The sequence below is a fragment of the Blennius ocellaris genome, assembly GCF_963422515.1.
Source record: "Blennius ocellaris genome assembly, chromosome: 16".
NCBI lineage: Eukaryota > Metazoa > Chordata > Actinopteri > Blenniiformes > Blenniidae > Blennius > Blennius ocellaris.
In genome coordinates, this window is record NC_137665.1 from 9,966,893 (window position 1) to 10,038,981 (window position 72,089).

The 72,089-nt window shown below is 41.8% G+C and overlaps 1 long non-coding RNA gene across 1 annotated transcript; it reads right to left on the bottom strand.

Annotated features, from left to right (window-relative positions):
* Nucleotides 1–2,059: 2,059 nt before the first annotated feature.
* Nucleotides 2,060–53,172, bottom strand: LOC308141442. Its single transcript, XR_013936972.1, has 4 exons — nt 52,693–53,172; nt 19,127–19,183; nt 4,585–4,649; nt 2,060–2,812 (listed from the first exon to the last, which is right to left on the bottom strand). It is a non-coding gene; the product is annotated as an uncharacterized lncRNA (long non-coding RNA).
* Between the last annotated feature and the right edge of the window lie 18,917 nt (nt 53,173–72,089).

Consider the following 72,089-nt stretch of genomic DNA (forward strand, 5'->3'; position numbering starts at 1 on the left):
ATTATCCTCATTAATGACAATTCAAGAGGGAAATGGCCATTTGTAACCGTGCGATACTTGGTCTCCAATCATCCTGGAGACACACCAGCAAGAAAAGTGACATTTCGTAGCCAGGGCCACAGGTTATATTGCATAGCGCTTCTGGCTCTGATGCTGCAGGAGGATGTTCTGCTTGAGGTCATAGACCAATGAAATAAAAATTACCCTTCTGACCTTTTATTCGAATTGTAAAGCACAGAAAAGGGTTGTTTTTCCCATATGAGTAGTCTTTTTTTTCATACTCAAACTACTAAAAACCTCTTTCAAAATTCACATTTAACTTTGAAATAGAAACAGTTTCTTGATTTGACGCATAAGCTCTAGATCAACTGCAACGATGTCTTTAGTTAATATATTGAAGCATTTTAAAACATTTTAACTTTGTTAAAATGGCTTATCTGTCATCCAACTTTAAAAGGGAAGATAGATGATGTACATGTCACAGTAATATTTGTGTGTAAATAAGTTTAAGAGTCTCTTGCATGAGTTTGCACTAAATATTAAATATTATATACTTGACACCTCGAGCTGGACTTGTTTGTCTTCTGAATAAAATCAATCCATGTGAAGTAGATGTGGAATTAAAGGGGAACCCGTCATTATATCCAAGACTGCGTGTAATTTCCCCCTTTCTCAGCATCTGCCTGTATCGTTTCCCAAGACTGTTTACCACAAACACAAGAGCAACGTTGCCCGAGCTCATTATGGACCGCCAAGCTACAGAATCCTGCCAAGTCCTGCCCCGCTGCCTGGGACTCGTCCCGTTGTCTTGGCAACCCAGCATCCAAGGAGTGGGAGGAGGGGGGGGGGGGTGGGTTGTGACGGCGCTGGTAGTGGTAATGTGTCGTGGTGGTGGTAGGGGTGGTTGCATGATGTCATCTTGTGGCATGGAGGGGGCCAATCAAACCCTGAGAAAATTATGTCACCCTTTGTTGAGCCGGTCCATTCAGTGCTATAGAAGTGCAGTGAATTGAGCGCCGCAGAGAGGTCATTTTTCCCCCCGGAGTCGTGTATATGTGTATGCGTGTGAGAAAAAGGAGGGGAGGGGAGAAAAAGGGGGGCACACAAGCAATGAAGTGTATTGTGGACATGCTAATGTTGTTGACCATAAGTAGAGCCATAAAGATGTCATGAAACTCAACTTCCAAAACATCAGCGCCGCGGCCTTCACACACCCCTTTTTCTTTTTTTTTTTTCAGATGGCGTTGACCTCGTCCCCCTCAAATCTGATTCTTAATATAATCCCCATGATGCTTTAAACAACTTGTCAGAACATTGTCAAGCACCAGAATAAAAGCCTGAACAAACTGCAATGGAACTGAGCCCGGTCGGCTTTGTTTTATCACCCAGAGAAAGACAACAATAAGCAACCCCTTGAGGAATAATTACACCCTTAGCAACTTCACTGCTCCGCACTCTTACAACCCCCCCCTCACCCACCCACACAAGGCCAATAGCGCCCACCCACCCCTCGCCGAACCTTATTGAAACACAGCTGAAATTGACAATGAAAGACAGTTGAATGGGAAGTCACTGCTGAAATGCTAAAATCACTCTGACTAATTGAAAGCAATATGCATGGTCGCAGTGTACGCTGGAATGTCTTTCTCTAGAAGAGGCGGGAGCCCGAAGGGAGTTTTGTCATGCTGAAAATTGTTGAAAACTTCCTGCAGTTTGTCATATGTTGACCTCGACTGTGACATTAGGCACTTCCCTTTTACATGGAAAGTTTACAGAAACTAAACTTAAGTAAATCCAATCTCCCAATCACATTTTGCATGATTCTTCCTTTTAGTTAGGAAAGACATACAATTTATTTGAGAAATGTTTTAGCAATTTATTTTTAGTTCAACTAAAAAGTGACCTGTCATTTATTTCCATTAATAAAACAGGGTCATTTGTTGTAAGAATGAATTTATTCTTCACTTTTACTCATTCTCATTAATGCAAAGACAAGAGCAGTCGTATTTCAGCATGTGGTCTATCCGAACCAGGCACATAACCAGCAAGAAAAACACACACATAAAAACAGAAGTAAAACATGAGCATGAAAGCCTCTTATCATTATTGATCTGACAAGTTCTGCTGCTGCATTAAATAGACAAACATGCGTCGGCTTTGGAGACAGTTTTTATTTCTGCTAACACAGTCATGCGGATACAACCAAACCCGTGGAGCAATAAATAGTATCGACAGTAGATAGGCTGACATGACTAATAACCGGTACAAGGTTGCTGATGCATTACAAGGATGTTCATTTCTTTGTGGGAGGATCTTGAGCGTATCTTCATCTGCACCTTGATGACGGCAGCTTCCTTATGAATTTATTTAAACTTGACAAAGTGGCCATATTTTATTCTACTTACTACACAACAGCTTCATATGTTAGTGGAGAGGTGGAAATTCTTCATCCAAGTGATTTTCAAGTTAAAGAAGCTCAAAAGACATATTCACCAAGACAACTACTTGCATAAAAAGAACAATTTAAAACAATTTGCAGGTCAGTTGAGGTAATTTCAGTAAATATACACGGGAGTATTTCTACTGACTGTCCAGATTGGGTGGACTGTGCTGGTCCATAATGTGAGGGATGATTTTACTCCACTGTCTTGCTGAGCTTGTGTTGCAGTCTCTCCGAGTTCAGGCTGCTGAGTGGATCCTGAGGCCTTTGATTGACACAGACGGAGCCCGCGCTGTCAGTAGCCGTGCCAAAAGCAAACATCTGCTGCAGGCGGACGCTGGTTCGCAGGCCCAACCGGGATTTCATATGATCCTAGAAACATAATACAGAAACTATTGACTGACTCGAGCAAAAAAAAATAAAACACCACTCGGTTGAGCAGAAATACATTTCTGATGCACATATCAAAGAAAAATGCATCTTTTTTGATACAATTGTTCTTTCAAAAAACAAAAATAAACATGTAGATATGATTCTGGATACAATTGGACATAGTTGAAAAGTAAATATACTACATTAAATGACAGACATTTATAATATCTTTGGCAGGAATTTTTTTTTTTAGATTTCCAGTTGCATGAAGCAGCGAAGAAAAAGCTAAAAAAAACATTAAGATTGGATCACATTTAATTGATGGAAAACTCCAGATTTGAAAATATCACATTTATCATAAATATACTGTAACTACAACTACATTTGATTAAATTGTGTGTTTGTGCAAGTCAGTTTACATCTGCTTTTAAAGGTTCAAATATCCCCAGATGAGGTAATGCAAGTAGGTGGCTTCTTGATAACCCTGTTGTCGTGTTACCTGTGCTGGCTCACACAGCCAAATGACAATAGTTGGTCCACCCCCACAAAAAAAAAACAACAAAAAAAAAACATCCACTTAACCCTGCAGTCGGGATGGCAGCAAAAGTTGTTGTTCTTGTTCTTGGCCCGGGGATGGAGCAACATGTCAGGGGATAAGTAGTCATCCATCAGTGTTTCACATCTACTTTCTGCCTGTCTGCACCTATGAGCTGGTTTACCTGTGAGAAGTCACGTTCCACCGGCTTAAAGGATGTGGCCTCATTCTTACACTCTTTCTTCATATCTCTTCCTCTGTCTCTCCTCGGGGCTTCAGCCATCTCCTTCCAGCTTTGTGAACTCCAACATAATTTACCACCACTCAATTGCTTTTTGTGAGCACATGCCATGACACATATTTTCTGGCTCCTTTCATGGCGTTACCGCTAAACAATATTCATTTGCCAGATTTTCTTTACCTGTCTTTGTGGCCTCCATTCTGGTTTTTCCCTTCCCACGTTTCTCTCCTATGCCTCACCTTGGAGTGGAGCCAGTGGGGCAGCATCAGCACAGAGAACCAGGTTCCAACCTGCCTCTGAGTCTCAGCCTGCCTGTGTACGTCTTTCTGTGCCTGAGGCTGCAACCGAGGCCAGCCCCTATCGTCCTCCTTCATCAGCACATCTACTGTACCTGTCTGCTGGCACCCTGCCATTCACACACAAGTTCCCCTTCATTTGGAGAAAGAACCGAGTAAAAGGGAGGAGGAAAAAAAGAAAGAAGATAACGCTAGCCTAGAATTTATAGAAAATGACTACTCATGTCGGGGTCAAGCATGTTTGACCTCCTCTGAGAACACCCACGGCTGCTATGAGAGGTGCGCTTATACAGTACCACTCATTCAGCCCGCTGGCCACCCCGCACAATCCCATCAACAGGTTTCTTTGAAGGACTCTGACTCTGTGGTGGGCCATCAAAGCATATCTTCATTCAGCCCCACTGAAAGGATCTGAGAGAAGTTGTTTGAAGTGATATCTCTGTGCCACTGCATTCTTTAGTGTGCTGTCATGACTTAGGTTACACACAAAAAAAAAGGTATGGGCATAAATCCAGTGCCACCACCCTGATCATATTGTATATATGTGAACTCGTGAACAACCTGTGCTACCTGTTGGACCTGTGATTGTGCGCCACTTCATTTGTTTATAGCGACTGTCAGCATCCGTAATGCGACTGCATCGTGTGTGATCACGTATTCCACTGACTGAAGATCAAATGAAACCCAGAGCCATCCCTACCTGTTGAATCTCTTGGGATCATGTTTCCATTACTCAGCCGCTTCTCGGTGTTCACCAAAGATCATCTGAAAAAGATAAAGGATGGGGAAATAAAATGATTCAGAGAGAGGCTCATTTAAGGATGAACATTAAAGACAACCAAAACCCGGGAATCAAATTTAATCCAGTCCAGCGCTGCCCAAACTTGCAAAAACACACACTTTCTTTCAAATGAAGGAGCACATACTTTCTTGCTTGCAGGGATATGATAAGGTGAACAGGCATTGGTTTTGAGTTTCTGCATTCAGGTGGATCTTCAAGTATTAAAATTGAATCATTCATTCATAATCAACCTATTGCCTTTTCTGCTTTATTCTGCTTTGAGTTACATGGAGGTAAAGTTGGCTCTGACTATGGGTGAAGGGAGTATAGACCCTGGGCAGGTAAACGTTTATCTCAAATCCATGATTTTAGAATGTAGGAGAAAACCAGACTGCCAGCGGTAAACTCATACACAAGGAGAACACGCAAAATATACACAGTAATGTTTGTAGGTCTGGACTCCTGAGACAGTCTGACTGTGATGTGGGCATGCTAACCAGCAAACCTCTGTTTGGCCCTTCCTCATTCATTATACTGCATGTTAAAAACATTAAACTGGGACACTTGTTGGCTCTCATTTTGCATTTCATACACTTTGCTCAGATTGCATTTAGCTGAGTCTGGTCGCACTGAAAGGGAAAGATGTATTGCTCAAATCTCAAAGGGATAGATGAGAGATTTTTTGCGCAAATGTTAATAAACACTAAAAATATTATAAAAACATAATGGGCACACATTTCTTTTTTATTCTGTTGTTCCTGTAGATCAGAGAAGAGTCAGGTTGAGGGTGTAACTGATCAAAGCATATCCAAACACTCAACGTAGTAAAACATTTCTTTACAGGTGCACATGCCTCAAAGAGCTGTAATTAAAGGACCCTTTCCTCAGACTAATGCCAATATTTTTATAGAGATATAACCAACAGTCGGTGTCTTTTCATCGGATTCCTTATTTTTACAGTGGTCGCCATAGTGAGTTATTGCAACTTCGCGAGATTTGACATGAGATACCTTTACCACAACCTCAATGGGAACGTACCGTGGGTCCCCAACTCTGAGGGTAAAGATTAATCAGATGCACCTTGTCTTGCAGTAATCATCTTAAAAATGGAGACGGCATTTTATAGTTAAAAGAAAAAAGATGCAATGTGTGCACTGTTTGCAGATCATGGTATCTTTAAGGCTCAAATGTAGTTTCAGACGTTTTTGAGTGTTTTCCTAAAACATAAAAAAAAGGTAAACCCTGGATTGGGAACCTAACACAACCAACTCTTTTTTTTTTCTTTTTTTCAGCATAAATCTAAGGTTTCAGGGGAGCTCTGTAAAATCTGGCAGTTCAGGAGAATGGGGGTAGTTAAAACGGCCTTTTCGTTGTACCGCTTACATTTTATTTGGTGTGCTCATTTTACTTGTTCAGGTTAATAGGTTGAAGGGGCTTTGGATGAAGAACTTGCACATTTGTTTGAAATGCAAATATGTTGTGGACCAGAGCAACACTGTCCAGACCTGCAGCAGGTCAGATATCTCTTCAGAGGTGCTCTCCGCTGCTGAGTTTCACTGTTCCGGACCTGTTACCTTGACAACAAATGCACTGTTTCCGAGTGACACAAAGCCCAAACTAAAAACCTCCTTTCAGGTTGAAGGCTCCAAGAGTTGAGAGGAAAACAGCAATAACAGGACGGTGGGGAGAGAAACTGAATACTGGCAAATTGCTTCCCAGAGTTCCTGGAGGACATGGTAAAATGATTCTTTCTTTCCTCTCCCTTTTAAAATACCTTTCCCTGGCACCAGGCACCATAGGTAGTTTTGTGCTGGTCTCATTTCTTTTATGTCCTTTCTTATATTACTGTTTTTTCTAGCTATCATACTGTGCTAAGTGAGTTATCATGTACACCAGCAGGCTGGAGTTGCATGTGGCTAGGCTAAGCCTCCAGATGAGGTAATGTTTAGAAAGTTGGCGAGCCAGGAGAGGGGTTGGTCATGTCTTGATTAGCTCAGGGGTAGGGGCTCTCTCGAATATTGGACACCCCTTTGTGTGGTGAGATTACTACCTTATGAAAAACTGCCCCTGCTGACAAGCCTGTTGGGATCAGAGCTTCCTGCTCACCGCATCAACTGCTTATGAGCTCCCCACACAGAGGAGAGAAAACATGCAAACACCAAACACACACTCTTCAACTTCCCAGAGATGACAAGCATGAACTGAGATGAGCCATCATGGGTCACTCACAAGGTTTCTTCATGCCTTCATAAACAAGCTTGTACACCGACAACCAATAGCACACACTGTGGCGACAAACATGACCTCATGAAGCGTACCATCTTCCGCTTGTGCATGCCATGACCATAACTGATGACCCCAAAGTAGAAGAAAGAAACCTGCTTTTATTACCAATACCAGATGACACACACACACACACACACACGCACGCACGCACACTCGCACGCACGCACGCACGCACGCACGCACGCACGCACATTTGTGGATGCTCAGTTGCTTAAACTGTGGTTGTCTCCTCCGGCCAGTCTCCAATAAAAATCACATGATGGATCAGATCCGGCTCTAAATGGGAACAAAACAACACAGCATCTCAACCACAAAAAACATCAACAAACAATGTTTAAATGAAAAAAAAAGAAAAAATGAAGAGAGGATTCAGCAGCATGGCTTTAAGGGTATTTGAATCCAGCTGTCCCGTACAGAGAGCAAGGCTATAGGGTGATTTCAAGTACTTGATATAATTTCTGATGGTCCATTAGTTCAAAATAAAGCTCTGATTATAGGTAATGTGTAAACACAAAGTTGCAAACAAAAACCTGCATCAGGGTGTGTAGCAAAGCTTTACTTTTTCCAGATGTGTAATAGACTGTTAATTAGCAGGGGCCTAACTTCATGTAACCTTTCCCAAATAAATGGCATTGAAAAGCAAGGACAGCTAAGTAAGAACAGAAGGCTGGTTTGCTCTTCGACACCTCTCTCTTTCTACTGTATAAGAGTCTGCACAAACAAACACTCATATTTCTGCAGCGGGTGAACACAGAACACCTTGTAGGTGTATATATGCAGCCGTTCAAGCACACATGCATATATCGACACACATGCCCAGACCAGTCAGGGACACTGGCACAACCTTGCGCCAGCAGTCCTTTAAACCAGTCATGTGAAACGACCCGCTCCTTTCTGCAAATCAGATTACTTCTCCGAGCTGAGCTGAGGTCTGCAAGTCCACACACACACACACACACACACACACACACACACACACACACACACACACACACACACACACACACACACACACACACACACACACACACACACACACACACACACACACACACACACACACACACACACACACACACGCCTCTTTGTGAGAGTGTGCTAACTGCCACGGCTACATATTAACTTTACTTCCGTAAGTATAATGCATATATTGAGAATATCTTATGCATCGGGTATTTCTATAAGGCCATAGATTTCTTAAAATCCAAGAAAACAAAACAATTTATCTGTCAAGTAAAATCATAGACTTTCATGATAAGCCTCCTTTCAGCAGTGCTCAACTGCTGTTTGGCAGCTCAGCCTTGGAATGAGCACATGTGGAAACATGTTTATAGTGAGTTTGGCAGGAATGCAAATGATAGATGATTCACAAATGATTCAAATCCTATTCAGGTTACCAAGCGCCAGTGTATTAAAAACAGGAACATCACAGTAGTTACATCTGTTTAAATTACAGTCAAATATCCAAGGGTCAATGATTTTATTAAAAACAACCCTAATTATTCAATTGAATGATTGACTTAAACGTGAATGTGAGAATAAGTAGCACAGCAATTAAACACAGTGAGGAATAAAAATACTTGCAGACTACTGCAGTGTGAAGCACTTTGGATTCATGCACACATTTTTAACTTCAATGAGCAGACTTGCAGCGAACTGTTTGCCACAAAGCTTTTTGCTCCAGCTCTTTCAAGTCACAGTGTGAAAGAAGTTAGCTGGCTGGCTGCTGGAGGACTGCTTGGCCTAATGAAACCCATACAGCTGGAGGAAGTACAATCTGCCCCGAAAGGATCTATGCTAAGTCGCCACTCTGCTAATCAAAACCCCCTCAAACTACATCAGCAGGTCTCTCCGGCCTAACTCGACAACCAAATCTCGTCGTCGTTACAAAATTTAACAAGCTACAGGAATTACTTCACTATCGAGTCTGGAAAAACAATCAATGTGTTCATTGCAATAACAAGAATCCTTAACGGATGGGCTCTGAAGCTCATTGTTAGTGGCTGCTTTGCCCTTGCAGCCATAGAGGTCAGAGGGTGGGAAGTTATGGGTGGCAGGAAGCTGAGACGGTTGTGCCTACAATGGGGTGTCAGGACTCTGTCAGTCTGTCCAACTCAAGTTCAGCTCAAACGGGTCATTCTCTCTTCACAGTGACATCTGAGAAGAGCGGCAATGGAAGCAGGCAGCATGGAGAATGGAGGAGCAGAGGTACCGCGCCCTGGGTTAGATTGCACCGCGTGCTCAGATAAGACGACAGGAAAGGGCAGATTGTAGCAGGGGAACTTGGGAAGCTGGCTGGGGCTACTGTTACTCCAGGAAGACCTCACTCATCCCCGAGAGATCACCTGCCACACCTGCAGAGAGGCTAACATCTGATTCATTCACAGTGTCACCAGCCGGGTAGGGAAATGACCACTATTTACAACTTTTGAAAACAATATAGCTGCTTTACTTTTCCTAGCGAATACATGTACCCATGTCGATGAGCAGAGTTATTCATTAAAATGTTGGCTCATAAAAAAAAAAGCAGAATAAGTGGTGTTGACAAGACGTGGATCTCTACCCTTCAATCGGCTGAATTCAAAACAGATGTGTGCCCAGTTGGCAAACCGGTAGTTTCAAGGATTACAATTGGAATTGCCATTACCAGACCAAACATGCACTCGTGCTGATGTTGAGCACGTGACATATTGCTTTTAATTGGTGTGTGTTGATGCCAATACCATGGTACTGGGTCCGATGCTGCTTGCAGGAACTTGTAAAAGTATTCGATTTATCACAGTCTATACCCAAAGCTCAACACCAACCAACATCAAGCTCTCCAAAGAGGATCTAATCAGAGCAGCTGCTGTGGAGAGTGTTTAAGATAAACAGCAGTGACAAAAGGAAAGCGGGTGGTGAAATTATACATAAGGCTTGTGCTGATGCTGGTTGGACACTAAGTTCAAGCAAAGTGGTATACATGCCACAGCAACAGTTGTACCAAATGTGTAGCTGATTCTTAAGTCACACCAGGAACAGCTGCTCTGCTGCACTCAATACAATTCTACATGATGCTCATATTTCGACAAGAAGCAGCTCAGTGCAGACATCAAGCTTCCCACAGAAAAGGAATGGTACTTTTTTGAAATAAATTATCATGTGGACAGATCATACGTCACTTCATTCATTAAACATTACATCATACGTGGCGGCAATATACCGGAAATAAAAGGCATGAAAACAATTTGACAGGGTAAAATTGAGTGAAGCATGTGGCGATGTTTGTGGAAAACAATTTAAATGTTTGTCAGGCACAAACATTTATTAGTCAGTAAATTAACAGAATCTAATGGAAATAACATATTTTTAACCCTTTAAGTAATGTAAAGTACAGGGATTCTATCACTTGGTCTTGCAGAGAATCTCAAAACAAATCTAGCATTTATTTTTCAGTTTCATTTTTCTTTGAACTTTTAATAGCCGGGCTGAATATGTACTGCTGGTGTCTGGTTATCTTAAATGCCAATACACACATTTTTCAACCACATGATTAAGACTACATGTTACATATATTTGCAATGTCATCATGAGTAGTTGTAATTCCAGCTTAACATTTCATTTTATGAGTCCTCGCTGTCGTCAGATAAATCTTGAATCTGACGTATGATTATAGGTCTCCTCCATTATATGTGACAAGGTGAAATAAATAGTAACCCCATACACAGGAAGGTCCTCCACTCTATTTATTCTCCTTTCACTGCACAATGCAAATGTTCTCAATTTGCTCTTTTTGTACTCTTGCAAGAAATTCAAAATGAGGCGTAAAAAGAGTAAACATTTTAAAAAGTGATGAAGTCTAAAATTCTTGCAAGTTAGCTTTTCAGGAAAGCGTCTTTAGACGTAGTTATCTGCTGTATCTTCTTTGTGTTGCTAATCAGCCAACCAAAAGAAGCTATGTGGGGTCTGGTGACTTGGTAATCTGCCAATACTGGTGACATTTAGTGTATATGAGCTGAACATTTTGTCAAGTCATGCAAAAAACTGGCAATCAAAACATTTGGGAAATCAAAGTGCAGCAAACTAACTAAACTACCTTAAAAGGCATAGAATACACACACACAAAGAAGCAAACATGCACATAGCAGTAAAATTAAACCACAATGTACTATCTTCATCTGCAGTACACTTCCTGCCCTAAAGGTTGACATATGGCTACTTGTTCTTCTTTTACATCACTGTACTTTGCTTTTCTCCGTTCCTGCACATAAACAACCTTCTGACCCCTGATACAGGCACCAGTTTGGTGGTAAGAGGCTTTGACGAGTTGCAAATCGGCAGAAATATACTACAAACATCTGGAAATGTCCCACATGGTAGCTTATGTTAGATTTTGTCATTTTATCTTACCAAGAATCTAAATGTGTAATTTATGGCGGCATGTGCTGTCCCACTTTTCCAATGGACATTTTAGAACAACAGGCCTCAATCAAATAGCTCTTTAACAAGACATTAGATGACCCAGCCTCCTCCTCCATGGAACCCACTGTGGAAAAAAAAAAAAAAAAAAAAGCTACTTTGGGTGTCAGCTTTTACAATGTGTGAAGTGAGGACAGGGTTTTATCCAGAAGTAACAGTGGTGATGAATTGTCTTAAGTTAAATTAAAATGTTACCAAATCATCTTCTGTCACCTCTTTTGTGTTGTAGATGTAGTGACCAGGAGTGGTCACCGGAGCTGTGAAATGTTGGTTTTAGAGTGAAAGTAAACAGCCTCTTCCATGGTGGGCCTGTGCCCTACACAGAGTAAGCACATGTTTCCCATTGTGGTTAAAAGGGAAGGGGATTAAAGTGTTGTGCGGCCGGAGCCACAGCTATACACCCCATGGTGGGATCACAGTGCTCTCAGGTCTTTGAGTACTGCTGATGCAGCCCGGCTGGAAGTGGCTGGTGTGTGGAGAGAAGCTCTGGACTGGTCAGGGTTCTCTAGAGCCCAAATTTGAGGCTACCATGTTGAAAGACCTGCCTGGAGGAGGCAGTCGGACACTCGCACAAACACACACTTGGCACAGATTATTCAAAGGTGTTGAAATGGAGCGGATTTTGCTTTCAGAGGCCCAATCCAGTTCCAATGACAAAGAGATCACCTTTAAAACTCACAAAAACAGAAACAGGAGTGCAGAAAGAAAATGATGGAGGGTAAGTAGTAAAAGATGGTCTTGGCTGGAAGCTGTGATATGCCAGGTTTTCACCCCTGGGCTTCAGGGTCAAATAGGCCACAGTCAGGTACCACAGGGGAGAGTTAAAGCAGGAGACTGTGACTGTGCAGCCAATTAAAGGACACTTTAAAAGGCCAACAGTGCAAGGGACATTAAAGAAGATATGCATAGTGGAGCATATCTGCACTTACCAAAAACTGCCAATTAACCAACGCCCCATGAAGCTCAACTGTGACTGTTTCAGCTGAAGGGCTCACATGTGCACCAGGCCAAACAGACTTTCTGTGCAGTTAGAAAAGGATTGGAAAGGGAGGGTTGGACATTCATTTGTCAGTCGCTCTAAACATCCGTTTCTTTACCAAGTGGTTTGAGGGAAGTCATGTTGAAGGTTTGCTGAACTTCAATTGAGACAAAAAGGATCAAACTTAAGACTTGAGATTTTTGACTTAATAGAATATATTTTTCAAAGCCTTCCTTATTCATAGAACGTGAGAATCACTACGTGTTAAAATGCTAAATCAAGACTTGCATGTATAGTTTCAACTGGATTCGGGTGTTTTAAATACCATGAAACGTGACCTGGCTTTGACAAAAATGCTGGTACACTTTCTCCATCCAGCAAAATGGGACAAGTTCAAGTTGTGAATTCCAGAAAATTATGAACCATCATTCTTCACCTTTTGGCCTCCGAATCCACACACATAAACAGAGATAATTGCATGCTACACATGTGTCATTCTTTCAGCGCTGGTGTATCTGCTCCTGTGTATGTTTATGGGAGAAGCCGGAGTGGGGGGATTGTATGCAGGGTCTTTGTGCAGATTTGGAGAACTTTCTCTCCCGCAAAAACATAGTGCGGGTGAAAGGGTTCGGCATGTTAATGAGCATGAGAATGGTCGTGTTTTGAAACTGGAAACAGATTTATGTAGTGTTCGGGATCAGCTTTATAAAGGTCACACCGAACAAGTTAGCTCCACTCAGAAAACCTTGCTCCGTCCCTAGTCCAGGTGACTCTGGGCCAATAGTTTCACGACACTGAGTCGACACTTAACCGCTGACCACTTTCCCTTCTTTCATGACATCAGTAATTTCCGATTTCAGTGACGCCACAGTGACATTCAGTTACTTTGATTAATCGGTTCCTCCAGGGCTTTTGGAGCATTTCCTAAAAAACTGAATGACTAAGAAAAAAACAAAAACTTGTTTCTGGAGCCTTGAACTGTGGGATCCAAACACTACTTCAGATTCAGCATGACCACAAAGCAAGATGATTTGGTGTGGGATAAAATATCTGCCACAGTAAAGTTTTCCTGTTGACCCTGATCACAGCATTAAATGGGATTGAGTTGGAGGGGATAACTTTCAATCTCCGTTGATTACAAATATCCTTCAGCAACACACGGGAAACACTTAAAGACACACTCAGGCCCTGGTGCGCAGGCTGAGAAATACTGGCCAGCATACACATGTGTTCACATGTCGTCCCTGCACTCCTTAATCAATCATGCTGAACTCCTCATGTAAATGTCAGGGACTTCAACGATGGAAAAAGGTACGATGAGGAACACATGTAATCCATCTAATCCGGCCAAGGATTAGGAGCAGGCAAATATCACCAATAATAAACAAATGACGAACATTCTCGGTCTGTGTGGTTACAAGCTGCAGGGTTCCAGCTTCAACCCAGCAGGGTCTGGATCCAATCCCTACTGTTTATCAGTGCAAGTAAAAGTGGCCACTTGTCAAACCTCCTTGGTAAACACTTGGGGGACATACTGAGAATGGCTAACAGAGCAGTCCAACAAAGTCACCCTCCCACTGTGATTTGCATCGTAGACCTCAAAGACCATAGTCTGATTTTCTGGCCTGGTTGTTACCACGGCATTATCCACCACGTCTTTACCTTCATATCAGCTACAATATGTTCGTGGTATCAATTTGAGTTCATCTGAACCATTGAAAAACATATACATCATAGTTTCTTAAATGATACTGAGACAGGCACAGGTAATACAAGAAAACAGTAAAATAAAGTATTATAGGTCCTCAAAGTGTGTGAGGATGAGCCACCCCCCTCACAGAGCTTAACCACATTGCACCCCTGAATATATTGGTACACAAGCTTTGTCTTACACCAAGTAGTACTCTTTTGCCAAACACCTGACTATTTTTTTGTTTTTGACTTCTAGGTTATTTTTCTTAATGGCTGTAGAGATCAATAAGCAACAGAAAGCAGAACTGTGCTCATATTAGTTAGACCGGTTAAATCCAAATTCAAGTATTAAGAAATACTTGAATTTCCCAGAGAATCTAGTTTCTGTACCCTCCCACCACTTTCCCCCCCGTGCTTGACCCATCCCCACTTTGACTTCTGTTCATATACACATTATGTCTTTGTGGCAGTGCGGTGGTGCAGTGGTTAGTGCTCTTGCCTCATATTGAGAAAGCATGGGTTCAAATATTGGCAATGTGTAGTTTGCATGTTTGCTCCGTGTGTCCATTTTCCTCCCATGGTCCCCCCCAAAAAACATGTATGCGAGGGTAATTGGTGACCCCAAATTGCCAGTTGGTGTGAATGTGAGTGTGTGTGGTTGTCTGTCTCAGAGTGTTTGTCCTGTGGTGGACTGGTGACCTGTTCAGGTTGTTCAGCCCGTGCTTAGCTCTGGCACCCAGTGAACCTGCACAAGTTTAAGTGGTATAGAATATGGACAGATGGCAGTGTGGTAGTTGAATATTGCTTAAGACAACAATCAAAAAAGTGTTGGTCAGTTTGTTCAGTGAGTTAATTAAAAAAAAAGCAGCTGTGGCTGCAAGTAGAGTTTTATGACCGAAGTAAATAGGAGAGAAGCAGCAAAGCAGCATACCTGCTGAGCATTATTGACAAAATATTGATTTCTTGTCTCGGCGTCACCATGGAGGTTAGTGCAAAGGAATGTTTGACAGATAATGTAATGGACCATAAATTCCTTTCAGTAATAACAGGGTTGGTTGATAGTACTGTGTGATGAAACTGAGATCAAAGGTAAAGCAGTGACAGCGGGTTGTAATACAGTCCGGTCACTTTAAAACAATACATGAGAGAAGAGAGCAAAAAATCACCTGCTGGAAATGTGGATCAAGTAACTTATCTCTTGTTATACCAGTTCTTTACTTGGGTGAACATTCAGAAGCCCTAAGCTCACTCTAAGGGTGTGTATCTTTGCGAGTGTGCAAAGACATTTTTCCTTCACTCTAATAAATCTATTTTGTTTTGGTCCACTGCTCAGATTTGAGGCGAAAAAGCGCCGAAAAGGCAACGATTTGCCTTCTCAGCCAGTTTCAACCACAGTGCTTTACCTGCTGAGCTCAGAGACTCACCAGACGTGAGGGACTCTTGCTTTAACCCTGTCCCCAAGCATGTCCCTGGCCAGCACAAAAGCCATCTGGGGTGCGGCTGAGGGCTTAAGCAACAAAATAACTCTTTCAAGCTGAACTCTGCATGGTTCTGACTGCAGGGCGTTGAGGTCGCCAAAACCCAGAGTCTGACTGGACCTCCTCCTCCTCCATCCATCTAATCCTGGCCTACATGACTGACTCTGACTGAAAGCCCCACACGTCATAGGTGGGAGCTGAAGCACTGTCACATTCAAAAAAGACCACCTGCTCATCAAACTAAATTGCATCTACTGAAAGCAATGGGAAATGGAGAGAATGAAAAAGAGGGAAGTGAGTGAAAAACAGGGATAAAATAAAAGGGGAAAACAAGTCACCAGTCTCCCTCTGTGATCCTGGCAGACAAAAGAACAAATTGCATTTCTGAGTCATGCCACCGAGGGTCAAAATTGGCATAGGCTCCCACTCAACGCTGTTTGTATGTGAGCATGCTGATATAGGTTCTATCAGTTCCCACAAGAGCGTCGGAGAGGTGCACGGACCTGCTTTTCAGCCTTTCATCTTGGTCCCTTTTGTATTCCGCTGTGTCTGTTGTCTCTCTCCTCTATTGGGTAGAATTGACTGTTATTATTCCAAACAGCATTATCTTTATTAATGCCACAGGTCTTTGGACTGTGCACTCCCCTGGAGCCGAGTCTGGACATAGCTGCAACCAATCTCCCTAGATAAAAGCTCAGTGGAGAGCTGTATGTAAGCCAGACAGCTCGGACAGGCCTTCATCCTTATTCACAGAGAGAGGAACAATCCCGGCAAAGATGAAGATATGACTTTAATCTTCGCACTTTGAGTCAGATGGAAACATTTGAACTGAGAGCAGGTCTCGAGAAGGCTAGCAGCAAGTCAGAACAAAAAAATTGTTTTTTGGAATAATTTTTTTTAAAGCACAGGAACAAAGATTTTTGTTTGAAAAACAATGAAAACTGAAGAAAAAAAAAGTGTTTGGACTTAGAAAACCATGTGTTCTACAGATAGTTAATTATGAATGTAATGTTAGTGGCTCATATGTGTTTGGAGCCGAGGCCATTTCCCAAGGGCAGCCATGCATGACGAGTTATTTTAAAGGTGGTGTGGAGAGCTGACGTGTGGCCAGGGCAGGGCAGCGGCTGGGGTCTCGGCTTAGTGCCTCAAGCCCCTCGCTCCACTGAGGCACACAGCATCAGCTCCCGGCCAGAGCCCGGACACTGATTTATGGGATAGGGGGATTACCATCAAACCAGCCATGAGGACCACCCAGATGGTGGCACAGGACGACAGCCGCAAAAACACACACAGGGCAGAAATGCACAAAAATGCAAATATATATCACTAATATGCACATTTTAACAATGATTCAATCAAAAATGCACCAAATGATAATTAATGACACCCGCAAATGTAAAAACCTTCATGTAATATGGTAGAGTAAAACTATGTAAAAATAAACAAACATGAAGATTGGCTCATGTAATAGCTTTGATAACCACTCAAGTGCAGTAGGATGCATTACTGTAGTTTGCTTAGTGCATGAGCTAGCTTTGCTCATCAGTGTTTACCTCCACGTGCAGCATCTCCATTTCCAAAAGTGATTCTGCTCCACCATACCATTCATCACAGTTTTTTTCTACTTCTCACACATTTTAAGAAAGCAAGCATAAATGCGAAACACAACATATAGTTTACAAATGAAATGCAGAAGTGTGTCATTTCTCTCAAATGGATGACGTGTAACTGGATCAGATCTCATATATGATTCTGATAATGCTTTCGCACTTCTTCCTCTGATAATTGACAAAGTCCAGAGTAAAACGAAAGAAAGAAAGAAATGGAGAAAAGCACATATTTCTCACTTGCCAAGGCATAACACAACTCAAACTCAAGGCACCAGCTGAACAATAAGAGTCAATGACAAATCGGACGTGGTGCATTCCTTGGACAAACACTGATCTCATAAAGGCAGACAGGTAGGCAAACACTCACCTGCCCTAAGCTAATAACACATGTGGAGGCAAACGGGCAAACATACACATACGAGCAAACACATATGCTTGTCCATTGATTTGCTGCGACAATGTTAAGAATTTGACTGAAGAAAATTATGTCAGTGTCACAGTTGCTTTAGATTGCTGCAGGAAGCAGACCAATTAATTTAAGCTCAAATTGTATCATTCCAAAGATGAATGTAAAATGCAAAAAAATTAATTCCAAAAAATCATTGTCTGCCCTGCAGTATTGCAGAGCTCTGTGATGAGAGGAATAGTATACAGTCTGTATACAAACCTGATCTGTTCAGTACTTCTCTATGCTATGATTAAGATAATCTGTAAACAGAAAATATGTTGAGACCAACCATAACAATGGCTCAAGGAAAAGGATTTAAGGTGTTCACAGAGTATATATATCATAATATATTGCACATTTCAAATGGCATTTTTAATCTAATATCCTAAAATATATAGCCGTGTCATAAATTTCACTTGTATGTGTTCACTTCTGATAATGTGTAAAATGTCTGCATGAATATGTATGAAGATTTCCTACCAAACAAATGACAGAAATTTGATCTGGACAGAAATTCACAACTCCAAAGACGGTACCACTCCACTCAAAACTTCCTGACCATGTGACTCCCCCCAGCTGCTTTGTGATTGGACGCACACAGAGGTGGAGAGGCTGAAGAGGAGAGGAAGCGTAGGAGCTGACTGGCAGCGGACACATGAGGGGAAAAAAAATTCCTGCCCGATCACCATGGAGATGAGTCAACAGCAGGTCGAGGGAGAGCAAAGAGGGCCGGAGCAAGGGGGGGGGCGCTTAGGGGCAATGGTTGACCTGCTGTAGTTAACAATTCATCCCCGTATCCGGCTCCCAAATGATTGGGCAAACATGGAGTGCTGCAGAGGCAAAAGGGCCCCGAGGGACTGAGAGAGGGGCATCACCCTGGGGTGACACAGTGACAGGCTGGTTGAGGGTGGAATAGTTAAAGGAGGGCGCTATGGGCTCCCTGTGAGGGAGGGGGCCTGATGGGACGTGACAGTGGCTCAGCAAAGAGCGCTGCTGGCTACAGTACAATACAAAACCGTATTGATGGTTGTGCCCTTGCGGAGCAGTGTAATTAGATGATTTGTGTTAGAAAAAACATTTTGGGGATGATAACAATGTTTAGAGTACGCCACAACAAAGATTGCCAAGTAAATTACGTTCAAATTCTTCATGTTAAGCTAAACAGTTAACAACATTTGGCTACCCGTTGTGCCACCAGTAAAAGTAGGACTTGCGTCAGTTTTATAAGCCTGAACCACAGTAACACTATAAGTCTCTGGCACACATTCACTTTGTTACAGAAAGCTTTGCACATCTGGCTGAGCCACAGAAGCTGCAAACTAAAACACTGCTGAACACAGAAGCTGGGGAAAAGACATACTTTGACCTTGAGGCAATTAAGCTGGCCTAATAGGGATACGTGGTTCAAAATATGTTCTATAAAGCAAAGATTAACAGCTGAGTTTTAACACTGAAACAAAATAAACACACTCAGATGATTTGAGTATCTTTAGTGAAAGCACACACTCACCACAGGATCCCTGAGAAGCAGTTAAATGTTGGCATCTTATCCCAAGAATTTGGTTCACTGTGGAAAAAAAAAAAAAAAAAAAAAAGACAACGTCACTTCACATGCCGTTTACACACCCCGTATTAATAAAATCCCACCTAATCCTTCACTCCCCACTTATTTATTTATTCAAATGAAGTGTTAAAAATGTATAAGAAACAAAGATTTCAGCACCAGGTACCGAAGCACGTGCCTCTGTTAGGAGGAGCAGGGTGCGATCCGAAATGATTCAGAGGTAAAAAATAACAGATGAGCTAAGGGTGGGTCTCATCACTGTCACATCATACAGAAGAACCACAAAGCTTCAATACTGTACTTATATTAGACCAGACTTTACGCACTGTTCAGTCAGCAGAAGTGCTCATATGTAACTTTATGCACTGTCACAGCTCGGTTTCCTCTCCCCAGAACCAAAACCAAATCCAATTATCCAATTGGCCGTCCAACTTTGAAGGGGTTGAAAATGCCACCATCACAACGGACCTTTCACTGGGCAGTAGCGTGAGGTGGGTGTGTAAGCAGAGAGGGCCTTTCACTGGTTCTGAGTTTCTTACTCACGTCAGAGCAAAGTGCTTTCATAAATATTCCTGAAGCATGCCCATTCTTCAGAGGGAATTAAGATCCTCGCAATAATAATCCACCCAACAAATCTAATAAATGAAAAACAGAACTTTAACAGTGTGTCTGTCGGGGGGGAAAAAGAAACAAGAGAAAGGAACAAAAACAAGGGGAAAAAGTATGATTATAATAAAAATAGCAGATGTTAAGAGTCACTTCTCGAAAGGTGTGTCATTCAGGGAGTTTGGGACACAGTTTTGGCGGCGGCAGAGTTCTAAATTTAGCTTATTTACTAAAATAAAAAGTGAGTTCAGTCTCTGGCACAGAAAGTCTCTCCTCCCCATTCATGACCTCAGTGGTGCAGCCGGCGTCACTCGTGACGAAACACTAACCATATAAAACAACAAAAAAAGACCTCCTCAAATACTGAGTACATAAGGAAACAGCCACAATTTAAGGTTTCCAGTAAATGATCTTGTTAAGGAAATCCAGCTCCAAAACAACAGATAAAAATAGATTTTTTTTGCCTTCTAAAATTAGAAAAGCCAGTTTGAAGGATCTTTTACAAAACACGACAGAAAGCAGTTTCTAGTTAGATACTCAGAATTCAGAAACAAAAAGTTAAAGGCCTTTTTCTGTTTCAGATTGCACATATTTTACTGTGAGTAGAAGATGAACATGATAAATGCACGACATTACTCGGTGAGAAAGAAGAAGTTATAAATACTACAATAACTTAATTAGTCAGTATTTAATGGTCTTTTATTTCCAAGCATTTACGGTAATTTAAGTCATACTTAAGTGCAAATCAATATTCAGTTTAAAAACTTTGTAAGTCTGAAAAATGTGCTTTTAAACATAAAACTTATGTACAGATAAAATCAATTAAATGCCAACTTTTGAGAAAGCAATAACACAGCCAAGGCATTCTTTCTAGTCAGTTCAGCATGGAAAAAACCCCAAAAACATATGGAGAAAAGCACCGCACAGATATAATAGGTTTCCAAACATATAGTATTTTATATTAGGGGTTTTTTATTTTTGCAAATGATACTGTACATTATAGAACACTGGTGATCAATAGCTAGTCAATCTTTCTTAGAAACCATTGAGAAATTCATCCATTTTAGAGAATTTGCAACTGAAAATTGTGAAATGTGTGATTCCAAGCTTTTTAGCCTACTTTATCATGTGAAAATGGCACATAAAACACTGTGTTTAAACTATTGAAATATCGTTAGATAACACTCTGGGGTGTGGCCTTTTTCATTAAAAAGGGCTAGTCCTAAAATGTCAGGGTCATTACTGTATCTATATATGCTGGTGATGAGCCTGTGTGTGGTACACTGGGGAAGATGCCCCCCGGGCTGAACTGAGGACTAAGTGAAGCAGAAGTCCCATCTAAGCTCGAAAGCATGCGAGTGTCAGGCCTGTAACTAAAACACAGGCATAAACACAGGCGATGTTAGGGATTACACCCTGCAATAGTGCCGCAGGAAATGGCAGACAGTGCAGGTGTAACCATCGCCGCCGATGCATTCTTCCCCGTCTCCATTCAGCCAGCGGAGGTCTGACTGACAGCTCGTCATCCGCTCTCGCGGGCTGTGTGAAACTTGTGTAAACATATGCAGGCGTTGGTGTGTTTGTGTGTGGGGCAATGCGGACACACACACAATTGTGATGGCCTAATGTGTCAAAAAAAGCCTTGCAGCACAGTACTGCACATTCCTTCAAACACTGTATAATCTTTCCTTCGAGAAATCCCTGAGTTTTCACGTCTCATTTTTCCTTGAGAGTTAAATCTGACCTCACACCTACATTTTCGAAATCCTCCTCAAAGTACACCTGCTCCGACTATCTTTTTGCCAAACATTTTAAACTTTATATGTTGATTCCATCTGCAGGATAGCTTAAAAACTCTATATGTATTGAGCATAAAGAACAACTTGTCGTGAGCACTGCAAATAGGGAAGAGTTGGAGAGTAGATTTCCTCAGTAAACAGCACCCTCTAGAGCAGCGCTCCACTTTCAGTTGTGGATTTGATTCTTCATCCAAACTACCTTCTTTATGAATAAATAATCAGCTGTAACTTATCTGAAATGCAAAGAAACTTGTTGAATTTTTAAATATGGGTTTACAGTTGTTTCTTGTCCTGCAATGACAGTCTTGCATGCTTGCTTATCATCTTCAGCAGCCATATTACAGGGTTGAGGTGAGCCATTCATTTTCCCAACACGAGTCGATAATGAGGCAAGGTGTTATTAGGATGTTTGCTTTAATCGTGTACAGGGTTATTAACTGTGGTTTACGGTACACAGGAGAGATTAAGGTAGGCCATGCATGGGGGAGAAAGAGCTGAGCAGGCCAACGGTAAGCCAGCCGCTCGCAGGCGGGCAGAGAAATATGAGCGCACAGTAGGACATGCAACCCTGGCAAGACAAACCATCCCCCCCCCCTCTTTTTTCTATCTCCCCCGTCTTACTTCTGCTCTCTGTTCAAATCATGTTACACAACCACTGAAGAATGCCTTGTGTATATGAGACAGATTTAAAACAAGCGGAAAAGAGGAATAAAGAGCGAGACCGTACAGGGATCTATAGAAGCAGGAGGTGTTGTTTGGTTCTTTTATGTTTGTAGAAAAGAAAAGAAAAAAAAAACCATGGCAGAGAGCTTGGCTGTATTGTGGAGGAATACTGCAGCGACACACAAGTCCAGACACATACACACCTAACTGCTTTGCGCAGGCTTATATAAACTAAATCGGCCCAAGACACAGCGGCTTGTGCACTAACTGGGGATCGCTACACGTTTCCTTTAGATTTTTCCATGCCATTAATAAAAATAGACCTTGCACTGTTTCATTACATTTTGTTGGAATTAAGGGAGCACTTGAAAATCCATCATTTTATGAGCGTTCAAACTTTCCCACAGAATTTGCACTATTTTTCCGTACATTTGACCCGTGCACATTAAAGTAGCACTCAATTAGGTTGGCGCAAGTAGATAAAACTGGGCACCTCATGTGCTGGTTGAATATGAAATTCAGCAAAGAATAGTGTTGAAAACGGCTATACTTCCTTGCACGAGGATGATTAAACACCATTCATGCATGCATTGATGTTTAGACATGATAGTAAAGCCAGCTGTGAACCCACTCGATTGACATTACTTTCCACTGAAATGCTACTTGATATGAAGCAAAACCTGGATTTTTAGCTTGCATTAACATAATTTGTGCCTTTGTTGCTTCATTTTTTTTTTCAGTTGCACATCAAACAAAAAATGGAGCAAACATTTCACACATCCTTTTGCACGGCGTTGGTAAAAGGTGTGTTTGTGTGTGTGTGTGTGTGTGTGTGTGTGTGTGTTTGCCAGTGTGTACACCAAGTTAGCAGAAGGTCAGAGTGGTGAAGTATTAGAGCGGTGTTTGCTCTCTTCCATGTACTCTTGGGGACCAGCCTGTTTGAGAGTTTGAACAGTGACGTGTGAAACCCGTAAAAACAGGACGTAGTGCGACTTTGTTTGCTCAAGAACACCCAAAGAATGGACGGCCATTACAAAACAAATCTCTCCGCCTGCATTCCTCCCGTCCATCAAATCCTACCTGTTGAACAAGATGTGACACAGAGCGGAAAAGGTAGTTGGTAAGAAGAGCCACTTCGGGGCGAGATGACTTGCAATCTGTAAAAAAGCTGTCGGTTCTCTGACCTTCATGCCTGACCCATGGAAAGAGCCACAGCTCTCGTACACAGGCTCATATTGCAGTTTGCAAACAAATCCAGTTTCACCCATTGATATCAAATATAATATCTAAATCTGAGATGTTTTTGACGACCACAACACATGTTTTTTTCATTTCAGGAAATATGTATTTTACAACTTGTAATTCCCTACTGTAATTAAAAAGTAATTACATCTGAAATAATGTTCAACTGTGGTTGAAATTGTTTTCCTATTTTCATAGCCTGGGAAACCAACAGAGAATTATTTATTGGATATTGGTCATTGGGATATAAGGATGAATTAATGTAACCCGCAGGTCATGAGTTGCCCATGCCTGATCTGTATGTGATATTTATATAGCTGAAGCAATTAGAAAGAGCAGTATTTAAACTTGTATCTACAATTCTGTTGTTGTTTTAGTCTTTTACTGACAAAAATCCATCATAAAGCTGGATACTACTTTAGTTTGTTGTATTCATAGCATTACAAATAAGACAATATGGGGTTTGAATGTAGACAAACTAAATAAATACAAATTCAGTGACAACCTCGGGCTACAGGAAACTGATTCCACTTATTTAAATGAAATGACACTCATACAAAATAAATTATTATATTTATATAATTATGAATGCCATTGAGAGCTTTTATTTTATTTAGTTATCCACATTTTCCATGAACGCTGTCATAACATCAACTATATTGTAATGACCCGTTATTCCAGTTAAACACTTTCTTATTTTATAAACACTGAGAGCAACAGACTATATAATAATCTAAGGATTTTTTTTGTCCAATTGTTGCCATAAAAGTGCTTCAATCGAGCAGATGGCCGACCTACTCTTATGCAACGTGATTGAAATCGGGAAAACAAACGAATAGTAAAGCTGGAGGTTGACACTGGGTGGAAATAAACTTGAAGAGAAAAAGAGGAGAGAGGCACCCTGCCCTCCCCATGCAGCCATCATCCTCGTATCAGAGGAGCCACTGCGAGAACTGGATGTGATTTGTATGTGTGTTTTTGAAGAGGGGTGCTCATAAACAGCCATGAAAGGGGCCCCTCTATTCAGCCCGCCAGCCGAGATGCGCTTCACTGGGCCAGCCTTTTGTTTCGCCCTGTTCACAAAACCTTAAGCAAAGAAAAAAAACGGGGAGGGGGGGGGGGGGGTGGTTGATTCTCTCGATCTGTGCATGCCCAAATGATGCCATTAGATTGGTGCCCGCTTTGGGTGAAGAAGGCTTCAGTAGCGCTTAAAGTGATTTAAAAGATGCTGCCCGGCAAATCCCGTTTGAGAATATCAGCGGAGGAGAATGGAGAGGCAAAATGCCAAGCCAGTGATCATTCTATAGTATGCAAAATTGCTCTCAACTCCATGAGTGCTGTGGATGTTAAAACAAAAGATGAGGAGCATTCCTTTATCACGTGATGAGGGTCAATGTGCTGCGGCGGTGCGTGGGGTCAGGAAGTTCACCAAACTTCCCACGCTGCCGCACACCAGAAGACCACGTCTACTGCCTGTAACACTTCATTATTGGCAGGCGGATTCTTGTTCTGAAAGGGCAGCGCTTCAGAGCCCACACAGGGATGAGCCATCAGAAGAAAAATAAATAAATAAATAAAACCGAACTTCCTCATCAGCATGACAAGGCTAACACATCAATTACACACCCATCATTTGCATGGATCACCAACGGGGAAAAACGAATTCTCACAGAAGAGACGGTTTTATCTGGGATCCAGGGCCAAAAGAAATTCATCATGTGGCTTTCAAAATATTTACACACTGTAGTGATGCCATCCAATCAATCTTTAATACATGGCCACAAAAAGCAGGAAGTGAAATCTCCATCCAACTCGAAGCAAAACTATTACAGCAATGCAAGCAGGTGGTGAACAGTGGCCAGGCAATGACGGCGTGTGAGACGCATTGACTCAGCGCCCGCTTGTCAAACCCAATAAGCACGAGAACGTGACGTCGTCAACAAAAGGGACAGTGCCAACAAAACAACTTCTGATCAGGCCAGGTCCGGTTCCACTGCTCTCACTCAGATCTCATTTCCAGTTACATTACAACACTTCTTTAACATTCCTGCCATCAGTAAGAACATTACATGTTTACTCTTCCCTGAAAATAATGTGCTATCTGGCAACCACCCACATGTGACTTTCAGATTACCATCATTTTCAGGTGAATCTCAAACTATTTCAATCCAATGGATGTTCATTTTTACCATCAAACACCGCTTCATATTTTAGATTTATTACACACAAACTGAAATATAGCTTTTTTTTGTTCTATTCTTCATGATCATAATTCATGTTAAACAAAAATAAAGTAAATTAATAGTTCATGAGATCAGATGATTTTGAAGCCTTAATGATCACAATTAAAAACGATTATATGTATAATGAAATTCTGTGCGCCGTAACAGTGTACATTATCTGGAAAAAGTCTTGAGATTTCTTTTCAGATCAGATGCTTAGCTAATTTCCCCACACCATTACTAATTATTACTTTCAAGATAATAATCACCTTGGTAAATAGGCGGCATCTATTCACTCCAATTTTATTATGGTGTAATTTCTCACAGAATCAGTTGACATCAGTAAAATCTATGCTCATTTTGCGGTCTTGGTTTTCTGTTTTTTCTAAACACTCGCACACACAGGTGAGTTAAAAGTGAGTCGGATGGAAAGCGTGACTCACATGGGCTCCGTCCTGATGGGTTTTTCCCCACCTGGCGGACTTGTCAGCTGTCTAGTCACCAAGCAATGCAGTGCAAAATGGACAACAGCTGGGAAGTCAATTGCCCTAAATACCACACTTATCAATGTACGCCGGGTGCACAGTGCGAGATAAAGCCCCTGCTGTCGACTGTAGGCACCTCTGGAACGTATGGACAGTAACTTTTTTATTGATACAAGTGTCTTCTCCTGGACTGAACAGTGGCGTCTATCTGTGTATTGTCAAGGTTTGTCCTCCACCCAGAACATTAGAAGTTACTAGACTGAACTTTTAGTTCCAGTAATTAACAACTGCCGAGGCCTTTGACAGTTAACAAAAGAACGAAATAACTGAACGTGACGCTACTGCGGCCAGATTTCTGAAAAATATTCTCACACTCTTCATTGGATAACTCGTGACGTTCAAAGATTAAATTATGGTGTAAATACTAACTAAACAAAAATAAAAATGGATGTTTGTCTTTTAACAATCAAATAAAACTAAAATAATCTTAATTATAAAAATATATATGAAACATTTATTTAGATAGCCAGTAAATAATTGAGTTTATTTGTGAACCCAAATAGCAGATTCCCAAGCATCAGAATATAGAGGGGACCCTGAAGACCATGATGTCAGTGGAAGATTTTTCCAGGATGCTTGATATGGGTCCTGTGGGCTCCTGCTGATAAGATTGAGGAGCAGGTCATTTCGAGACCCTCAGCAAACTACTTGTTAGTTGACAATGCTGCCTCAGTTCCAGTTATCGGGCCATCTCACCACAGGCCACATGTGGGCTGGCCGGACACAGGTAATCAGGGCTGTCAGAATGGGACCAGCTCCTCTTGCACAAGCTATTAACCATCATCTGCACCCTGTCACACTGTTCCCACTGCACGAACAGGTTAGAAATTCATGAGAAAGACATTTATTTTATAGCGCTTTGTATTCATTTGGTCATTAGCAAGTAAACCTTTGCCTTTAAAAGCAATTATGGTCAAAAAGAAACCAGTAACTTGCATTTTATAGCCAAAACACATCATCAGGAGGAATACATCCATTCATATCCATGCATACAAATAGAGAAAATGCAAACTTCACAAAAAAAAAAAAAAAAAAGCTCCCAGGCCCCATCCCGAGTAAGGCCCTGTTTATGCCACAATACTTTCAAATGAAAACAAAAACTTGAATTGTGTTGAGGCTGTCCATTTATGCAACAGTGATTGGAGCCACAGAAAACAACTTTTTTCAAGGTGGAACTTATAGGAAACGCTCCAACCCCATCTCCCTGGAAATTGTGGAAAACACAACACATTAGCCATAGTAAATAGTTCTTCTGCTCATGCTCGAGTAGATAGACAACAATCATAGAGTATCATGATTCTCGGGCCATATTCTCCTGGGACTTGGGAGTTTAATAGGTGAGAATCACCCATAACAGCAATCCAACGTCATCATCTGTCCATACAAATTAATGTGCACTCGCCATTGCTAACGTTAATAGTTTATTATTCTACAAACACAACCATGCGGTTTCAAGGCCTCACATGCGAACTGCATTGGGTTTTTTTTGTTGTTGGGTTTTTTTTTATTTCTGCCATTTGTTTCAAAAATATTGCTGTCTAAATGCAAAACTTTAATGCATTTTCACTTGAAAGTTCGTCCTGTAAACCGCTCCCAAAACTGCTATGAGGTGAGAATGCTTACTTATATAAGTACATTCCGGTATCGGTGCATCATCTCTTCTCACACTATGTCTCCTATTCACTGAGGTTAAAACAAATTTACCAGCAAACCAGAAAAAACCTCAAAAAATGCAAAGGTAAAGAGGAGTTAGATTTTATTGTGAACAGCAGTTGGGATCCTGCAGCAATAATGAGCATCATCAGAGGGCATGCTATTTGGTAGGTAAGTTCTGGTAGGATATTGATCTGGTACATTTGCCTTAATCATACTTACATTCCATATAGTTTGGAAACTGTGTCTTAGTTTTTCTTTGCCATATTCTCTTTGGTTCACAATTCCTGTTAAAAAATGGCAGGACGTAAGGCATGCCATAAAAAAGAAGCTTTTCAACAAACAATTTCTGCAGGACTGACTGTGCTCCACACAGCAACGTCAAGCCGATAATTTTCTGCTCTCTGCTTGAAAGTGTCCCTCCTTGCACAAGGGTTGTCACCAACTCCCTGTCGAACCGGTTGGTGGTGAAATCATTGTGATGCCTGTCGCCTAGGAGACACCCAGGTGTTGCTTACGAGCCCAAGTTGAAGAATCAGAAGGCGAAGGCACTCGCTAATCCTTCTCCATACCACAGTGTGTCAATAATCAGGAATGCACTGCCTAAACTGAAGCATTGTTCCTCTGCCAACAAAATCACAACTATAAGCACTGATACTGCCGCCGGGCACGGCTGTCTCTGGGACGTGAAAAGAAAAAAGCTGCAGAGGAACAACAAGAGTCAAAGATGGAGGAAAGGCGCTTTGATATCTCTCCAGACAGCTTAATACTGTCAAAAGCATAAAGCTTTCTACTGCAGTGCATGAGGGGATGTAAACTATTGTACTGCAAGGGGATTGACTAAAGCAGGAGCGTCTTTATACAGTAGGACAAAGTCAGAGCTCCTGAGAAGACCAGCTGCTGTCAACAGTTGGATTTCTTTGAAGTAGCTCTAAGCCTTTAGACAGCAGGAAATATCCTCTTGACGTCTTTGAACTTGGGACAATTACAGCCCGATTCAGAATATAGAATCTAATTGAAAAATAATCTTTCCCGTACCTGACAATCGCGTCTGATCTTTGTGCACAAAAGCTCTCAAAACCAAAAGAGAAGTTCCCGCTGTTTTTCTGTCAGAGAGCATTATTTTTTATTAGTTTTACCCCTGAGCGGGGTATGTGGCAAGTTGCCACTTTGAGGATGGCTGGGGCCCATCTAGGAATCATTGTCACCCGAGTCATTATCTTTGTACGTCTTCCTTTTAGAGAGTTAAATAGTATTTCGACCATCTTTAACCACATTTCATGGTTTAGAGGAGACATGCAGACATGAGTACTTCTGAGCTTGTCTTCTTGTGAGACAAGACAATAGCTTGCCTGTTGTCTCTCCTCCTCCTCATCTCTCTTCTTTCTGTGTTTAACTGTATGTGTTGTCACATATTGCGGTATTGCAAAACAGTACTGGGCAGAATAGGGTAAACGGATGCGGCTACAGTGGGAAGACCGTCGTGGTACTGAAAAGGTCCTCCTAAGAGCTTTATTGTGTGGCGCGGCCAGCCGCAGCCAGCTCCGCTTCCCCCAGATGCAAGGCCTCGCTGCAAGCCACAACAATGAGCATCTTTGTCAGACACGACTATTATCTTTACACATTACTGTAAATGACAGGAGAGTAGTGCAGAGAATATCCCATTTAATGAGCTCCAGGTATGTGCCAGTCACCAAACCAGAAGCTGGTTCAAACATCTGCAGATCTCAACTCATGAGACTTTAATGTGCGAGAGTATGTGCACGCTGATCCGGAAGCAGGATTTACAGGGAGTTATTGCACAAAGTTAATCTATATCGAACAATAGCATCTTCAAAACACCTAAGAGTGTCTGACACTCAAGTCAGTAGCAAATATTTCATATCTGGGAAAAATTTAATTAAATTACGTGACACATTTAAGAGTGAAAATTGAAGTGACACATGCAACATGAACACAAATATAGCAACTTCTTACCTATATATATTTTTTTATTTTCTGGTTGACAATAATGAACGACTTCCTTAAAGTGTGTCATTTACTAGCAAATCTCCTCTGCAACGCTGCGAATCACCATCTTTACTGCCAGTAAATTAAAACACAACCCTCCTCTTTATACTGAATGCTCCTCTCACTTCACAACCTGTAGCACATTGGATCTGAATAACTGATTCTCATGCGACCTATCCAAGACAAACAAAGGCTCAGTGTAATCAACACCACAATCTCAGCATTCAATCCGTCGGTCAATCTGAGAATCTCGATCACTGGTTTGGTAAAGAACATTTCTTTGAGGATTTTGAGGGAGTGTTTCATGATTAATTCATTTCAAGCGTGGGTGGGGACGAGAAACCCAAAACATCCGTGGCACTTATGTTCTCTCGACTCTATCCATAGCTTCAGCAACTTTCCAAAAAGGTTTGCCACAATCACATTTGCAGAATAATAAATGAAGTGATGAATGACAGTTGTTTTCACTTGGTATATATGTTTCCTACAAGCTGTTGAAGTCTACAGATTGAGAAGTCAGACTTGAGGTGCTCAACTGTTTCTGCCAAGTTACAGCTTTAACCTGAACTTCACCCCTGGTTCACCTGACAGAAGTGCCTGCACAGCAGACAGAACTGGTTGGTTGAGGATTATCTGACCCCGACTTGTAGAACTTGGCCCTCCCCGCTTGGCATGTGCTCACCCGCCCTGATGTCATGTGTCTAATTGCTCGCACTGCGTGGGATGTGAAGTCTGATATAAGGTACATTGTTGACTGTGTGCAGGGGCGTGCGTGTGTGTGTGTGTGTGTGTGTGTGTGTGCGTCTGTATGTCATCAGGAGCCAAGTTAACTGTTGCCTGCAGCCACACACACATCCACTCATGTCTTCACCAGCCACAACCTATCATTACTACTGTCACGTAGCCACCTCCGCAGCGGGCCTCACAAGTCCCGACAACCACAGGCACACACACCTGGAGGGCCAAACACTCAGTTCCCAGCCCCGTGCTTCATGAACGGAGCCTTTTAACACACACACACACACACACACACACACACACACACACACACACACACACACACACACACACACACACACACACACACACACACACACACACACACACACACACACACACACACACACACACACACACACACACACACACACACACACACACACACACACACACACACATTCATTTCCTGCACTCTCAGCATCTCTCCTGCACCTCCCTTCACCTGAAAAATGTCTCTCACTTTTCCATCTCCCTGACCGCAAATACTTTAGCACCATTTAATTTATTGCCTTTGTTATCATTTCTTCACTATCTGAGTGAAACTACACTGCCTGCAAAGTCAGGCTGGCCGCCGCTTCCACACTGCTCCCGTGGTTACACAAACAACAGGCCACATTGGGCAGTGAGCAAACACAACAAAGAGTCACCTCAGCTGAACATTGCACCTCAACAGAAAGAAATAAACTTTCCTAGTTTCAGGCAGCAGATTATGATTCATCATGTCGGATGTTTAACTCGCATGTCGTCCTCAAGCTCGTTTCTTCTCCCATGTTTGCTTGAGTGGAGGCTACTTGAGAGTGCACACAATAGAAAGAACACATAAAACCACTGAACAAATATGGCTAACAATGCGCACCTCAGCCTCGCTCACCTGCCACGTAAACATGATTTTTTTTTTCTCCCCCTTTTTGAAAGGGTGTTACTGTGACTAATCAGGCACCAGGACAACTTCTTCAGATGCCAGCCTGCTGGTTAAAGCGTGCTCAGTGCAAACACATCCTTTAGCCATCGTTCAAAGGAACAATGAAGTACCTCTACAACGTGCTGCCCTCCGACAGAAGCTTTTGAAAAGACAAGAATCACAGCAGTGTTTGCCCTCCTTTGTCCCTCGTCATGTTACAAGGCTCGTCTTGGGCCTGTGCTCGCTCTTCACCACATTCCATTCAAAGATGGCTTAGAGTGTAGCAGGTTCCTCTGATAGGTGTGTGAAACGTGAAACTCGCAGGTATCAGAAGATTGAGGATCGAGAAAAAACAGCATGTCACACCTTATAGTCACAAATCCCAAAAGAAACAAGCAGATTACCAACAGTAGCATTGCATTGTCTTTCACTGACCTTGAACTCAACTTATTCTTATATAAACATGAACAATCTGCTACCTCGCTGTAAACATGGATATGTGAAAATGAGTGAGTGAAGAAAACAATCTGCTGAGCACGTGCAAATTTTTGGCAAACTAATACAAATCATTCACCTTGTTTAAAAAACTAAACAAAAAAATATTTGGGAAAATTTAAGATAATAAACATTAAAATGTTTTGTGCTTCAGAAAATTGATTAAAACCTACTGGACTGAAATGATAATTACTCCCCAACAGCTCTAAAACCACACTACTCTGTATACAGCAATATACAAGACATGCAGGCCTGACGGCTTCCTCATTGTATTACTACAGCATATGTTAGCGTTGCTTGATGATGTGTGTGTGTTTACATTATGTGTTATAGATGATCTCGTCAATTTCTCCAATACATGGCAAGAGAGTCTGGCGAATGTCGGGTCCAAATTTCGTGGAAGAGCCCCCCCCCCCCTCACACACACACACGAGACTCCCTGCTTTCATTTACATACAACAATATACAGCTCGATAGCTCGCTCTGAATAACCTATACACAAACAATTCACGGCACGCTAAATTCAATCTGAGGGGGAGCTCTGTGTAAACCAAAGTGAAGTTTGGTGTTCAAACTCTTCTCTTACATTCTCTGCTTTTCTTTTTTTTATTCTTTCAATGGACACATTCTTAATGGGTTACACTTCTCTGATGGTGGAGTCAAAGTTTGTGACTGCTGTGAGAAATATGCAGAGCTGTCTCCTGTAAAAAAAACAACAACAAAAAAAACTGGGAAAAGATCCAGCCCCAGGATATATGTGTGTGTGTTGTGTGTACATGCAGAGGGCTCAGGCATGATCAAACAAAGCACACCCAGGTACAGTATGCCATCTGTACCCCCCCCCCCCACTCCCCCATGCCCCCTCAATAAAAAAAATCTACTCTCCCCTACTCCCCTACCCACTCCATCTCCACACAGTCTTTGCACTATATGGAGTATCAGAATGAAAGAGGCCTTGTCTAAGTGCCTAATCCTTGGGCGATTAGTCAACGCGTCTCGATTAAAAGCTAGCAATGCTGCCACACCCCCATCGCTCAATCCCCCTCAATGAAATGGCAGCCCACAGGTGTCCCTACAATGCGTGTCTCATTAGGGGAAAAAAATAGATGGGAGGTGGGTCAGGGCTGACTTTTCACATGAGAAAGACGATAGGAATGGGGGGGTTGCCCAAACATTTTTGGAGAAGAGGCTTTACCAGTAACACCACCGTGGAAGCATTTCTAAATTCAATTTTTGCTTGAACAGACAGTTGTAGATGTACAAATAAATGTGTGTATTTGAAGATTTCTGCTTGAGAAAAAGTAAGAGTAGCAGAAGCCAGTAAGAAAGAGTGGGACAAAAGAATCAGAGCTACATACTGTATATTTTTAACAGATTATCCCTTCATCAGCCGGTGTTTTCTGTAAACAGAAGTTTTGAATTGGAAGGATTGAGAGAAGAGGCAGGTATTTTACCTAATCAGCCTCATACACCCTCACTTTCCATCCACATAAATACCTCATCTTAGGGGTATTCCCATGCCTGAACATGTCACCACTGACTAAATATTGACTGATGAAAACTGTTAATGCTTCAAAAAAGAAGGAGAATGTCTTTTCACTGGAAGAAGTGCATTTATTTTGCATTAAACCAGAATTACCATCATGAGGTTGAAATCTTCAAATTGCATTTGTTGATAGAGGTATGGAATGCTTAGTGCTTGAAATGGCTATATAAAGTTTATATAAAGTTGAGGTATAACATGCAGGGGAATGCATCTTTCAAACATTTATCACACCTGTTTTATACTACTTAAAAATCTTTTAAAACTATTTTATTAAAAACTATACTTAATTATCACTGCGTAGTGTCATAGTGTGTTAAAGCCATTCTTTTAATCTGCTCCTTGTTAACCTATGGCAGCAGGAAATGACCTTTGGACCTGGGGACAGACTACTGTACTTCCCCAATCACATCCATCCTTGAATGAAGGCTTCAAAAAGGAGGGGGTGTATCTTATGGAGTCCGGACACAGAGAGGAATCACTTACCGCTATCCCCAAGAGACCCCAGTGAAGTTAGACAGAAGGGGGATTCAAATAACAATGGCAAGGGAGGAGGAGCTGCGTGTTTCCTGAGATCGCATGTTGTTAGAACGACCACATCAGTTGCCAACCAGCCATCCAGGCTGGCTGTATGCAGAGGTCCACGGGGTGAGAACAACACATGGTTTCAGTTTGGCTCCATGTACGACTCGGGAGGAAAGAAGGGGCCTGGTAGCAGGAACCCTCCAATTCTCACTTCCTGCTTCTGCTAGAAATGTGATCTGCGCGCCTGCCGTCGCCATCAACACAGAGCGCAGTGTTCGCCCGCCAGCCGAGGGGATGGCATGTCCATGCACGGGGCAACCCATCACACCGAATCAGCCTGTCAGCACCCTGAAATCCAGGCTGGTGTTTCCTTAATGAGGTGAGAGGAGGGGAGGGGGTTACGGCGAAGACAATCTCATTCAATCACGCTGTCAGTCCCACTGCGACACAGCAGCAGGTTAGGTGACATTTCTACAGTTTTGCAGGAAGTTCTTCTTTTTTTTTTTCTCTCTCTCTTCCTTTTTAACAGAAAGAGCTTCAAGCTTAAATAACATCAGGCTGAGTAGAATGGGCAAGAGGTGAGGCTTTGTTCTTATTTAGTCAGCTACCAACTATACGTAGAAATTTACGACGGGATACACGTGGGCGACGCATGACAAGAAGCTATAATTATGTGATTGTGAAACCGTCTTAATTATTGTTGCTCCTTGGGAGACGAATCAGTGTCACTTAAACTGCTCCTGAACGAGAGACCTTCAGCTGACCTTACTGCCTCTCCTCAACAGCGGAAGATGACTCATCGCAGAAAACCACAGGTTACATTGGACCAAGTAAACACGCCGCACTAATAAAACCACTGGAGACGGCCCACATGTGTGCATCACTGATCCGAGTTTGGACAGATTATTACAAAAAAAAAGAGTTCTAAAAGAGACAACTGCAGCGAAACGGTGCAGGATTTATGAGAAATAAACAATTTCTTTGGCGCTGATAAAAGACTTGTGGGTTGGTGTGTGTTTTGTTGCGTGTCCATGTCTTCCATGTGTGTTGCAGAGGCCCTCCATTGTTTATGCTCTACTGTGTCTGGGTCAGCGGGGCCTTTGACTGAATTCTTGCCCCAGCATGCAGAAAGTTTTAACAGTGTTGTTGCAGGAGGAGAAATGATTACATTATAAAAATACTACACACCACATGTCCAAGCGAGAGCCCAAACCGCACAGTGACAAAGAGTAAAACCCAGCAGGCCTTTAACCCCAGCTTCTGCACCTCACACGCTGACAGGGCCTCACCGCAGCTCTGAGGAATCCACTCACCTGAGGGTATTTTCAGGGAAAATAACTGAATGAAGTGCCTTCTATTGTTTATTAAGCAAGTCTCTCGCCAACCTGAAAGTCATCACAAGGGTTTTCTTTTAGCAAACTTTCAATCATCTCGTCTGATCTCAGAACATCAGCTGCTGATTTTAGTAATGCCCACAACTCATCCACTTCTGACATCAACGTATCTTCAAAATGTGCCAGAAAAATGCTATTAGTGGGAGTAGTATGTTTTAAAAGGCTCCACATACTCCTGGACCTTAATGATACTATTCACTGACAGAGCGAAGCACTGTGGAAACAGTATGGGAGAAAGGAGTAAATGTAAAACTGGCTTCTCAAGTAAAGGTAATTAAAGCTACTTCACACACATAAAACCACAGTTTTTTGGTTTGTTTTGGGGTTTTTTTGCATGTAAGAGTTAGCCCTTCTTTGTGAACCTTCCCACAAAAGTTCAACCTGGTTGGGAGCCAGTCGATTACCTCGATCAGGACCTCACCCTCCTTCTTGCCTGTCTCCATTTCACTCTCTGTACTCTCCTTGTGTCTCATAACAAGACGGAGCATGCTCACCGTAAAACCTCTTGGGGGGTGAAAGGGATTGGGAGATTAAATTTATTTTGAATTCCTTCCCCTTAATGTGGCAATTACCTCCACCCTTCCCTCTCCGTCACCACTTCTCTCCTCCTGGAGCAGCACAGCACGGCGTCTGTTCCGAGACACATTTCGTTTATGTTTTGTACACAGAAGGCATTTCTTTCACCTCCATCTCGGCTTCATCTCAAACTTCACAGCAGAACAAGCCCGCCACCCAAATGACCTCAGGTAGATTCCATGTACATGCACTGCTGAAAAATCTATGCTGCATATGCATTTATTAACATGAGGAGAAAGGTGAATAATTCAACTTTATATGCATGGAGGATAGTGAGAGCGCAAAACATAGGAAACTAATATTTATAAATGAGACAATCTAAAAGGTTTATTAGTGAAAAAATATATTTGAGCTGACAATTTAATTTCTCCTACTCAAACACAACTGCTTAATTTCACAAGGAAACACTTTACATGTTTACAAAGATATTGTATTTATGGAATTTTATAATAGCAATCAGCATCTGATTAAAAACTCTGTGCCCTCCCCAATCAGCTGAGTCTGGTGAAATATGTTTTACTGAATGAGACAGAAATAGAAATCAATAGACTTGAAAACCATTACTGTATGGCTATTAAAGCACAGTGTTTTGGAGCGTCATAATCCTGCTCATTTGTCTCTAATCTGAGTAAGGAGATCAGAGATTGTGTTTGCGGTACAAGATGCTACTGTGCCCATTTTTTCTGCATTCAAGGCAAAGGTCAGGAATGTGGAGGTCAATGCAATGCAAAGCTACAGTTACAAAAGTGCCTGATCATGACGTCTGAAATCCCTCATCTGAACCGCTTGTGTAACAAAATGGGTTTGGGAAGTGCGATTTCACGTCTCAATTTTTGTTACACCATTCAAAGTTCTGTTTCAAACCTCTCAGAGGCGACAAAGACGATCCTTTAGTAAATTAATTCCCCCAAAAAGCTCAATTTCCTTCTTTTATTTGGTTGGAGGGCCAGTCACAACCCCCTTTTCATGACATTTTCACACATTCCATGCATCCAAAACGGTCTCATTTTCTATCTACTAAGCCTCTTAATTGAGCGTTCTATGCAGGGAGGGATTAGCTGATAAGAGGGGGTAAAGAAAAAGAGGGAAAGCAAAACAAAAAAAGGAAATCAACGGTCAGTTGGGGGGGGGGGGGTGGCAAGACACCAAAGGATTACCCTGTCATCTGTTCTGTGATAAAAATACATCTTCAGATGTGTGTGGTGGGGGGGGGGGGACAAAGAGGAAAAACTTTGTGCAACATCCAAAGAAAACTTCTGCTATCAGGCACTTTGGAGGCAACGTTTCACCAGGAGAGTACAGAGGAAGGCCCCTGTAGTGAGGATTCTGTATTTCCTCCACCAGTAGTCAAAGTTAAAGACACTCTGAGGAGCCCAAAACTCTTTTCATGAGCTTGTCTTCGACGTTCTCTCACAATGCTTGGCCCACATTTCTCCTTCTCCGTTTCTTTATGTTGCTCCATGCAGCTGCAGAAGACCCATTTGTGCACTAAAGATTTTGTCGTCACATCATGTCATGTTCTACTCTTTTTTTTTTCCATTGTTTGCCGACTTGCCAGAACAGTCTGAACCTTTTAGTGCAAACAAGTAAAGCAGGCTTGTAAAAGAAGGTTTTGTGCCGTTGTGAGATCTACAAATTCTTCAGAGCAAAGCTATAGAATGACTAAGTCCAAGTGGGACTGATATAGTTCGTGACCTGACGGCGCACACACACATACACACAGCAGAGTGCCAGTCATGCCACTATCGTGGGTGGAGTCCACGCGTCAAGACAACACACGCCTTTATAATCGTGCGTGATTTATAGGTGTGGTGCCTTGCGTTGCATATTTAATTACATATTTTTACAGTGGTAGCGAGTTAAGTGAAATGTAATACAAGTGTGTTTGAGCTATTGCTTTGACCCAGAAATTGCAGCAGATAAAAGCCCTGCCTTTTAATTTAAATTTTATCAACTTCAATCATTTCAGCAAAAACAAAAAAAACAATAAGCTACTCTGCATAAGCTTATATGCTGACCTTCAACCTTTATCCTTGCCATGAAACGCATTTATTTGATCTCAGATTTGACAAAGGAACCATTAAGTGGCATGCCGTCTAACATCCTTTCATTCAGTTGAAACATTTCGAAATAGCCAAATCTCTCTCTGGGGAAACTCCACCTGAAGACAGGGACTGCGAAGTCTGGTGGGAGGGGTTGTGTGAGGGCGATGCCCCGAAGGAGGGGGATGAAAGCTGAGATCCCACTCGTTTTGACAGATTGGTACATACACGGGAAACTTTACTCTGTGTTTATTTGACCATGCGTTCCATATGCAGGTATCATATTAAAAACCACAAGTGTCGGGAGAGGGGGAAGAAGTTTTTTTTTTTTTTTTTAAAGACTTTCCTTACTTCAACATTACTGTTCAGATTGATTTATGCTGCACAAAAGGTCACAGCAAGGAGAGAGAGAAAAAACACTTTTGTGCATCACTCTCTCTACAGGTGATTGGCTGTTCCATACTGAAGTGTATAAAAACACAGCTTACACACATGCTTTATGAAGGCACAACCGTGCATCTGTCAGTTGTCACCATAATCTTCAATCTGACACCTGGCGATCAGCAAACAGTTAACCATCAAGCAAGTAAATCCTGGTGTTGACACCATGAGAAAATACCCATGTGGTGAAGGTGATTTTGTGCTGTGAATTATAAACAGTAGATTACATCAGAATGACTATAGTGATTGACAAGGCTGCTTAATTGAGATGAGTTAATAGGGAATTTCTCAAAAATGAAAACCTCATCAACTACATTGTCTTAATTGGGCTGTTAAAAAATGTAATTCAAACAAGACCATCGACATGAAAAATGTATTCAAACTGGATTGCATTGAGCATCAAGCTTTACGATAACACGAGTTCTTGCATCCTCAGAATTCAACCCACAGGTCATCCGATTGTTCTGCTTGTGCATTTAAAAATACCAGTCAGAAATGATTAGTCATGTAAAATCAAGCCCACCCATGTTTGTTCATATAAAAAGCCCTGCCTGTCCAATCACATAATATGGATCTGACTCTATTAAGAGACTACCTGTAAAGACCAGAGGCAAGGGCTCAGCCACATGTTTTACGGCTCTGTTTGAATAATCAGGTACAAGTAAAACAAACAGCCACAGAAGGGATGTTTAGCAAGGAGCTCAGGATCCAACTCTGGGTAATAAGTGTTCATTAGTTTTAATAGCTTGGCTCCCGGACCAAATGAAAATGAAGACCAGGAGACCACATCCAGCTAATGTAAATAAACCAAAAATCTACTCTACTGTCTGTTTTGAAAAATCTCCCTCGCTTTCTTAAACGGCTTGCAAAAGAGTGCAGCAGGAATTTAAAGGTCATGGTGGCCCGAGTGAAAAGCGAGGTTCGCATTTTCTGGGGATACTTATTTTAATGAAACGCATTTGGATTCCATGCACATTTTGAGAAAGAGAGAATGAAACATCGGAATTCTAAAGGACAGAGATAAAACATTTGATACAAACTTCACATCTGCAGCTGGAGCTTTTATTTTCAACTCTGAAAACCAACAAAAATAAATGAAACATACATGAATGTATCCTCAAAAGCTGTCTGACCGTGCCCTGAGAATATGTTAGTCCATTAGGCATATCGTGGAACATCTTGACTCCACCTGAGCGCAGGGAAAGATGGTGAAGCAGGCCCAGCGGTCCAGATGCCCCCCCCTAACTTAGGCCGGAACATAAACATGGCTTGGGTCTGGTTGAGGAGAGAGAGCCCCCGTTTATTTATGGACATGTCTGAGTCTGGGACACAATTACAGAAAGATAGAAGAGATGAGGGACAAAGGGAAAGCGCAGAGGAGCAGTTGTGGTCACCTTCCACTATGGTCAGACAAGGTTGATGTGGCCCACCTACAAAGGAGCCGTGTGTGTGTGTGTGTGTGTGCATATGAGCATAAAAGTGTTGTCTTCCCACATACACTTTTTTCTTATCTACCAATTCAGTCCAATGTACCAACTATAAAGTAAAACATTTTTTAGGAACTGAAGGCCGGTGGCGGGGGTTGGGGGCAAAGTTCTCATTTCTAAAAACAATAGAACTCTCCTGTGATGTCAAACGTGCCACAAACAAGCCCATATAGCCAGCCAGAAGCACTGGCTGCCAGGCAGCAAAAGTAGAGTGAGGGTGTGAGGCCGGGGAATTCAAAGAATTTCCCCGTGTGCTTACCGGTCAAAACCAAGCCCACTGTAGGTTTATTAAAGTAAGGTAGAATGAGGCTCTTTTCATCTTTGCTCCACTCTCCTCGAGTATATCGGTTCAATCTTGATTTTTACAATGGGGCTTTACAGCTTAATAGCCTGGCTACAGAGACCCAGACATCGGAAGGTGTTTTTATGCTTCTTGTTGCTCCTTTATGACCCGGCCAAATGTCATAGCTGTACTGTACAGCGATTGGAGTAAGCAGTTCCGCAGAAAAGCCGCAAGACCAGTATATTGGTTTCATAATCATTGGAGGAGGCTTCATGAAGACATAGGACACAGGTTAAGATGAGGAAGTATTGATAAGCATGGACCTGGGTAGACTGAAAAGCAGATTATAACACACTACAGCAATTACTACACCTGCACATTTATTGTGTTGTGTTGCCATCAACAGGAATATTTTTGTGTTATGCATGATGTAATATAACCTTTAATAAACAGAAGATTGAGTCCTGGTGTCATCTCATAGAGAGACTGGTGATATTTTGCCCCAGCTTGTTTAGATTTGCAGAACATGTTTGTGGCACTCATAAAAACAGGTGGCGGAATGAAAAATGTAAGAAGGGCTCTGGTCTTAACTTTTGTACGTGATAAGCACATTTACTTAGTAAACCATGGCAGCTAAGAGCCAAAGAGAACAGACCTTTAAGCAAAACTGTGAAAGCCCGGCAGAGAACAGAATGACATTAACACTTGTGTCCAATGTATAACCAACATAGGCATGAATGGAATATGCAAGTTACCTGTGAAAATTAAAACCAGGTCACAAAATAGATTATTATTATTTATTTCTTACTTTTGAGCTTTGTGTAAAAGACAGGTTTTTTTTAACCTTGGTTATATTATCGGTGTTATAACTGTAACAGATGTCTGCTGTTTCTCTGACTCAGAGTGAACGCTGTCTGCGCGTCTCACCCCAGCATCGTTACAAGATTGCACGGGGCAATAAAATGAAGGTTAGGCGATTAGAAGTGTGGCCTGACAAAGCGTGCACCAATTCTCTCACTCGCACTGTAGTATAAACATGACGCATTCATAAAGGAACACGCGGCAGCTTCAGCAAATTGAGACCATGCTGATTTTTTTAATGTCTATTTATATCAGTCTCTTAAATGCAGGCTGCCCCTCAAGCTTCACGAAGAGCTCAGCCAAATAGAGGACGAGAGGCGATTGGAAATGACACGAGAAAGAGCATAGGCACACGCTATTGACTCGTACAGTATGTGTCCGACGCTAAACGTTTTAGTTATAAAACCAAAGCAAAGTTAAACATCCAAAAAAATCACATTGTGTTGATGATTGTTCCAAATCTACACAGAAGTAATTACTATGAGCAAGAATTTCAAACTAGTTCTTCCCATTTCTTTGATCTTGCATGATTCATTGAATGAGTGAAAGAGAACTTCAGTGCCTCTCAAACAGTACCGTGTGGGGCTTTATTGGTGTGCTGCTGCCATTCTTGTTGCCTTGGCGGGCATGAAGGACACGGGGACCCACGGGGTGGAGGCACTGGCCATCACTCACTCACGTCGTTAAAGTTGATAAGCTGGCAGCTGGCAGGGGGAGAGCTTGCCATCTGTAAGCACCAGGTCCCCCGACCGCTTCGCTCACATTTTCCAAAATGTTTTCGTAATCTGCCTCTCCTGTCTGGTGTGACCGGACCCAGCCCTGCACCGCTCCGGCCAGTTGGTCTGTTGCGCGGCGCCACAATTCTGGGAGGGCTGGAAAAGTCCGATCTCACCTTAATGGCCTCTGCCCTGTCGTCCAGGCCACCGGGCTCCCTGTCAAGCCTCTGAGTAGCACCAAATGTTACAACATCAGTACTACCACAAACCTCCCTTCACTTTACTGGCCACACCGAGCACATGAGAAACATCACTGCAGCAATGCTCACTGTTTTCATCATACTGTTGAGCAGAGTTTAAATTTAAAGTTGCAACTTGCATGGATTTGTGTTTGTCCTCTCTTCCAAAACCTAAAAGGAGTATGTCTATACTTATGGGGTGCAAAGATTAGTATTTGGTTAAAGTTAGGGTTGTGATGGTCAAAGATGAGTGAGTCGAATAATCAATACTGTCCAAATGTACGTGTGTGTACATCAGAGGGGTTCCGAGCTGCCTGTGTGACACATTTTAATTGACGTCGCTGATGTTTTGCAATATACTCAACTTCTAATGAGTGGCACGACCCTCTGTGCTATTTTTTTACATGGCCGTCGATGGAAAAAAAAAAAGAAAAAAAGGTTTGGACAGCCCGGGTGCATGGGCATATGTGTGTATGTCTGTGTGAGGCACAGTGGGAAAGACAGATGTCTAGAAGAGGCTGGTAGAGTTTACAGTGGAGGGGTGCAGGCTTTTATAAACGACTGGAGGAACACACACAAACATGTGTACCCACCTCACACAAACGCCTCTCCTTAAACAACACTGAAAACCAAACTTGCACCAGTCATGCGCCGCCGCTAACGTGCTCCTTGTGTATACGACTTTGTTTCTGTGTATGCATACGTGTCTGCTCCAACTGCTCCAGACTCTGTCACTACAGCTGTTCGCACCCCAACACACGTGAACCACATTTCGGCTCCTGTTGGCTGAGGGCTACAGCACCCATTAGGGGCAGCAGCCGAAGGCCAACACACAGTTTTTCACTGTGCTAGGATTTCCCTTGGTTTATAATTGGGGTTTTGCCAATGTTACCCTGTGTTTCTATGGAAGTGAACCAGTGGAAAGATGAAAAAGTGTGCTACGCACACTAAGAAAGGCCAATAAAGGAGCTGCTGCTGCTAAAAACACCCCATTAACATCAGCTACAGGGAGCAAAGACACACAGAAATAATACATGTAACAGACAAAGCCTCTGTAGGTAATGCTTTATTGCACAGCTGCGAAACGCAGTTGCTGTACAAGGTAGTATTTTGAGGTGTAAAATGCAAAAAATGCAACTTGTGAAGAAATGTTTTCCGACAGCCTGTCTGCCTTCCAAGGACAGAAAGGCTGAACTCTGGCACATCAATGATTAACTGGAACAGTAGATGGTGGTTTACCTGATCCACTGACTCAACACTACACACTTCCTTCTTCATATTTCTGTGAAAGCTCCACCTTAACATGCTGCTCGCTATGGCGGCTCTGCCATGATTCACCGCGGTGTCTGCAACGAGCAGCTTTGAACAAGAACATTTTGCTGAAAAAACAAGTGAGCTACGACAGTACCTGTTTGCTCACTTTAACACGTCTGGTCAGGTTTTCCATTCAGCAAACCTGTGGTTGCTGTTATCACAAGCTGCTGAAGGATTTCATCGATCAGTTATTATGAGAAGATGAGTAACTTTGGAGGACTTGGAAGAGATGGCATAGATAAGCAGCCGAGAACATTGCTGTAACCGTCCTGTGGAGGATTAGTTATTGTCACTGTGAAAATATACGAGTTAAGGCGCAGGTGCCAAGGCCAAAAGGTCTTCACAGAGGCCTAAAAATAAAGTCTGCAGTAATTGCAAAGGCCTGGAAACTTACAATTTAATACAATAAGTGAAGGAATTAATGGAGGCTGAGAAACCTAAGCAAATTGGAATCATAGGTTTGTTAGAAGGTAAATAGATGAGAAGTTAGAGGAAATTGCAATGCATGTTACCAAGATATGCAGAAGGTTTTTGTGTGTGCGTGGCTTCAGAGCCAAATACAAGATCATTTGATAAGAAACCTTTGATTAGCTGCCGACTGTGGAAGTGCATTTGTACCATTACACTCGGCATGGCTGTGTGTGCAACCTATATATGCACCGTACCTATCAGAGTAATGAAAGCAAAATGCCCAAAAAAAAAAAAGAAGCTTTGCATTTACATGTAAGCAATAACTGAATGTGCTTTTCTGATTTAAACACTTTGCATGTGCAACAAGTTGCACAAGAGTTCGTCGTGATTACAATGTCCCGTGACACTCTTTCCGATAATCCCATGGCACAATCCTGAATAACTACATACTCTCAAATCTGATTTGTTGAAAGCAAACTGGTCAGACAGACAACGATGTCGCGTGGAAACAAAACATGAGGCCTTCAGAACAGAATTCAAAAAAGAAAAGCACTGGAAAGAGAACAGTGAAAATTACAGAATGATTTCCAACAACGGACAGGATGAAACAAAACTGGAAAGGATTTCGTACAATTTTAGTCTGAAGCAACCACCAGTGGTGATCATGAACTCAGGCTTTTACTTGCTGGATATACAACTGCAACAGCACTGACACGTGCAGACGTACAAGTCACCTGCAGGAAATCAAATCGAACAAGTAAACTGGTTTTGCAGTGGTGGCTGTCACCCAGTTACAAGCTGCCCCACCTGTTCCCCAACCCTGTCACCTGCATGTCCCTTTCGTTCGTGTTGCCTTCAGTAATGTATAAAAGTCACAGACTTGCAGTGAAGCCAATAAACACCAGAAGCACTTTCAGTTCAGTTGGACTGGCTCTTGATGGCCTATGTGCTGTTTTTGCCTTGCTTAGTTTTTCTTGTTGTTGGCTCTCAAATCATAGTGTTTTGAAATTACATCTCCAACTTCGCTGAAAATCGGCACCTACACAGTTGTGTGTTTGACAGCACAACAACTTTTAATGCTGGAGAAGGGTCGAGAGAGCGAGAGAGAGAGAGGGGCAGATGTACAAAGTGAACAGTTGACTTTATTGAAGTTCACTCTGGTTTTATCAGCGTCGGTACACACAGAGGCACACAAACACTTTGATCTTCAAAGGGAGATGAGCTGCAATGAGGGGCAATAAGAAGATAATAATGCCAATCTACATCCATTACTCCAGAGATCACAGGGTTACTACAACAGAACATGCGGCTTTAACTTCAAGACCTGCAGCCTGCTTTCGTGCAACCACATTGCCATCTAGTGGTCAACAATAAAACTAGAATTTTGGCCTGTACACACCTTGCTCCTTTCTACAATAACAAGTAATCTTCAAAACTGAAAAGTAAGTTGATGTGGCCCGTTTTCCATCAGGGTAGTATTTACACAGTGACAACTTGCATACGTATGTAACTCAAATTGTCACATTCTTAAACAGCAAAAGCAAAAAAACTCAACCTGAAGTCTGAACCTGAATCATATGCAGTGAAGATATAAGTTCAACTGGGCCATATAGTTGAGGAGAAAGAAAAAAAAGCAAATAAAGTGAAAGCACAACATCATGGCTTCACTTCGGCACACCACACGATAGCTCAGACTTGATCCACAGAGACAAGTAATTGGAAAGACTTAACCTTACAGAAACCTTGGTAGTGACTAAGTCCCTCCAGCAGTAACAGACTCCTGCCAATAGGCCTACACCAAAAGAAAAATGATCCATATGCGCCCTCTAGTGGTAAACTGCGGGGAATGATACAAGAAAAAAAATGGACCAGATCCAGCAGCAAGAATTGCCTTGTAGTTTTCAAAACGTTAAACTCTAAACTACTTATAATGCGGTCATTACATTCTTGTATATAACAAGACTGAGGTTACTCAAGCATAATGAAGGTGAATGATGAGATAAGAAGCTTCAAAGTGGTACAAATCCAGGATGCCTTAGATGTCCATGTATTATATAGATTAGTAAACTGAAATTAGCATTTTATTTACTCATCTTGCTTAAGTTTTTCTTTCAAAATAGGTTGCTTCTACTTGAACGATTCGGTAGAATCTCATCACTCTGAACATATCTTCTTGATAACATTGTCCCTTAAACATCTGCTTTTTAAGAACAATTAGCCAGCTATTCAATTGAATCCTAAGGAAATAACCAGCACTAATTTAGAATTGTAAATGATTACAATGTTAGCACTCTCCCCTCACAGTGACAATGTCATCGGTTGAAATACTGGCCGGGTCTTTCTGTATGGAGTTTGAATGTTCTTCCTAAGTGTGTAATTCCCCCAGGTACTCTAGTTTTCGGGTGCATGTGGGGTTAATTGGTGACCCTAATTTTCCCCGAGACATGAATGGAGTGTCTGTGGTTGTTTGTCTCTGTGTGTTTGCCCTGTGATAGACTGGCGACCTGTCCAGGATCTATCCTGCCCTCGCGCCCCGCTATCCTGAACATGACAAATGGAAATTATCACAACTTGTAAATGTCATCACATTTGTTACAAAAAACAAGTGATATTAAAGGACATAAGTTCCGCCTCACGTCTTGTTCAAACTACTTTCAGATTTGGGTTTAATTAGCTTTTTATGATACAATGAAGGGTGGCAACTCCCATCTTGCTTCTCTTCTGTTGTGTATTGAGCACAAGGAATAAATAAAGACAGGAACATTTGGTTCAACGTGTCTCAGAGATGAGGTGCGGGTGGATTAGACCGTTGATGACATCTGCTCCTTGAGCATTATGGACTATAAATAATGTCACATTAGTGTTGGACCAAGGTTTTTTTTTAAAGTTAAGAATTTGTTTCCAAAACAGTTCTTGATATTAATAGGAAATATTTAATTATCCAAAAAATACACAAGTAATAAAAGCAATAGGAGGTTGAAAATGTAATAAACAGAAATAAAAGTTGCACTTCCGAATTCAAGGCTGGGTTATTGATTGTTTGATGGACCTTTAAAAAGTTATCTTGAATGTGGCCTAACTATTTAACTGACTGTGGGTAAAAAACCTTTTGAATTACTCTACTACTATTAATTCATTTTAAACAGGTGGTCACGGTTAGTGTATTCAAGGAAAATACACCCTTTTTATAATTTAGGGATAGCGCTTTAAACGTAGTTTGTGATGTAGTGGTGAGACCTTCTCGACTCATAGCAAGAACATCCTGAGTTTCAGTCCAGGTTGGGCTTGGTGGCCTTTACTTTGTGGAGTTTGCATGTTCTTTCAGTGTGTGTTTTTTTTTTTTTACCTTGATACTCTGGTTGTCTCTCAGTCCAAAAACCAGCATTTGACTGGAATTGTCGACTATAGAATTTCCCATAGACGAGAATGCACGTGTGATGAACTAAAACTCCAAATGTCTTCTTCTTTTTTTTTATCCACTGTTATGAAATAGAAACATGGCTGACATTCATTTATCACATAACTCCAAAACTCCAAACTAACGCCTGAAAACAGCACCACAAACAGTAAGTGGCCACATTATGAGTTGCAGGCAACAGGGTTCAATGTCATTACATTAGTTATCCGCAAGAGGCCAGCAGAGTCTAAGCAATGCTTACCTGCAGCTTAATTACAAACTACAACCACAGTCTTATTTACTACCTCATGCCCTTTTTCATTTCTTTGTTTGCTTTTTTTAATACATAGCTTGATTCAATGAGTGATGTCTGTTGATGACAGCTTGAGATCTCTATATCTCTTTCAATGACTTCTTGCACTTTCACAGCACGTCTCCTGGGGGCTCAGGGACCACTCTGGTAGACAAACGGCATATAAACAGCTCTGCTGGGAACAAATCAGCATCTGCCACCTAATGAGCCAACCTGCACTTACAATATGCCATAAGTATTGACCATTTTGAAAATGTGGCAGAGTTATCCAACAGTTTTGCAGTTTTTATGTGGAAATGCTTCCTCCTCTGCTTCATTCATTCTCTGTTAAGCAAACCAGATTAAAAAAATAAGTAAAGCTGTCAGAATCATGCACACCTCCGACACAAGCGCTGGATTTAACGCACAGAAACAGTTGTCTGAGGAGCCCGGTGGTCTGCTGTGTCCCAGGGAGGTCACACAGGAAATTTCACGCTCCTCTTCACACTGAAAATGTCTCCTTTATGCTCCCCACCGAGAGCCAAATAAAAGGGGTGGATGAATGAAAGAGTGGACTGAATGTGAGAAGAAAAAAAAAGGAAAGCGACTCCTGAATGAGGATGGCTTACTCCTGAAGGTGTGACTTGCTGGGACACGGCGAGGCCACCATGGAGACCCACACCCAGCCGAGGGAAGGAGGAACATGGTCACAAGTTCAGTGGAATGTGACAATTGTGAGAATGAGAACACAAAGGGGAGGAATTTTCCCTCCAAAACAGGAGTGATAAAAGAACAAGCGAGGTCAGTTTGAGAAAAAAAACAGAGGTAGAAATGTGTGGAATTTAAAGCATGGCAAAATATAGATTAGTCCGATTTCTTGTATTGCATGCAAGAAAGGTTACGATTTCACCTGAGAGCCAGTTTTATTCACATTCCCCTCAATTGTACATGTAACCCCCATGCATATACATTTTGAATATACATAAATATACATAATGTATATTTTGAAGACGCACACAGACACCTGACAACTTTCAATTCCATTACGTTGTAAAACCATCAAAGAGGACTTTTGCTGCAGCTATTTCTGAGCATCTCTTCATTCCTCTGCAGACCCACAGAGTCCATGCGGGCATTGAATTGAGCATGCAGCCTTCCTGCAGCAGTGAATGGACTGTTTTCTGTCTGTCGGGCTCAGCTGACAGAGATGCCCCTGTGCTGCACTGTTTGGGGGGGAAGTTTGCTTCTTGTTGTGTACACTTGTACTGGGTGCAGGTCAAGTGTATGTTAGGAGACGGAAAAAAAATCCTGTCCTCCATCCATCGCTGCTTTTTGTATCATCTTCTGTTTTCCTGCAGAGCGAGGAGAGACTGTGCTTACACAGGAGGTAAAGGACAGAGAGGATACTGGGATCACCATGAAAGTTTAAAGAAGTACAGTCGACTTTCTCGTCGGGTGGGGCAGATTGCTTCTGGATAATGAAAGTTCAAAAGGTCCACACACCTGGTGCAGCGAGGAGTTTTATCAAAGAGGGCCGGTTTTGCCAGACGTGTTACTCCACTCGTGTTCACCACTTCCCCTGAAGCCCCCCTGCCACCTTTTCACTGAAGCATGGTCGTCTGTCCCCCCCACACACCCATCACCAATTCAAGTTGTGGTTTCTTCTGTAGGAAATCAGCAATCTGCCGCCATTACCCGCCAGCAATCAGCCCTCCTCTCTCCTCCCTCCTGTTTCTTTACACTGATGTTTGAACAAAGCCTCTCTCTCCCATGAGCATCATTAGAGGGGAAAGCAATTGTTTGTAGGCCTGTAGGAAGAAAGCAACACGCAGGCTGTGGCAACAGGCCAGAGGGACACACAAAATAGCTAATTAGTCTAAAGCTGCAGTCTGGTGTCATAGCGATGCAGAAGACTGAAGTGGTGTGTGGCATCACAGATACACCAATTACTTTATTGGTAAGGAGAAAAACACATTGGTTATTTATTTATTTATTTTTTTTTATGAATTTAAATGATGTCTTACAGAAGAAATATAAAAGCATAGAAACCAAGCTTCAATACATTTCATCCGTTAAATGTCAAATACAAAGCTGATGCAAGAAGATGACCGCAGGTTTAGGAGCTCCACTCGGTCCCATTTCAAAACAATAGCTGAACAATGTGAGAATCTATCACAAACGTTAAGAAAAGCCATGAAGTGATGGAAAGTCGCCCCATATTGAGACAAACAAACACTGTAGCACAGTGCGCCCAGCTTCTCTAAACCTCTCTGCTTCCCTCTTTCACACACATATAAACACATAGGCACAAACACATACACCTTGAAACAAAGCTGCCATTTTACTCAGGAAGGGTCAGCAGTTCCCTCCATCAGACAGGGGCTTGTTCTTGGTCAGAGGCTGCTGCCCAATCTCAGGCCACCCTCCCCTGGCTCCACCGGCCCCCTCTGGCTCCCCACTGGCCCCCACCACCCCAGAGACAAGCTCCCCATTGTTCCCGCACTACTAATAAATGACAGTTCTCCTGTTTAGACAAACTTTAGGGTCTACTCCAGACAGACACACATGCGCACGAAGTGTATGAGCTTCTCTATAGGAAAGGATATACATCGGCTTGCTTTTTCACAACCTAGTATTTCTCACGACACTCATTAAAAGGTTATCTGACACTAATGACGTGAGGGCATTTTCCTGCTACTGGAGTTTGCTACCTGCAGACAAAGTGAGGTAACACCAAGTGCATACATGGTGTAATTGACGCCCAATATATTTCTGTTGCCCCTTCCCATTTGCATTTAGTGATTATAAATGGCCATGACATTGGCACATGGTTCACCAGGAGGTCACTCTGCTAAGTATGGTAACCCTGTGAACCCGACCAGGGCCCGGGCCCTGAGGTAGGCCTTGGGTTCAGGCGTGATAAATCACCGCTCAAGGTGAGCTCATAAACACACTATTAACACACTCAACCACAGCCACTCTGGCTGTTTACCTTAACCATTATGCTGGGGACTATCTCACTCTGAGCAGGCATGTATTCGCATGTCTGGAGGTCTGATGTACATGTCTGTCACTGGGGCCAGCCGGGGATGCACCACGAAATGTCATGTCACGACAGTAGGTCTTCATTACAGCTCTTTTGCTGGAGGGTTCTGTGTGCATAACCTGACTTAAGGTCACACAAATTGATATTACAGAGATGTCAATTGCATAAACAGATATACCCAAGGTGCAAGTTCAGCACAATTCCAAACAAAGCAATATGGGGGACGATTTAACCCGAGCTCGGGAGTCCTAAAGGACTGCCAGTGATGAGAATGTTCTTCGGAAATGTTGAGCTGAGTAAATACAGGGCTGTTAAGTCTTTCCCTGGTGTGTACATGGTTCTCTGCTGCGGTTTACCACAAGCATATCATATGACGGCACAGCCAGTACATTCATTCATGTGAGAAAGCAGTTTTCACTGCTACAGATCCTGCTATTATTTAAAAAAAAAAACAGGATCCATTTGACAAACGCAGGCATTGAAATGTTACGTCCGCTCAGTCGTTCATCGGACAGCTGTGACTGCAAGGGCTATGTTCTCGATGGGCGAAAGCAACAGTGGAGTGATGCTGGCCGTGTGCAGGACAGATGCTGGGCTGGCGGGGTCACGTCAACAGACATGCTCCCGCTTCACCGTTTGAACGACAAAAGGAGGAAGGGGAGGAAGAAGAGGCACAAGTTGTGAGGAGAGGAGTTAAAAAAAAGCCCCAGTGTTTAGTCAAGGCCTGCTCACTGACACAAAGTCTGTCTTTGTCTGCCTCCCAGGGTGGCAGATAAAGGAATTCTTGTGTGTCGGGGGCTCTGACCGAGTTTATTTGACACTTCAGCCCCTTTTGTCAAGCAAGTGTCCCACCGTCAATGCTGGCCATGAGAGTCACTTGGCATTAGACAGAGGGTCCCTCTTCAGTGGAGAAAGGGGGTCTTGTTTGGAGAAGATTTTTAATAGAGGGGGTGTGTGGGGGGGCTGCTGCATTGGAGGGGGGTTACTCAGCCTGTGCTGTATAAAGACATATAGTCGGGCTCTGTGCCCTGCCCCAACAATAGAAAGAATTCATTATTATGAAGGAAGTGGATAATAACTTGAGAAAAATAGAGGAGGAAGATGCTGGGGGGTGGGGGGTGGGGGGTCAACAAAGACACTCAATCAAATGACATTACGTAAACACAGAGCGACTGGATGCAACGTCACTATTTTTACAGTATTCCTGACAAAGGACGTGCCAGCTTGCATAAATGATCCAATACTTAAACTGATTGAAAGGTCACATGCTTCTGTCAGTTACTCAAACAGAATCCAGGTCCCTCTGAATAAGAATTATAACACAAATGTATGGTAGGAATAATGTCAGGTAGAGGCAGTGAGCATGGGGGAAGTCTCACTATGAGTGAGTTACTTTCACCTGAATGGAGTCAGTGTAGGAGAGGAGGACAACATGGTTATTACGGGCAGTGTGTGCACACTGTGCGTTTACTTTGCTTCATAACTCCTGACAGGTCAGGACTCTGTGGGCTGTGGACACCTGGCACTGCAGGTGCATGCTGATGGTGAGGAGGACACGTTTACACTTTGGATGTAAAGCAGTGACAGTGGATACAAGTCAATCAATACGAGAGTATGTGGTGCACATTGGACGACAGAGAATAACGGAGCAGAAGAGCTCTCCCTCCGTGAACAGGTGAATCTAACAGAGGGGCACTTTGACTTCTTATGGAAAACATGCAACGCTGAACCACAACGGGACAATGATTCTATTGAGTCCCAAACAAAAGGAATTTGATTATAAACTAATTTGAGGAGTGAAGATATGATATGGGGGAAATGGGTGTGTTAGAGAGATAAGGACAGGACCTTTGCCCAAAACAGACATTGGTGGACGTTTTAATATTTCGTTTGCGCAATGACATGATCTGAAATATTACAAGACCCTTGGAGAACAATCACAACTTGAGAATTTTCTTAAACTTAATAATTAATACTGTACATAGCCAAAAAGGCAAATGTTTGAAGGGAATCCTCAGTGATCACATACCTGTTGGTCCAGGTGGTGCGTACTATCCAAATCCCTGGACATCTCTCGATACATTCCAAGTGATCATTTTTGCTTCCAAAATCCAAAGCAGTATCCGTATCAATAAACATATGGCAGCGGATGACACACACCATCTCTGACAATTGCCAAACTTGACCGCGCGTGTATCCCAATTATCCCAAGACACCGGACTGTCCGTAAGCCGACTTGCCCAGCACGGTGGCAGCAGGACGCACTCCCAGGTCACGTTACATTCCTCAGAACGCACAAGATCCATGGCCAGGATGTAGAATCCATCAACAGTGGTCATTGTGATCAATCAAGAATAAACAACAATAATAACTTCTCCGCGCGTGTCAGGATTGAAATTAGAACAGGTAATCCTCTTGATGCGTCCAAAGAATCCTTGAATTAAATCATGTGTGGCAAATCAGTGTAATTACTCCGATGAAGTGGCAGCGGATGCCGGGTCCTCCTGGATGGTCCAGTCCGGTGATGGAAAATGCCGCAGCTGCTCAAAGCGTTTCTCCCGACGAGACATGCTCCTGTGTAGAGCCACAGCCGCACTGAGCCATAGTTTGAGCGCAGCGGCGCAGCACATGCTGCTCTCAGCAAACGTAGGCGCGCACGGCATGATGGGAAGTGTAGTTCACAAGAGGCACTCAAAAATGTGAGGACAGCGCAATCAGTTCAAACCTAAAACATTAAAACAAGAATTTAAATGTAAATATTTTTGTAAATCCTGAGCATAATAGTTTTTAAGGGGCTGATTTAATTAAACATCAGATTTTACTTTTTTTTTAACCTTAATAATATTTTTACTATATTTTCCTTTAAAGCTGTTCATGCAATTGTTGTATATATTTCTAAAGCATCGTGCATTGACTTGACGCTATAGAAATACGTTTGAGTTGTCCTAATGGTTTACAACAAAATATTGATTAAAATAAATACACTGCCTGATGTGAACTTTACGTATTAAAGAGTTTTCCTTTTAACACCCGCAAGCAGTGAGTCTGGTATAGATTAAATGACTTGCTTCTCTTCCCAGTACTTCATTGCATTCTTGGACAAGTTGGTGTGCTTTTACTTAAAGCTTAAAAGAAAAATGCATTGTGCTGATTATGAACTGCAATTGGTAAAATAAGAATAAAGAATATAATTTGGGATACAGGTTACTCTTCAACATTGTTGTTGTAGTATTGCTGTGTAGCGAAATATTACCTGCAGTGCTTTTTTATTATTAATTAATTCATTTACACCTTGACTTTTCCACTATAAATTGTTTATGAATTTTATCTGTTGTATAGTAATTTTTAAAAGCTAAAATTATGTAGAATAAATTAATATGTTTTACATCGATGTATGCACAATACATCTAAAATATATGTATGGTTGGATGAATTGTAGACCCAGGCATATTTTGTTCTGATAATGTGCATGCACAAAATTTCTGAAAGTGTATGAGTGGTAAGATATAAATAGTATATATCTTATAAATTGAAAAGCTATTGAAATAAAACACAGCATATTTTTGTGAGATTTTATTTAAAGCTTTTATTATGCGTCACTTTTTTTTCTGAAACATACTGGTGTCTAATTATATAAGTCAGAAGCTCTTTGTAATTTGGCTGCAGTCACTCATCTGTCAGGGTGCTCCAGGTTGCGTGTGAGCCCTGCGTGAGCAACGTGTGTGAGTAATAATGATCATCTGTCGCCGTGCAGAGATACAGAGATGTCGGTGCCTTGAATCACCTTCCCATGAATGAATCTCTTGTCTTACTTACCACACTTTCATGTCCTAACCACCTCCAGGCTTGCTTGTATTTCTGGGATCATAGCTGCCCTGAAAACCCAAAACGAGGAGTGGATTAATTTTGGAATGGCGCACAGAGCCAAGGATTTTTAAAAAAAAGAAGAAAAAAAAAAACTCAGTGAACTATACCTTCAGGTGTATTTATCTATGTATTAATAATATTGCTTCACAATGAAAACGTGTGTAATATTTGAGGGGTATATTTAATATCCCATTTTATTCTTATACACATAGTTTCCCCACACTTCAAATTGCAACACACGTCTCCATCTGATCCATTACATGCTGAAGCAGGTGAGGCTCCACGCCACATTTTCCCGCACTCCTTTGGCTGACGTCCAGCAGAGTCGAGGAGTACCTGAATTGCACGCGATTCTGTCAATTGCAGGTACTTGATGGCTTTCTTGTCTGCCTGGGTTGAAAAGTTGCAGGAGGTTTGCGCACACAGCATTGCGTGACTAGAGCCTGGGATGAAAACACAAAGACATTGTTTTCAGTGATCAAACCCCCTTTATAGTAACTCAACAGCATTCCTGTCTCACATTCCTAAGCCACCGCTGCAGTGTGAAGGGTTTTCTTTTCCTTTAAAAAAAAAAAAAGAAAAGAAGGGTTACATTTTTTTATCTGGTTCAGTGTGTTGACCTCACTCCTTTCTTAATAATTCCCCCCTGAGCTCATTAATCATTAATCAAAAATGAATTAAAGTATCAGTAAGAGGCTTGTAAGAGTACTTAAGAATGTCTCTCATCCAAAACTATGTAGTGAATGTAAACAATGGCACCTCCTATCAGTTTCACTAAACTGATAGGAGCTAAATCCAATGTATTATTCTACTGTCTATCTGTCCACTGTATGTGTCTAACACATGTATTTACCAAAGTGTGATCTATTTGTGTGCATCCGCCACCAATAATGTCTCCACTTATGTCAGTGTGTGCTAATGTCCACACACATGTTTTCCAGTTTGGTGTGACAGGGCTAATTATATCCAGAGAACACAAAACCCACTCTGAATGATGCTTTGCACAGATGGGAGGAAAATGAGGAATGCATTAGTGAATCCAGGAGAAGAAGAAAAAAAGGCAGAAAGCAGAGAAGCATCAGATCATGTTAAGCAGTATAAACAACTTTTTTTTTTTTTCATCTCTTCAAATTACACCTACAGTCACACCAGTGAAACCCGTGAAACATAGAAATCCTCGCCAGATGACAGGTGAGGCGGAGCAGTTATCACCTGGCATTTACTGGAAGCTATGACCTCGATGACTTTTGCTTTCAACATACAAAACACAGAGACGAGGACAATTGAGTCAGTCATATCTCTAGTGTGTGCTCGGATAGTGATTAAGACCAGGGCACATTCATTACGGGTTCAGCACAGACAGAGAGGGGCTTCAGAGCAGAGCTCTTGTGTTGGACTGTGTGGATGTCCGATCCCCTTGTATCTCTTTGACTACCTCCAACACAAGGCTCTATTCAACCAGACTGGGAACAAATGTTTCCTTATGTGGCTCTGAGTGGACAAACTTCTACGAAAGGATAGAGAACAAGAGCCTATGAGACCGATAGGCTGGAAATGTTGCATTAATGCAACCATACCATCACAGAGTACACGATGCTCTGATATATGGGCGTGGGGTTGATGGGTGGTTGGTAAATACGTTTCAGAAGTAAAGTATTTCCCAATAGCTTGGAGCGATTTCACTGGCAGGGCTCGCACCAAAGGCTTTTTAATCTGCTGTGCTTGGTTGCCCTCCTTATTTCACGCACTTGTCTAACTTTAATAAGTGTTGTTACATCCACTTGGGACTACATTTGGTAAATATCAGGCAGGAAATCCTGACGTTAGATACGATGTTGGCAGTGTCTGCATTTTCACATGCAACCAGCATGCAGACCTTCTTTTTTTTTTTTTTTTGCCGTTGCTCTGGGAATGGGTGAAACAAAGTTGAACAGGGGTCATGGCAAGGCTTCAAAGTGACGTGGATGAAGATTTCTCATGTGGAAGCTGCTGAAAAATGCCTTGTGCCTCCTTTACATAATAAGACATAATGTGGCATGCAGCACTATTCTATAGAATCACCCAGGATAAAGAGCTAATCCTCTTGCACTCTGAGACTGATAGGGCTGGATTTCTTCCAGCACCTTGGGGAGTCAGATTTGTGCAAGTAAGGCCCCTTTAAAAGGAAACCATGTAATCAATGACACAACCCCCCTCCAACACCCTGTTTGATTGGTGCCGACCGTAAACATTTTTGCTGAATGAACTACCTTTGTTCTTAAAATCTCTAATTACCTTTTGTTGTCTTCCAAGATTGTTCCCTTAAAGATGTGCATTAAGATGTCAGATTATAAAAAAAAAAAGTGGTCTAATGTTTATTTAGACTATGTTTTCCTACTAAAGAAGAAATTAAAATTGGACTCACTGTACAGTATCACTGTCATGTGTATGACTCGTTGGCTTTCCCTCCCTAACACGCAGTCCTACACTGGGCAAAGAGGTGATTTTATTTGGACAAACACACCCTTCCTGGGGCTTTACCATAGCGTGACCATGAGGTTTCTCTTTGCCTCAGAGGTGCCTTGACTTTATTGAGTATTGGTGTCAAGGGGCAAATGTTATAAAAATCTAAATTTAAATCTTACATTTTTCATCAGCAGTAAGGTCATGGAATTGAATTTACATGAGCTTTGACTCTTTTAGTCTACGAAGAGAAAAATGTTACATGTTGAAAATGTCATTTGTAAAAGGTTAACATTAAAGAGTTCCGTTGAGGAATCTTCTATTGTGAGTAAAATGACTGCAGTCAGAGGGAAAGCTTATGCCAACTTTAGACAGTGGATGATTCTTTGAGTGTGTGTTTGAGTGAGATCTCAGTGTGTAGGCAGCTGGGAGTGTGGCAGGGCTATGCGTGACTAGGAGAAATACACCTGTCTCTGTGCTCAGGTATGGAGGGGGAGCCGGCACGCATGGGCCTGCCAGCTGAACAATGCTCCCTATTGTACCTGCACTCTGACTGCAGACACTTACAAAAGAGGAAGCCCTGATCCCAGCGCGTGTCTTTCTCTCTCTCTCTCTCTCTCTCTCTCTCTCTCTCTCTCTCTCTCTCTCTCTCTCTCTCTCTCTCTCTCTCTCTCTCTCTCTCTCTCTCTCTCTCTCTCTCTCTCTCTCTCTCTCTCTCTCTCTCTCTCTCTCTCTCTCTCTCTCTCTCTCTCTCTCTCTCTCTCGCTCTCTCGCTCTCTCTCACAGAGTCAAATTATTTATAGTACACATATTGGACGGACCGCAGGCGCCCCGGGCTAAATCCCAGTAACTGCGTTTTACACGCAAGCTGCCAATCAGATCCGACACTGAAAGATTTCTGTTGCATTCAAGACTTGCAAAAGCAGAAATGTTGCATTTGCTTAAATGCACTGACAATATTTTAGGGTGACATTTTTAGGACGAAAAGTGATAAACATGGTTTAAATTTTAAATATTGACCTTACAATTGCAAAGTGTGAAGATCACCCTGCAGCTAAACACACCCAGAGTAAGATGATTCAGAGGTGTTACTGTAAAGGTCCCTAGAGAACACAATAGTCTTAATATAAATCCATGACGTGACTGTTGTTAATAATCTATTAGCAGCTCTACACAAGCCCAGGATTTTCCAGGCTTTTTTATTCTCAGTACAGATAAGACCGCCTTGGGATGGAAAGCTATGATCTGTGTGAGACAGGTATTAAGAGAGAGCGAGAGCCCCAGATAAAGAGCCTGCTGGTAAATTACTGGGGTTCTCTGAGGTTTTAACCACAGGAGCGGACACTCCTTTTGTTTTGATTTGTTGCACAATTATGATTAAAAAAAAAATAACGAAGAGGGCAACCACAGCAAGGGTCCAGGATGAGAGGGAATGCTGAACATCTGCTTTCAGATGTTCTACTTCTGGGTTTAGCCTGGATGGACACAAGTACCCCTTCTGTCAGACAGCTGTTCCCCAGATGGGCTCAGTCATTTGGTCCCATTTAGATCATAACATGGAAACGTTACAAATGTCTGACTTTGATCGCATTATTTTAAAGGACACAAAAGTTTTCCTGACTTAAAAAAAAAAAAAAAGTCCTGAACAGAGTTGCACTGTGGGTGCCATCAGTCTTTTATTCCTGTGAAATTCCTTGATGTGTGTGTGCGTGCACACGCCAACCCCAACGGTACAGTGTGTGTGAGTGTGTACTCACTGACTAATGCAATACAGTCTTCATAAAGGTAGTATTGTTAAGTTGCGTGCGAAGCTCATGCTTTAGGCTTTGGGTCCCCGCCCACCCCTGTAAACCACGGCCTTTTTTTTCTTCTCCTTTTTTTGCCTTCTACACCTTCCCTTTTCTTTTTGTTACAGGTAAACATTTGATGTCCGCACGCAATCCCCGAGAGAGTCTCCTCCCCTTGTTCTCTCCTCAGCTCTCTGGCTTCTACTCAGCATTACTCACACTCTCGCTCGCACACACACTCACCGCACAGTCACCACACACACACCTCTCCTACACACAGAGACACGCTACCTTTCCCTCCCCAGTTTTCTGACATTCCTCCCCTCACTGACTCAGCACCTGATTCTTCTTATAGATGTTCTGAAGTATTTTTCCACTTACAACTGCTTAACTTGCAATTTTCATTGGCTGGGCAATTTAATAATGCATTAAAAACATCTCTTTAAATCTCTTGAACTTTTGATTATTTCCCATTTCGATGCTTCCACATTTGTAAGGCACATGCATCTGTGACTTCTGTCCATAAAAATGACCAAATCTTTACTGGCAATGCCAAACAGCCACTCTCTGCTGGCGCGATTGACTGTTGTTATGAGCCTCGGTTGGCTCCTGACGTGAAGTTAAAATTCAGTGGTAATCCCATAGCTTGAGGGAGTCCGGGGGCTGCCAGTAATCCTGACTTCAACTCAAGTAAACCCTGGTGGGATTGAGTGCTACAGTGACTAACATAACAACATTGGCTCACTTGTCATAAATGTTTGTTGAAGAATTCCGATGCCCTCCCACAATGGTGAGACCAGACCACTACGAGGAGGAGGCCACAGGCTATGGAGGATTCTTGAACATGTAACCAAGGAGCTTGTTTGTAAAATTAATAGCTTAAAAACAATGACATTTTGGTTATTTACCAAACTTCAATCATGCAATCCAATGAATAAGAATTGCTAAATTAAACTCAAAAATAGTGTCTGTAGATGTAATCAGATGTCTGTATTATGTCCAAAGAATCTTTTCACCGCTGCATGCCATGAAATCACGAGCACATGTTTTTATCGCTCTAATTATTAGTTTACTGTCTCAGGTGTTGCTCCATGGTCTGGGTATTGCTGTAAACAACAATCTTAGCATGTGTCTAGCATCCACTGATTGTTGCATGTGAATGATTGTGATCTAACAGATGTTGAACTCTGAGGGAAGGTAATTAAACAAGCCCAAATCTGGTTTACGGAGCTCCGGCTCTTTTACCTCTGCCAGCCTCAGTCACGCACATCCTCCTCCGAGCTGCATTCAAGCACAAACTTTGAGACCGAGGAAAGATCTGACACGTTCCGACACATTCGCAAATGACCATCACGTCCAAAAACAGTGCAAAAGCAACCGTGTTTACCACCAATTTGAGCCGTGCATATGCGGTAAAGGAAAATCTTTTCAAACATAGCAGCAAAATCAAACGCACTCTACACAGCACCCTCGCGCACGCACATTCGTGTTTATGCTAATCAACAAACCCAAACTTTAGGGTTATGTTAAATATAGGTGCAGGTGCAGATGATCTCAGTCTGCAAAGTTATGGAACATAAAACAACACACCTCTAAATACATTTTGAGAGCTTCACATTCGGGATTACACTGATTTAGATGAGTTTACTAAACTTTAAATTCAGCTGTATCCTGCGTGTTCATTTTAATTATAAACGACTGACTGTCACAGATGGAGGAGACAGTCAAATGCAGCTATAAAAGAAATTATTTCAATCCCCACATTGTTGTCTCCTATGATAATTGTGCCTGCTGATCGTTCATTCGGGGCTTTTGGCTCTCTCAAAGGAGCCCAATTAGCAGCCCTACTGAGGTGAAGTGTATTATGCAAATACAAACAGTTACTGTACCAGCGTGAGCAGCCCCCACTGGTAGCCTACAGCAAGGCTAGGTTAAATGAATATTAGATTTGTTGTGCCTACAACAAGTTACCTATTGTTGTGCTGGCCTTTCTGCTGCTCTGGAAAAGCCATTCAAACAAGATAATCTGTCTGCGTCTCGTCAATGCAGAGTACTGTTTCGCCTTGCTTGGACAAAACACTGAGACAAAGAGGCTGTTTGATCGGGAATATGAAGCAATTGGTGGGGGAGAATAAAGGGATAGTTCACAGGGTCTCCACTGTTTGTCACTGGACCACTGTTTGCAGCCATAAATGTTCTGAGCCAAGTAAAAAAGTGTTTTCACAAACACTTGGCAGTCACTTAAGCTCTGTAATATTTCTGGCCATTTGTCGATTGTTTCATGCTCCGCTCATCTCGGTCTCGCTGCCCTCACTGGGAACAATTGTCTTTGTCCGTGAAGGCAGTGGATGTGCCGTAGAAAAGGTGTGACCGTCAGGTCAGAGTTTTGAAAGAGCTGTATTGTCCTTCCTTTCTTACACCCCCAGGTGTGCTTGGAGACAGACCAAAAATGCGGCAACATAACGGCGAAAACACGTTTTCCCCGTAAATCTGTGCCACATGGATGCTAAAGGAAGCACTTGATCTTCCCTTTAACCTTATGTCGAGTGGGCAATGAAATGAGTAGTTATTAAAAAATGACGGAATTAGTTGCTGTTGTTTTTTTTATCATATTGGCTGCCACATGTGAAGGGGAAGAGCTCACACGCTTGCATACTGGCTTTGTTTTGACTCTTCAACCGTGATGTTTTATCAAGAGCAAAGTGCCATCCAGTCACGTAAGCAGAGGCAGACAGGTCGGGGTGTGTTTCATCTCACGGCATCTGTGTCACTTTCTCCTTTTTTCTGGTCATGTCAGGCAGCTGTTTGTAAACAGCACTTCCCACACCCAGCCGGCTAATCATAGGGTAGAACACAATGGCCTCTTCCTGGCACGCTCAAGCAAGAAAAAGAACAGCACTGATGAAATGAATTGAATACAGAAGATTTCCCAACAAATAAACGGTAAAACTGTAACCATTCTTTTGTTTTTTGACTGATCAACCACTTTTTGTGTGAATGCAATAACATGGAACTGCAAGCATGCCACGTAGTTCAGGTGAGCAAGTCTAAATCTATGCAGCTCTTTTATGTGACTTCATTTAACTACAGTGTTTTTGCATTTAAAGTCAAGGATTACAGTAAATCCTTCTTTGATGTACGACTAAATATGCTTTCCAGTATAAACTCATTCACCTTTCTGGAGAAGCGAGTAACTCTTAGCAAGCTCTCTTCGTGTAACCAAGTTTACATTAAAAAAAACAAACTATCTGCTTGCTTTACAGAATGGATTTTCCACTGTGCCTAAATAAGTGTGTGAGATGCAGAATGGAGTCCTCAACTCCTGAATACATTCAATGTTTAAAAACATTAGTTGCATGCTGTAATTGAGCAAAATGTTGCTATGAAGTTACACACCCCAGTAACACAGCCATTAACCACTTCAATGGGAAATAAATTGTTTCTCTGATGGGCCAAATCCTAAATAATGAGCCTTAATACCTATGATATATTATCACTGATGCTCTGTTGGTTACCTGGCAACATGTTGAGGCCACGCTCCACAACGTTTTGTTTACAAGATTAAAAAAACTGAAACGAACAAAAAAAAGAAATAACCGTGTGTAACGTGTTTTCGGGGTTCAGCGTATGGATTCACTTTAGCCTCTCTTTGATGTGCGAGAATGGTATGCTGAGGTCCAAATTCTCATGCCGACGCTGACTCACTTAACTGTGAGCTAGCGTGACAGCCGAGGCAGTTTAATGTGTTCTCCCCTCCAGACATACACAATGAAATACGACTGACTGCTGCCTTCAGGCAGACGACATGAAGAGCAAAAGAGGAGGAAAAAAAAGTTGGGTTGGAACATTTTTGAAGTTTTTCTTTTGCAAGTCCCTTTTTAAAAATAATTACACGAAGCTTGCCTTTGTATTTATGAAACCGACTGACTGACAGTGTTAACGTATGCACCTCAATACACACGTTAGTAAATGATCACCATGAAAAAAATTCATGCTGCCCTTGGGCAGATGCAGAGCATTTTGAGCTTTATTCAGATTATTCATGAGTCTTATATCTTAGCTGATACTTTTGTGCAGAATCTTCACCAGCGGCTGGCAATTGTTTTTTACCTTGGAGGCTGTGAGGAGCGAATCATAAATTGACTTAAGTTTTGCTCAAATGTTGTTCAATACAGTATTAACTTTCTTGTCTGCAAAAACTCTTGGATTGTGATTTGTCTGGTAATGTTCATTGAAGTGTTCCTTGACCACAGTGTGGCAATTAAATTTGTACATCTTGCCATAATCTTCATATATTATTTATTTTTTTTGATTATCATTTTTGTACCATTATCCAACCAATCTGAGAGTTAACATTTCTTAGCTGGATTAGCCTCTGTATTCACAACTTATTGTGAATAAAAGCAAAGCAGCTGTACTGCATGGATCATGTACAAAATGTTTTAATTGATTTGATGAATCTAACTGATTTCCAACAGGCCAATGAAATGGACCAAATGGACTGCATGTGTCTCATATACTTTACAACGTCTGAACCTACTCCACAGTGAAGTGGTTGATATGGGGCTGGTTGTACCCTTGTAAACTCATATTCACCTCTCAAAACTTCCTACAACTCATTGGCTGTTTAAGCAATATGAAGATACAACTCTCCTTCTGGCTTTTTTTTTAATAGGTTGCAGTAAATTGACAGCTATAACTATAAAATGATTCTCTCCATTTGATAAATCATTAAAATCACATTCCCAAAGAAGTTGAGACCAGTGCATTTTTTTTCATCATTGTGTAGAAGCACATCTTCTAGCAACAGCCTGGGAACATCTGGGATGTGAGGCGACCTGTTGAGTCTGCATTGGAAGAATTTGTTTTATAATAGTTGAATGTTTTTCAGTTGGTGAAGGGTGTGGATGTCAGACAGGTCAGTTCAGCACCTGGACTTTTCTGTTGTTGGAGCCATGCTGTGGTGATGGATGCAGTCTGCAGATCTGAAAGAATGAAAAGTGCAGCCGTTTTTGAAACAGACATTGTCTGAACACGTTGTAAAACCTCAGTATACTTGTCAGATTTAGTTGTGCTTACGATGAGGGAAGCCCATATATCTGGGGAGGTGCTACTTCTTTTTTTGGTGAGCTGAGGTCAGAAATGACACCTTTAAGTTCTGTGAATCCATGCAGTGGGTTCTAGTAAGTTTTTATGTTATTAATGTAATATCATGAGGACCAAGGACTGGGACATCTAAATGTGACATTTTTGGAACAATATTCCGTAAACTCCATATAATTTATTTGTATTATTATTATTATTATTATTAATAATAATAATAATAATAATAATAATAATAATAATAATAATGTGCTGTAGATTTCACAATTCAGTGTTTAAAAAATCATATTCATAATTTTTTTTTTTTACTTTGTAATATCAGTGATATGTGGCAATTGAAGCTAAGAGGGTTACAAAATGCTCCTCCACACTTCCTTTTAAGGCTGTTGTTGCCCGTCACAAATATTTAGAGACTTCTTAACATCTCATGTTTTACGGGTCCATGAAAATGAAGACAGATTTTCAAGCAATGAAGCTGAAGCACATAAATCCTATTGTTTTAAGATCTATTGTTAAAAAAAATAAATAAAAAAATACCACACCACTGTGAACCTTGGATGAGTCATTACATAAATAGCAGCCGTCCTCATTACACTTTATACATCTGCTGTGGATGTGTAACTACAGCCCCTTATTGTATGCATAAGAGGGTGTGTTTTCAACCTCAACAAAAATTCTATCTTTCAGATTGTTATCTAAACAACGGAAGGGAACATATCACAAGAGATGAAAAATGGCTCAAGGATGTTTTACTTCCAGCTCATAAATCAACAGTTTCTCATTTTTTACAGCCAAGTGTACAACAAACACATTTGCAACATTTTAGACACCGCTTGTAATACGCTTACAGCACATTATGCGCACTCATAGCAACACGAAGTGGGTTTCAGCAAATGCAAACACAGAAAGATTAGACCACTTATCATAACTAGATCAACTCCATAATCACTGTCAGTGTATATTTAGTCATAAGTTAAACCGCACGCACTTCCTGTTTCTTGTATCACTGAAGATTGGGAAAGTTTCAGAGCGAAGCATGGTGGTCTATGAAGGTTCTGAGGGTGGAGTGAAGTGGGCGAGTTAAGTGGTATAGGTGGTGGTGCATTGAGGTTGGATGACGTGTTTTTAAGGGGCTGAAGTATGTATTTTGATGTGGGACAAAAGGAGCACTTGCTGTTAAGAGGAGATTCGCCAATATACCCACTGCTGGTGGCCTCCTATTTCATGTTATTGAGCAGATCAGAGGAAGAGATGTGACTGGGGGCAACTTTACAAAAGTGTAACAAGCATCCACACATCCCATGTGTGAGCAATAATAAGCCCATGAGGCATGTGTACATAGATAAAGACAACACACTAACAAAGGAGGACAAACAAAAGATTTCCCACTCCCCTGCTGCCTCGGTATCGTCTCTTTCCACTGACTGACATTTATGGAGCCAACAATAGACTGTAAACCTAACAGTAGCTCTTTATGATGGCGAAGTATCAGAATTTTTATTAGGGTCGAATGTTGAAATAGGACTATTCTTCTCCTCTCCAGCGTGTTGTGTGACTCCTGCCAGCCTGAGACACAAAGTCCAGAGTCTGCTGCCAACACACTTAGGATGACGCACAGGACTGGTTCACCTACTGAACCCCAGTGTGTCAGGTGAACTCTGGCTCACCTGACCGGCTGGTCATTCAGATGACTTTAACAACACAGAATAACAAGCTGACATGCTTTCTTCAAGACAAAATGTAAATGCAAACAAGTAGCACAAAAACACATTTGCAGAGGAAGTATACAAATGGTTGTACAAGTACTTTGTCAAGTGGAATGAGAGACATACTGAACCACATTTAACTGCCTGAAATGTACTTTACAACTATAGCTTGTGTTTTATATTAATTGATACAATAAACCACCCTCCCCCCCAAAAAAAAATTATGTGCAGCCTGAGATAGAAGTTGAATAATTTTTATTGAGGGATTGCAATGTTGTTAATGTGCATCTTACTATGCTAAACAAATAGATTCATAGTTTCAAAATGTCACACCTGAATGAAACAGTCACTGACTGACTCATATGAAAGAAATTCAGACTTTTTTTTTCCCTCTTTGGAGCAAAGGCAAGTGAAATAAATATTACTGGTGCGGACATTTGGATCAAGGTTTCCATAAATATACGTAACAAAAAAAAATAGAGAATAGATAAACATGGTCTCCAACATTATTTGGTGTACATTTCTGAAAAACACTTCATATGATGAGGGGTTGATCAAGAGTGACGGGGAGAAAAAGATAAGGCTCACACATATATGGAGAGTCAGCCCGCCTGTGAGAGCCTTTATAAACATCGATGTGAACCAAGGTGTGATGTACGAGGCCGCATTGAGAGTCGCTCCTTTGTTGTGCGGCGCAGCATTTCCCCGAGGGCTGCAGCAGCGTGAGTGTAGAGCTACGTGGTGCTCTGGAAACAAGAAAAAGCGGCTCTGTTTTTTTGGATGGCTGTCTTGGCTTTGTATGAGCGCTCGCTGGCATGCAGTCAAGATCCTGCCCCTCGAGAGGGAAGATTAATGACAGCTAGTCACGGAAAGGCTTTACAGCAACGGAGAGCAAAGGAGAGGAATCGAGTGGGAGAGGAGATGGAAAGGAGGGAGGGAGGAATAAAAGAAAAGTGAGGGACTGCTGCAAGTAGGTATGAGTAAAATATGTGAGTCTGTATTTGTGTCTGGGTGTACATCAAAAAGACTACAACGCAAAGATCAGGAAGATTAGCGCAATCCTCATAAACGTTCGTAATAGTTGTAAAAACAGAGAGAATATAATGACTGGACAAAAGCCCAAGCACTCCCTTTTCAATTTCATCACACTGAATCCAGCTCACGTCCATGTCATCTGCCCATTTCTGCTTAACGCACAAAAACCTGCCCCTACTCCTCCTGCTATGAACAAACTAGTATATATATTTAAGTCCCTTGTCGACTCTTGGGGAGTGTAAGAGATAGATAATTACACAGGCTTTGTTCAGTTAATGACTAGACATTATAACTGTTCTGTAAATCCTCACCGCTTGTATTGCTCTCCCACGACACCAAATGTAAAAAAAAACAAAAAAACTGTTTGTGTTTCATCTCTCTTCTTTCCAGGGAAAGCAATGACTTTGAGATGAGGTGAGGAGGAAAAACAAAGGGATCCACAAACATTCCTTTCAAAGTAACATGGGTCATGACTGGTGTGCAAAGACAGAGCCAAGTAGCTGAGGAGAGCTTGATGCTGCATGAGCTGACCTCTCCTCCTCCCGTCTCCCTGCCCAAAACCCCAAACCATAGTAAGAGCACTGGGCTCTGGGGCAGGCACGGGTCACGGTGAACTCACTCTCCTCATTTCCTTTCCCCTGACCGCACAGTTGATGACTTCACTTGTTTTGATGTCTGCAGCAAACTTGAGTCTTTGTGTGAGATGAAAACAAGACTCATCCTCTCTCTCAGTTTGAGAACTCCGGTCTTGTTTTGGGAAACTCAGAGTGATTTAGTTTACTTTGGAGACATGTTACATTGCCCTATTATAATTTATGGTGAAATGTTTCCCAGCGCCAGGCAATCCTGACCACAAGAATGAAGGAAATGTTATTCTGTGAAAAACATTTTCATCCAAAGAACATCGTTCATCATGTCGTGTGTTTAGTTGAAACTGAAAGTCGTGTTTTGGTCACACTGTCTCCAAATAACTTTTCCATTTCTGGAGCACATAAGTCACTTTTATGAACTAAATTCAGTGGCAGAGCATGAAGGAGTTGTTATGTGATGTGGTCAACTTCAACACAGACTGCATCATGTCTCAAAACTGAAATCCCAGAGACAACATAATTTGTGACTAGATGTCTTTGGAGACTTTTCTGAATTTTCAGTGTTTGTTGAGCTACTTTATTTGCAGAGTTCAAAAACAAGGCAATTGATGCTAAAACACTCACTCAATTTCTACTAAATGGACCATGGGGAACATATTTAGCTAAATAAAATAACTAAGCCATGACACCAAATAATTTTAATACTATGATAACTCAACACAAATATAATTCTTTCTTTCTTTCTGGGACTTTGCAGACCAGTTTAACAAACAAAAAAGAAAAAGAGTTTATTAGATTTAATATATTATGCAATCAGTGTGATTTCTAACACATGATAATGTTTGTTTTTATCTAAGAAAAACACTGAATAGTTTTGTCCTTGTTGGTGCCGACATGCTCAAACAAGTTTTCTCTAAAATAAAATAAACAACCTATCTTAGACAAGTTTGTGTAACAATCTAAGCTGCTCTCCCTCCAAATGGACACTTTCCATGCTGCCTTTAAAACCGCAGTAATGAAACCATTTCAGATTTTTTTAAAAACCAACATGGATCCTCACATTCTTGACACCCACAGAACAAAAAAAGTCGTTCTTCCGCCTTAATGAGTCTGTAACTGACTTACAAATGAACAGTCTCTGTGCTGCTGGATCTTTGATACAGTAGATCAGTCTATTCTTTTAAACAAACTGAAGCACCTGGTTGGCCTCGCTGGTACTGTATTTAAGTGGTTCAGTTCCTATCTGACAGATTGTAAATTTAAAAGAGACACAAACACTTTCCCCCCAGGAATGCATGCATTGAAATTAGGTGTGCCTCAAGGCCCACGTTTAGGCTCACTATTGTACATGTGAATATGCTCCCACTGTCACCAGGAGACACAATATGAACTTTCACAGCTATGCTGATGATACATAAGTTGACATTTCCATGTCTGCTGATGACTTAAGACCCATTGAGGCATTTTTTAAAACTACAATAACATTTTTAAACATGTTTTAAACTACAACTTTTTCAATCATTGTTCATGAGGTGAGATAATGTTTTTTATCGAAAGCATTTACATTAATATTCAAGTCAAGACTGTGGGTGTTGTTGTTGGCTCTATGCTGTTGGTTTAGTTCACACAATAAAGAAGGTAACAAAAACAGATTTCAAGATGTCATACATAGCCAGAGTCTCTCTGAGGCCAACATGGAGATAGATGCCAACACACGCTTTTATTTCCAGTCCTATTCATTATTGTAATGCTCTGCTTTCTTGTCCTCAATCAAAACTGATTAGTCAAAATGTATATTCAAGTTCAAATCATTGTCAAATGTGTAAAAAGTATTGACATGACACTTGTTGCTTTAATCCAAAACATTTCTGTTCTTAACATTAAAAAAAAAGCTTTTCTAATCTGTTCCTATTCAAAAGTGCTTAGCTTTATTTCATCTTAAGTGGTCAGCCCTAGTTAAGCCCAAAGCTTGTACTAAAGCCCGGGTTGTTATTATAACATAGCCTTCAGCGAAACAGAAACCTGAAGCCTGGTCAAGGTTGGTCACATTGTTTGCTGGCCTGATGAGTTACAAAGAATTCATTTTCAAAGCCAGTTTTTCAGTGTGCTTGAACTTGTAGCCATTTAAGCACATGTTTATATCGGGGTTGTTTTGTACAAAAAAGAGATAAAGTCCTCTCCCGACACAAACCAACTGTGATCTGTTACGAGTGATTGTCAATGCTCTAAATTCTAAATCAGAATTAGGATTATGATGTCCTTGTAGTGTTTCATATATCATAACACTCATCATATTCCGAGTATAAATAAAACGATCACAGCAGATATTGATTGAAAGTGGAGCATGACTTTTCAGGAACAACTAATATTGTACCACAGCTGGATGTATGAATCATTGAAAGTTTAAACAAAACATACGTACTGTAAACCGCTTTAAAACACTGTGATTGCCAACAAATCACAGTGCTTTCATCCATCTTGGAAAAACAAGCAAAAAGTCTGGGCCCTTGAAGCTGCCCGTAGTATATTGATGGCACTAAAAAACGTTTTAAATATTGTGTCAAAAATATGCTAATAGTATGGAAATGATCCAGCACTGTTTGTTGGCTTTCAGATCACCACTGCAAAGAGTCTTTCAGATCCTGTGGGCCTGGTGTTGGACAATATTTCACATTTCCAGGAAATTCAAAGCTGAGTTGATTAAAAAGTGAAAGTCAGCGTTAGAGTCTCAGGGCCCTGTTTACATGATAACGATTCACGTGACATCACCCAATACGTAAAAAAAAAAAAAAAAAAAGGGAATGTGTTTACACTGCAGCAGCGGACACAGGGACAACGATGTAGTTAGTATGCCAGGCCACAGGAAGGTGCTGTTGCTTGATTTCATAATGAAACCACACAGACGTGTGTAGAGAAGAATACATTATAAACATGAAGAGTATGTCCGAAATGTCCCTCCAAACATCTTATCCATCGACTTTCACTTAACCCCAGAAGTGGCCATGATAAGGACTATCTGAATTCTCCATAAGCACAGAAAAGGAGGCTGTTGCTTCCTTTAGAGCCTCCTTTAGCATAGGATAGCACTGATGTATCCTTTCGCAAAGGGGGCAAGCTCATGCTGCCCCACAATTCCTTGTGGCGACAACATTTAAAGGGACCCGCTCATCCGTTTACGGAAAATCACGAAAGCGGAAACAGGATGCAGATCACCCCATGACGTCATCCACGGGGTTAAGTGAAAGTCAATAGTTAAGGAGAAAGGAGGGAATTTTTGGACATACCCGAAGAGAATGGAGAGCACCTGGCATCCTCGTGGACTGATGACGCATTGGATGCTATCGGGGGTGAGTTTCAACTATAAAACGACTGATATGGACAATAAAACTAGAATACTGACCGTGACATCACTGTAGATCGCCATGTTTGTTTACAAGGGATGGAAGGGGAAGGGAGGGGGAGAGTTGCGCACGCGCAGGCTAAGTAGCCTCCGGCCGTCTCTGCAGGAGGGATTAACAGCCGTGAAAGAAACTTTCCACCTTGGGAGCCGGATTGCTGCTTTATGCACGTTTGTTGTTGATCACCATTTTGTTGTCATTTCTTCTTGTTGAACCGGTAAGATCAGGCACTACAGAGCCTCTTCATCGAATTGATGTGACAAAGTATGTCAGCTATTTTTACTGCAGTCACAAAAGCAAGCTATAAACACCTTGGCAGTTTTTGCAATGAATGCCCTTCTTGCCACAACCACTATTCAAACCTGTGTCATCCGCTCTCAAAGCCAAGACTGAACCTCATGTAACTTCAATAAGGGAATCAGTTTTTAGATCTGTATTCTTCTCAAGCCATGCAATACTTTTGAAGTAACAGTGTTCCATTACTGATTTCCAATAACTTGCACAACACTGACCAAATCATACATTACAATTACATTTCACTTACACTAAAGACTGACTTTTGTTTGCTCTCCAATTATGGTCATTTTACTCCAAAAACACTATGAACACTGCCAAATTTTAAACCAGTGCAGTCCGTAAACACTCACCACTGAGCTCCTGCTTAATCACAGTTACATGCAACTTAAATTAATTTACAGTAGGACAGGATTTACAGTAACCCCCCTCCCCAAACCGCCAAACTTCCCATAAAATTACCCCCTCATACAGTTGTGGGCAGTGCACTCATTGAGATTTGGTTGAAGCGGTGATGGGGGTGATACAGCAAGAGAGGCAGTAGTTAGTCCTGGATTGCAGGGCACAGAGAGGGCAGTGTGTAGAGGAGGGAGAATCTCGGATGGACGGGCACAAAGGGACCATTGGTCTGGCTGAGACGCAGCAGGAATCCAGTTGGAGTTCCGTGGGAAGATTTGAGCTCAATGAGACAGATCTCTCCCCTCTCCTCAATGAGTTTGTGACAGAGAAGAGGAGATGGAGACATCAACAAAGCCCTCACAAACAGCTCTGAATGACTCAGTGTAGCAAAACTGTAGTTCAAACTAACATGACATACAAGGCATTATGGTGGTTTTCACTGGAAGTTGAATAAAGACTAAGTATTGGACACATATACAACAAAGTAGAGTTTCTGTTCTCTAGTACTATGAATACATTACCATTCATTATCAACATCCACTTTCACTACAGTTTCTGTAGCTCTTGTCAAAAATGGAAAGTTAGAGCAATTTGAGAAAAAGTTATTCTTTCAGAGCTGAAAATGTTTATATCAGCCTAATCTTATCCATCGTCTTGAACCAGAATATGAGACGTCCTGAAGCCATGTTCTTCCTGACTCACATCTGTATCATGATCAGATCAGACACCTATTGCAATCCAAAGTACACAGCAACTCCCATCAAATAAATTCTGGTCCAAGACAACTACAGAAATCCCATTGTTC